Here is a 72,089-nt window from a genome sequence, read left to right as displayed (position 1 = left end):
GCATAGTTGATATATGGTGCATCATTTTATGATGCCGAATGAGATTTATTGTGGTGCAAAACTCCGATATAACTAATGCGCTCTCAGAAATCCGCTTTTAAAAAATATATTTCAATTTTTTTTTAGATTTGCATTATATTTTGCTAAATTATTATTATTTATTTTTCTAGTTTTTCTTTTTTTTTTATTAAATGTCGTATATAACCATGAATGTTATGCAGTATAAATACATATTTCGATATAAAACTTCGTCGGTGATAAAACCTCTGAAAATGTATAGTGAAAATAATATGGCGATGGCATCCGAGATGATTTTACGAACATCTTTTGCTCAAATTGTTTTGCTTCAATGAAATCCACTATAAAACGATTATCATACTGAATTGCCTCTCTACTAGATCGACTGGCTGATACAAATGCCGTTTGATCATTTTTCAACATACATGATGACCATAATAAGAGAATATTTGACAGTTCTAGTTTATAAAAAAAAACCCTGATTAATCCACCTAGCGGTAATGGTGCCTTTCTCGTGCATTATAAAAATAGTATTTTGGCCATTACTCTTGAGCCCATAGTCCGATCTGCCCAATTTTCAATAGGAAGCAATGGTAGAGTATCTTGCGTCGAATGCAACTTGTTGCGAGTAAATCGGTTAAGGATAAGTGCATGAAAAATGAGTGACATTTTTTTCTGTAATAAAAGTGGTATTTTGGCCATAACTTCCGAGCCCATAGTCCGATCTGACCAATTTTCAATAGGAAACAATGGCAGAGTGTCCTGCGTCGAATGCAACTTGTTGCGAGTAAATCGGTTAAGGATAAGTACCTAAAAAATGAGTGACATTTTTTTTTGGGTGGGTGCGCACAGACGCACACACATACACACACAGACATCACCTCAATTCGTCGAGCTGAGTCGATCGGTATATAACACTATGGGTCTCCGGGCCTTCTATGAAAAGTTTGTTTTTGGAGCGATCATATAGCCTTTACCGTATACTTAGTACAGGGGATGGACAAAATAATTAGGATAGGCAAATTTTGGGTAAAATTAGATGTGTTGTAACTACCTTAGTTATCATCCGATTTTGACAATTCAGGCATGCCTGAACTAGAAAATTAATGCAGTTTGACGGTATGTCCATGGAACCGACTATGGCCACCGGCTTCCGGAGATATTCCGGGTTTTTCGGAGGTAGGTTCAAAACCGTAAATTTGAGGTGTATATTAGGAGAAGTTGTAGTTAAAAATTGAATAATATTAGTAACCACAAATGAAGTAGGGCTCTTGCTGATTGGAACCATATATTGAGATTTGGAATCGGACCAGAATCAAGTGAGATATGGCCATTTCTTTAAAATCGGTTCCGATCGATACTTATCAAAGGGGTCAGGCCACAACTTCATTTGAATCTCGCTTTTTGATAGATCGTCCACTATGATTTTATTCTAGAAGGCCTCTAATGTGTCGAAAGTGAAAAACCAATTGAATAAACGGATCCTGGAGTCGCTGGGATGTCCAAAACCAAAACCAGTCATACAACGGCTCTGTTTTCATGGCTTCGGATCAGAAAGCGAAGTATGAAGTAGGCAGGTTCCTTGTGAGCTATTCGTAGGTCCAGAAAACGGTCAGAGCCGTCAATGGTCCATTTTTTGTTCATACTTCACATTCTGATTGAAATCCATGAAAAGAGCCGTCCAATGATTGGTTTTTGTGCTAAAACTAAAATGTCCTTTCCACAGTTCCCCGGGGCAATCCGTAAGTCCTGGAAGCGGTCAGATCCATTAATGGTCCAATTTATACTCATACTTCGCTTTCTGATCAAAAATCACGAAAAAAAGCCGTCGAGATAAAGGTTTTGGTGCTGCAACTTAAATGTTCCTTTCCACTGGTTTTCCGGCGGGAATCTGTAGGTCCTGAGAGCGGCCTGAGAGTCATCAATGGTCAATTTTATATTAATGCTTTGCTTATATTAAAGAAGAGCTGTCGAATGATTGATTTTGGTGTAAAAACTAAAATGTCCCCTTCCACAGGTTCCTCGGGGGCAACCAGTAGGTCCTGGAAGCGGTCAAAGCTGTCAATGGACCATTTTATCACAGACAAACAGGCGTAACACTTCTCATTTCAACATCGTACACGTGTACAACGGTTGATTTGAAATACATCTGTGCTACGCGATTGTGCCAAGAGAGGCGCTAGTGTTCAATCGCTTTGACATTTGATTAGTGTATATGCTGCTGAATGTTTTCTGTGTTGATGACGATGATGATGATGATTGATATAGATGTATGCGTTAGGAGCAAACGTCAAATGGTAAATAATCATGGCCGGCTGTGTTTTTCGCGATTCTGATAACAGATGGCAGTAGTGTTTTCCGAAAAGCGAATGACGATAATTTTTCAAACAGTTTGTATGAAGAGTTACGTCTGTTTGTCTGTGATTTTATATTCATACTTCGCTTCCTGATCGAAAACCATGAAAAAAGAGCCGTCGAACGACCGGTTTTGGTGGTAAAACTAAAATGTCCCCTTCCACAGGTTCCTCGGGGCCAATCCGTAGATCCTGGAATCGGTCAGAGCCGTCAATGGACCATTTTATATTCATACTTCGCTTCCTGATCGAAAACCATGAAAAAAGAGCCGTCGAATGACTGATTTTGGTGCTAAAACTTAAATGTCCCCATTCACAGGTTCCCCGGGGACATCCCAGCGACTCCAGGATCCGTTTATTCAATTGGTTTTTTATTCTGGACACATTGGAGCACTTCTAGAATAAAATCATAGTGGCCGATCTATCAAAAAGCGAGATTCAAATGAAGTTGTGGCCTGACCCCTTTGATAAGTATCGATCGGAACCGATTTTAAAGAAATGGACATATCTCACTTGATTCTGGTCCGATTCCAAATCTCAATATATGGTTCCAATCAGCAAGAGCCCTACTTTATTTGTGGTTACTAATATTATTCAATTTTTAACCACAACTTCTCCTAATATCCACCTCAAATTTACGGTTTTGAACTTACCTCCGAAAAACCCGGAATATCTCCGGAATCCGGTGGCCAAAGTCGATTCCATGGACATACCGTCAAACTGCTTTAATTTTCTAGTTCGGGCATGCCTGAATTGTCAAAATCGGATGATAACTAAGATAGTTACAACACATCTAATTTTACCCAAAATTTGCCTATCCTAATTATTTTGTCCATCCCCTGTATACGAGAAAGGCAAAAACAAACACGGATGGAAGTAATAATTAAAACTTTGAGTTGATCATTTAAAACACGTAAGTAAAAAATAAAGTACTCGATTAGTGATTGATTGTGACAAATTAACAAAAATGCATATTTCCATGCCACCGTCAATGGAAAAGTGAAAAGTTTAAAGTGACTGGGACTACGCCCCGTGTTATTTCTTCTATCTTTTCTCTATCCCTTTTATCACCTCGCGATTTCGAAAAGGCATATTTCGTCTATTTCGATGATTGATGTAGCTGAAAATGTGTAAGCATGCATATTGTGAGTAAGCAAGCAGCATGACAATATTTCAAAGCTATGTATTTTGGTGAAACAAAGTGTTTAGCTCTTACTACTCGTGTGAACTTTCCAAATATTTGTTGTTTTTTTTTCATTCAATCAGAAATGCAGAGTTTGTGTTTTATAAGACTCTTTATGTAGCAATCACAAATGCCAATTGATCTCATGTGAAGCCAAAGTACCTTTTATAGCTACAAAACGATTTTAACAAGTGTTTTATCATGTCAAATAAAACAAGCACCGAAGAGCTTCAATATTGTCTTACATATGGGTTTAATCAAGGTATGAACTGTCATAAAAAAAATATATTTAAAAATTTGTAGTATTCCGAATTATCACCTTCTTCAATAGGTTTTGACAATAACCAGAAGATGGATCATAATTTTAGTGTGATGAATGCTTTTCCTAAGCTGAAGAGCATGACTATTGCCGCAATAAAACCACAGTAAATAACATCGAATGCCAAAGAGCGGTTTGAATGTTACTTGGGACTTCTTGTAGTGAACCTCAATTTTTTTTTATTAATCGTCACGCTTCTCAGACCCCCCCCCCCCAACCAAGTATGGATGTAACGCACTTTGTGAATGGCCACCTTACACAAATTTCACCGAAAATAGGAGCATTTTTCGAAAAAACAATCACCAGTTATCAATCAACTAAATATTTTTTCGATGAAAAAGATAAATATTGAGAAACGTTACTATTGTTACCTTTTGGTACACTGCTTCCAAAAAGTTTACTCATAGTTTGCTGCATGTTTTCAGCAGTGCATAGGAATTTAACGTGTCGATTCGAAACTGATCTGATGGTTTCACAACAAAAATGAAAGTTTTACTGAAGTGACTTCTGTTGATGATATCGCAGAATCACAAAAAAATGGTTGCAGAGGAACTGAGAGATTGATTTTTTTAGCAACATGTTTTAGATATTACATTTAATTCATTTTCAGATAAGTATGGTGGAAAGCGTGGAGCCCTCCTTAGCCTAGCGGTAAGATGCGCGGCTCTATAAAGCAAGACCATGCTGAGGGTGTCTGGGTTCGATTCCCGGCGACAGTCTAGGCAATTTTCGGTTCAGAAATTGTCTAGACTTTCCTGGGTATAAAAGTATCATCGTGTTAGTCTCATGATATACGAATGCAAAAATAGTAACATGACGTAGAAAAAAAGATATTTTAGTTACCAGATAAAGATTGTCGCTGTCGTCGCTGTCCGGAACATCTTTTGCTGGCGAGGATAGGGAATCTAAATGTCAATGAAGGAAAAATATATACGATTTGACAGTTAGGTACCACACATGTTTCGGACAGCAGAACAAAGGGAACCGAAGCGACAATCTTTATCTGGTAACTAAAATATCTTTTCTTAGAAACCTCGCGGTTAATAACTGTGGAAGTGCTGAATGAACACTAAGCAGCGAGGCGGCAATATCTCAGTGAGGGATGCAATGCCAATAAGAAGAATGGTGGAAAGCGTTTGAACTGAAATTTTATGAAATTATTCATACGTAAATTACTGTTCTCTTCATATAAATGTTATTCTTAGTAACAAACACTTTTGTGCAATACTAAAACCAATTATATTGTCGATTGAATGTGTTGCAAGCTTTATTCAGTTCTAGGTAGTAGCGGTAGTAGCATACTACTTATTTTCAGTTTTTAAACAGAATTGTAGTGTTTCAGTCAAGGCCTTGACAGGTCACTGCCGACTCAACTACCACATGGCAAATATTCAACGTGTTGAATCTTTTGATATGTAACTGCCAAGTTTATGCGCAACTGCGTTTCCAAATATTTGGTAAACACTTACTATGTGAAATTGACTACAGATTACAGAAACCTGAACCTTCAGAGTATTCTGTCGTTCACAACCCGTTGTGGCAAGGAGCCATGAGCTTTTGTACGTTTATACGTTGTATGTCCTCTTCAAGGGTCACTTTTCCAAACTTCCCATTTTTCTCCCATCCATATTCCTTCCTTTTTTGTTCACTTCCTTTTCCGCCAGATGCTTGATGAGAAAGGCTGTGAAGGCTATGACACAAATGTCCCAAATTAAGGTGAACGTGCCCCTGAAGCCGACGTTCTGATAAGACAAGGCGATTAACGATTTGCAACAGATCCAGTCAATTTATTTGTTTCGCGGATGACATGGACATTGTCGGCCAAACATTTATGAAGGTGTGTTACGATAGACGGGGATGCTTTCGATGATTTCGTCTACCTTGGATCCTTGCTAACGGCTGATAGTATTGTTAGTCATGAAATACGAAGGCGCCTCATCTGTGGAAATCGGGCCTACTACGGGCAAACAATTAACCTAATTACATGTTGGAAAGTATGTGTTTTTGGTTAACATGTTGAATTTGGCGATCAGGAAATCATGAGAAACGTGATTCCCAACAGCAGCTTCCCGGTCGTTTTCTAAGTGATTCTAACAATTCTTTCATTTACAATGTTGTGAAAACTAATATGTGAAAATGTACATTATGTGGAAGATATTGATTTGGAAAATGTATTGGAGGTAACCACTTTCCCTTTGATGGGACTCGAACCATGACCCTACAGTACGCTAGACTGGTGCTCTAACCAACCAAGCTACGAAGGACCTCCGTCGGCCTTCGCAACCTAGCGGCTACTGAACGAGCTCGAGATTTCCAAATTGGACGCATAGTCAAATCACTCGCAATCCATTTCTCAAGCCAACACTTCCACATGTGTGAAGTACACTTTTACATAACAGGAGCGTGAGTATTTAGAATGTCTGGCGGCTATACACATTCTTCGTCAGCAACTGTACTGATCAAGTGAGGAAGGAATGTTAGTTCAATGTCTACTTTTCAAGATGCAGGGAACCCATACTACCTTCATAGATGTCTCGGAAAGGAAAATTTGTGTTAGTTGGTAAGGTGAGTAATAAGGGAGCTCTATTCGACAATATAGAGCGTGTGTCAATAAAAGTACATCCTTAAAAATTATTAAAATATATTCATTAATTTACTTACGAACCGTCCAAAGCAGAACAAAGTAACCCGGATCTTGCAAATGTTTCGCATCATATACAAAACACGTTCAATCGCACACTTATTCACCGAACGTTAAAAACAAAACCATAAATGCGGATTTCACGAATGTTCAGCGTCCTAACTAAATACGTCCGATCGCGCACCAATTGTTTACTCACTCGACCGCGCAATCTATCTGCTTACTGAGCAGAAACACGACAAAACAGGCACTGATTGGTTTTTATTTCGACCGCACAGAACAAACAAAATCGGCCCGCGCGGACTATCTGCTTACTGAGCAGAAACACGACAAAACAGGCACTCAGTATGAAAATAACACCTTTCTATACACTTTTCTGTAGGCTGATTGACCAATTACAAATCAACCTCAACTAATTTTTAGCATTATTACTTTTAGATTGATTTACTTCCGATATGCATTCGTAATACTAAACTGTCAGTTAGAAATAAGCTTGAATAAGCTTTATTTTTATCTTGAAAATTTGCTGTGTTAGCACTTTTGCATTGTTTTAGCAAAAAAGTAATTTCAATATGACCGGAATGCATTGCAAAAATCCCATTAAACGATGGTTTACCATTACACTGATTAAATATCTCCAAGCCATGCCACACGCCCGTTCTTCTACACATGTTAATATTGGCGAGAGGGCTTCGATTCACTTGGACATTGGGGGTAGCGTTTTTCCGCCTCGCGCTCCCTTCCAGCTAACGATAATGATGACATAAATATATACACCGCATGATGGTTTAAAAATTGTCATAAGAATTATAAAAAATGAAATAATTGTGTTAGCATTCATAAATGATATTGGTTAAATTTTTCACCGTTTTTATATTTTCGACATCGTGTTTAATGTATGCATATCTGTGTTGAGACTCACAAAATATAAGAAGTGGAAGTATAAGTACGAACTATTCTACCTAATTATGGGACTTTTATGTTGCTGCCTTAATGGTGACCGCGGCAATCCTCTCTACGGCGGTGGTGCAATCGGAATGAGGTCTTCGCTGTAATGTTGAGCTGATGACGGTTTGGCCATTATTGCCAAGCGGTGCTAATTTTCCAGTACATTGGCTTTTCATCGCGGCAGGATCTGTGGAAGCGCAGCGCTTGGAAAATACTTCATGTGTGGGTGTGCGCCGGTGGGCTTATAATTATTGGAATCAAAATCATCGTGGTCAGCCGAGCTAACGCTTTTGTACCAAAACACAATGGTGGTCATCTGGGTCGTAAACATTATTATGGGAAAACCATCATATGGAAAACCAATTAGCCGACCGCAGCCGAAATATTAAGCTCCAGATAAAACGTGTAGATTTTCTATTTATTCAAGCGGCCAATCATTTTCACTAAAGAATTTTACGGTGTACTTTGAAGCGTTAACGGTGCAAAAACTATTTAAAAGTACTGTATGAATTTTCACATTAAGTTTTGTTCATTTTATGGCACGGTGGAACAATACCTACACTTTACAGTAACTAAAGGCTAATTAAAGAGCTTTGCGGAAAAAAAAATTAAAAAAAAAAACATTATTTTTTTTCTACATTCGCAATTTACGAACTTTTTCCTGCAGGGAAAATTGTCGTCTTTTCCTATACATAAATACTGCAGAGTCCTATGGGAAATAAACACAGAAATAACGTTTTAAATAAGGTAAAATAAAATATATATAATGTAAATACTTTGTACTACTAACGCCAGCAGGACATTAAAGCATTAACAAAGCAACAACCGCTTGTTTCTTGAATCTGTCTTGCCTGATAGTGGATACCGCGCGTAACTGCAGAGAGTCATCGCCACGTGCCAGCTGGAGCATAAATCTCGTCAAATATTTCATTCCAAATTGTTCATTTCCTCCTGCCATCGCCCATTTCCCACATCCTATACACTGGTTAGCTAATGGCGATGCACGTCACGTTTCACATCTGAGTAACAAACGTACCTATTATATGCATATGATGTATGAACAATGGTTTGTTCTGTAATGCGGACGCTACCGGCCATTGTGTGACAATACCAAGAGAGTGCCAACACCTCAGAATTCCCATTTGAGCTGTTTCCGGAAAACTCGGTGCATCTATTTCATCGTGTGTATGCAGGGTCGAATTAAGATTTGTGTAAAAAAATAACCATTGCTTACATATTTGGGTAGGGCAAGAGGTTCGGTTGTGAGCACCCTTTTGTATGTTGTCCATAACATCAGCCCTAGTTGGTATTATGACGACATTTGTATGCCAATGGAAAGCTAGACTAACAATCTTACTACTTGCGAAGAAATTAGCTTGATTTTGTTGATTTGAAAAAAATATTGACAATTTCGAAAATTCGACATTTTTCAACATTTTATATTTGTGGTTCGGTTGTGGACACCCATGAATACTCGTCTGGAAATCGTGATAAATAAATAAAAACCTCCCAAATTTATAGAAAAGGAATAATTTATTTATTCTGATTGCCATGAGGCACTAAAATGACATAAATTGATCCACCTAGCAGTGAAGATGCCTTTCTTAAATCACATAAAAATATCTAAATAGTATTTTAGGTAGTTGGATTTTATTTTTATTTGTTGATTTACATTTATTGCTTTTGTTCAGGTTAATTACAGTAAAACAAATATTAAAAAATGGCTTTTTTTTTACGAAAGTGGAATTAACAAAACGATGATTTTTCAATAACTTCAGAAGACGATGTCCCGATCGGTCCAATTTTCGGGACCCGATTCCACGTCAAATGCAACTTGTCACGAGCAAATTGACCGATGCTTTGTTCCAAAAGTATGGATACAATGGCTAGACATGCCTAAAAACAAAAAATTATAAACTTCGTTATTTCAACAATAATTTCTAAATAATTCTTAAAAACTGCATAAAAATAAGTTAGATGATAACTAACGAGCCTGGATTAAAAACAAAGAGACGCAATACTCCTACCTTTAACAACCTTGTGCTCGATTGGAACAACCGATTTGACAGCAAATGCGGTATTCCAATTTTGACACTTCATCTCTTTGTTATGAGTGCAGCCTCTTTAATTGAAACGAAGCTATTTGTACCCACTACCGTTCAGCAGCTTATGCGCCACTCCCGCGACAGGGGAGACTGCTGACGTGCGTTTGAGTCCGGCTGAGACTCTTTTCTAAAGGCGGGTCAAAATGGTTCAAACACTCTCGATCATCAGCATCATCCAACTCCCAGGCACAGTACACAGGTGGAAACCCTTTAAACCCAAACGGATTGGTATCAAATTAACCGGAAAATGGAAAAAAGAAATATTAAAACATTTGATCAAAGATACTAGATAAAAAGGACTGGGTGTGATTGTATTAATACGAGTTTTTCTCTTTCAGGGATTACAAAGCTTTAGGGAAGAGGTCCTTACTACTATCCTACCGTAATTCTTCTTCTTATCTTCACTCCGGCGAGGAGCTTCCACGTCGCTAGGTCGAAGTAGGTGGCAGGTTCGTCGTTCGTTGGCGATCGCTTTTCTCGATTAGCTGGTGCTTACAGTCTTGCAGTTGACTACGCATAAACCCACACTGGTAGAACCCACGACCGAAACCACTGGTTGAAACGATGCTATTAAAAGCACTCGGTCAGTTTCGAGCACGCCAGATGAACGGGCCTAAAAAGCTTTTAGTCGACTAGATTTTCCTGAGTGACCACCCTCGGGGTGGAAAACGCCGGATGAACGTCGTGTCCAGGCGATCGACAACTGACTAGGACCAATTTCGAGTGACGTGCGCGTGAAGACGTTTTGTGCATACGCTAGTTCACGCTAAGCTTTTCGAGCACGTGTTGGTTGGTCTCCAAATAGCACACAGGAATCGATAACGGTCGTTCTGCTAGGCTGTAAGGGTTCGTATGGACCTGAACTGAAGGTCCCAAGCATTCGGGGTCGGTTCGCAGTCCGAGTCAAGGCTCTTGCAGACTAAGCACGGGGTGCACCTCCACAGCTAACACCGCTCAAGGCTGGGTGCATCGAATCGTGTCCGCACCGACACCCCACGTCGAGTAGGGGTTCCTATTCAACGGGACTATCAAGATTCTTCCACTTTGGTTCACAATATTAGTCTTACCTTTTGAGGTGAACCGGTCAAGGGCCGAAAACCTCATTAATAAAGACAATAAAAAAGTCTTACCTGAGCCTAACTGGTTCTAGCCTAGCACGTGGATTATTGAAACACGTGGATGATTTCAAAATACAAATTGTTCTGAGCACGAGAACTAGAAAGTCAAAGCTTAATTTACTAGGTTTTAGGAGCTTTTCTTACGATTTTACCTGCTCAAGTTGCTACACGGTATTTATTTGCTTAGCACACTTTAGGTATCTCATTATAGATAACGCTTCTCAAATTTAACGACCAATTCGTACTAATCGTCCGATACTATCGACAATCTCTGGTCAAATGCGATTATACAGTCGACTCTCTACATCTCGATGTTCTATATCTCGATATCTCTCCCTATGTCGATGGTTTCCTCGGTCCCTTCAATCTACATACATTTGGGCATTCTACATCTCGATAACCTCCCTATCTCGATATCTCTCTATCTCGATGTGTTCTGATCATATTTTGTTCAGGATTAACTCTCCCTATGTCGATATGTTCAAATTTTTAGGCTACTAGACCATCTTTGGACAATAACAAACACATCAACAACAAGAAACGACATTTGTTTTGTTGTCGTTTTTCATAGCACCGAGCTTTTTTGAATCTAGTACCCATTTCAATTTTCCTTCCATTCCTCGATCTCTCCCTATCTCGATGATCCCTTCAATATCGAGATGTGGAGAGGCGACTATAATAGTCAAAGGGACTATTGTACCCCTCTGTATAGGGAACTCATCATAGGTAGGAAAAGACTACTCGGTGGACCGAGGATTAAAAAGATTTCCTTTTGAAATTTTGAATAATAGCATTCGATCCCTCCTTGCAAACCGTATTGCTCGAGTATAATCAAACGCACGTTTTAAAATATGCCTTTGGATGATCGGATGACTAGATGAATCGTTGTGAGTGGATCTCAATACAGTACGCGAAACTTCAGCTATCACAGTTTCCCTATTAGCCGGTAGGTGGCAGCACAAGCTTCCTGAAAGCTTTTAGTTTTATCTTTCCATGTTTCAGATAGTATTATCCATGAATGAAATATGAAAAGGTAATTAGGGTATGACAAATTTTCGTTACATAATGATAACAATATTGAACGAATTGTCAACAAAACAAGATTGCCCACAACCGAGTTTTGCAGCCTTTTTGTAACATGATGGAAAACTTTTTGGTGCTAATATTTTGATGGCAATCGCCATTGAAGCCATTGATAGATTACATTTATTGTATAAATTCGCATTGGAACTAGCTTTTTCAATTAAATCACTCCTCGTTATGACACTTCGAAAACAGTTAAAAAAAACTTTCGTTCTTTATCACGTAAAAAAACAAATGATTTGTTTATAGTACAAATTGAATACAATTGTTTTGTTTTACTTACAGTACAAAAAATGGTATTATTGTCAAAAGATACGTGGGGGTGCCAGCAACCGAACGGTGCCCCCAAAAATGTTTGACCTCTGGCCCCCACAGGCCTTCATCCGGTCCTGTGTGTATGCGCTGGTGATAAAATCGTGTTTATCTGTTGCATCTGCGTCAAGTTTGCTTTGCTCAGACTTATTTGCCTCGTAGGGCTTTCCGGCAGTAGGTGGTCCCACCAATAAATGCACATGTATGGAGCAAATTTACCATATAATCGATTGAACAGAACATTTACTAATCTCGAACAAAACTTAAAATGGATAGTATTTCATTTTTAGATATACCGTTGTGGCTTATTTGCATTGCTTTTTTTTTTTCCAAGCGGCATTACATGTGCGTGACGCTCATTTTTTTCTCGTCCAAATTTTAATATATTTTAATATACCTAAAATAAAATTAACAAAATAAATGTAAATGAAATTAAAAAAACTAAAACTAGTGAAATAAGTAACAGTCTGAAACTCCTTGGTGATAAAGAACGAGATCCCGGAGCTACTTTGCTTAGAAAGTTGTGAAAGTGCTAAATAAACACTATGCTGCGAGGCAGCAAATTCCCAGTACGCGATGTAAAACCAATAAGAAAAAAAAGAACTTACTCTAATGGTCCTTTCAAACCATTTTCCAAGGAATATCTCGTTTTCGGAGAATTTGGGTTCATATGATGCGCATTTGCTTATTGATCCAGTTTGGGTATATGTCGATGATAAAGACATTACAAAAGCCTTGGTTAATCTGTTAGATATCGTGAGTTGAACTCGAGAATGTTTTGGAGTACCTTGAACATCTCGAATTCAACAAATGTAGTAGCTTCGGGTTTACATGATGCGCAGATGCTTTTGAACTGGTTTGGGCATATACCGACGATGAGGATATTACCAAAGGCTTGGTTGATCTGGTAGATAACGTGGGCTTAACCGTGAATGTTTTGAAGCACCTTCGACATCTCATATTCAGTAAAATTGTATCCACATGATGTGCGTATGCTTGATGAACCGAAAAAGACTTGGTTGATCGGACAGATACCGTGAGCTCGTGAATGTTTTGGAGTACCTTTATCATCTCGTATTCACGAAAATTGGGTGTATATGATGCGCATATGCTTTCTGAACCGGATTGGGTATATACCGACGATGAGGACATTACAAAAGCCTTGGTTGATCTTGTAGATAAAGTGGGCTGATCTTTAAAAAGTACCGTGAACATCCCGAATAGCACACATGTTACACATAAACACAATAACTTATATATGACCAGATTCAGTCACAATTAGGTTGCTGCAACTAGTTTCACTTGACTTGTGTTGCTTGGGATCTCGTATTCCTGAAAATTGTAAACTGGCTTGACGTTTAGGATAACTATACTTGATAAAGGGGGGCCCTCCTTAGCCGTGCGGTAAGATGCGCGGCTACAAAGCAAGACCATGCTGAGGTTGGCCGGGTTCGAGTTTTCGGTTTGAAAATTGTCTCGACTTTCCCGATTATCAAACAATGCGATATAGGAAGCGAAATTTTCCCAAGGTTTCGGATATATGGGTGTTCAGTTCAGTGTATAATCACACTTGACCTGCGATATTTTTCTGTAAAGCCAACATTCTGATGAACAACTTTGCTGAAGAAAGTGGGGATCTTGCTATGTTCTGTGATTTTACGCAGCCAATCTAAAACGCTGAATCAAATTCCTTTTCATTCCTTTGTTTTTGATGGGATGGAACCGTTCCCCTATATTTTTTATAAGTCTGTTTAAATCTCAGCAAAATGTCTGTATGGGCATAATTATTTTTAAATATTTGTAACGGCCTAATGTTCTTATCAATATGTATGTTCTTACATTAACATAAATTGATAATATTTTCGAAGTTTTCTTACTGACCGAACGGACTTCTTTTTGGGGTTTTGAACCAATACCTTTTGCGCTTTCGAACAGTACCCTTTTGGCTTCCGAATGGAATCTTTTAGGCTTCGTAATCCCAGATGGATATAGATTTGGTATCCCCAAAAGCCCAGGTGGCTCCACTCGGAATTCCAAAAGTATTCCTTTCGAAAAAATAAAAGGACTCCGTTTGAAAGTGTAGTCGAAAATTATTTCCCTCGTAAACCTAGGTAACTAGGTTTCGTTCGGAAACCCGAAAGAATTCTGTTTTGGAAGCTCAAAATAATTTCGTTCAGAAATATACTAGAATTTTTTCAAGAATAGTGGGAATGCATAGTAATTAATGCAAAAACATACAAAATGATAGAAAATATGCAATCTATTCCCCTAAAGTGCTTTTTTGACCTATCTTATGTAATTTTTTCAGTACATTTTACGATGTACGAGAAAGGTGGATTAATCTGGGTTTTTATTCGTATATTTATTTGGTACGCACTCTGTGTTCTCAACCGCTACTGTGCCGTGATCTATTATGGTATTCTGCTGTACTTAATCCACACAGAATCCATTTTTAGATATCCATTATTCGTTATTGTTGTCGTTGCCAGTTCGTCTTGTCCATTGTGTCCATTTGTCCATACCGAGACCGAGTATCCAATGCTGGTTGCATTGTTCGAATGCCATTTAATCCGGGTAACATTGGAGGAATGCCTCCGAGAAGAACAAGTTGCCAGTCGTCATCAGGCAGCCGTGACGGTAAGGCGCGTTCCCCAAACGCCACCGTATGGGCTTCGGATCCTGCGACTGACGAGGGTTTGGTGGGGGGCTGGGAATCGAACCCATGACCATTCGCTTATAAGGCGAACGTGTAGCCAACTACGCTACGGAACCCCCTGAAATAAAATCTATATAAAAATGAATTTTTGTCTGTCTGAACCTTATAGACTCGGAAACTACAGAACCGATCAGCGTGAAAATTTGTATGCAGAGGTTTTTGGGGCCGGGGAAGGTTCTTAAGATGGTTCGAGACCCCTCCCCGCTTTGGAAAGGGGGGCTCCCATACAAATAAAACACCAATTTCTTCATAACTCGAGAATTAATCAAGCAAATGGAACCAAATCTGGCATGTGAAGGTTTTGGAAGGGAAGATATGTTTCTGTGGTAGTTCGAAACCCCTCCCCCTTCTGGAAAGGGGGGCTCCCATACAAATGAAACAGAAATTTCTGCATAACTCGAGAACTAATCAGAGAAAAATAAATTTTAGGCGAAACGAAGTTCGTCGGGTCTGCTAATAAAAAATAAAACAAAAAGCATTTAATGTCTGTAAAAGATTGTAACTTCAATCCTCGCTTCAATCAAAAGTATGTATAATGACTGTAATCTGTTTGATATCTGTATGTCTTTTTTTTTTTTTTTTACAAGGGAGAATGCATTTACACACTAACCCAGTACACGTGCATTGTAGTTGCCAAACTACCACACGGAAGTGTACTGGAGTGTCGGACTCGACCATACCGGTAATACCGACTAAACTCCCTTGGGCTCCACCATCGTTTCCCCCAGGAACTACCTCGCAGTACTACTTCTGGGGGGATGGCAGTACTAAGCGTACTCGCTCATTATCGCTCACACATGCACTCGTCCCATGCGAGACTGACTTGGGTGCTCGCACACCATTCACTCCATTTGAGTCTTACTTGGATGCTCTCCCGGGCGCTCCGCTGCCATGCCTCGAGGTGTCAATAGCGGTAACTGCCTGGGCCTACAGATATTACGCTACGACACTCCTGCCTCAGCACGAGCAGATCAATCACACCACTGCCGAAGCAGACCACACGCTACCCTGCCGAAGCAGGGACACTCCCCATGCACCACATGTGCACAACTGTAGGTGTGTGGGTACAACCCACTGCTACCCTGCCGCCGAAGCAGCTTCTCCAAAGACCATTCGCTCCATGTGACCCTTATTCGGGTACTCACTCTAACACTCCACTGCCATGCCTCGAGGTGTCGATAGCGGTATGTAGGGACCAATCAACGATACTACGCTACGACACTCCTACCTCAGCATGTGCAGTCCATACTCAGACTTCTGCTGCGCTTCGAGGTGACAATAGCGGCGACACGCTATGACACTCCTGCCTCAGCACAACCAGATCACTCACTCCCTGCCGAAGCAGCTCACGCGCTACCCTACCGAAGTAGGGACACTCCCCAACTCACTCTAACACTCCACTGCCATGCCTCGAGGTGTCGATAGCGGTATGTAGGGTCCGATCAACGATACTACGCTACGACACTCCTACCTCAGCATGTGCAGTCCATACTCAGACTTCTGCTGCGCTTCGAGGTGACAATAGCGGTGACGCGCTATGACACTCCTGCCTCAGCACAACCAGATCACTCACTCCCTGCCGAAGCAGCTCACGCGCTACCCTATCGAAGTAGGGACACTCTGGGCTTGTGCTTTTGAAGCGGCACACAGTCGCTTTGATAGAGTCTGCTTACGGGCACTTGTGGTTTTTTGGGAGGGATTTTAGCAGAGCCCACTGCTAAATCCCACCACGCCCTAGGCAGTTCTCCCTGACTCGCAGACAGCTGGGGAGGGGTCGTCAAGCCCTTGGACATGGTCCATGCTGTCCCTGTTGTCCCTGCTGCCCCCTGATATCTGTATGTCTAGCATCCCTGAACTGCACACTATTTCTGTAGAGAAGTATGACTTTTATTGTTTAACAGCTCAGCTTAGTTTACCGAAGCATAAGCCATTTTATGAGACAGTTTCGAACAGCTGATCTAAATTTTGAGTGGAGCGGTCTTTGTTTTGGCAAATTTGCATGCAAATCATCATCATTTCGTCATCATCATCATCATTTCATTCCATTTTCGCAAATGTTCCTTGTAAAATGTAAATATTAGTGTTAGATCTCCTGTCATTTGAGCTTTCTATAAAATGGCTTATACTGTAATGCGAAATTTGTTTTGCAGCTTGTTTGGTATTTATTTTACCGTAAACGGCAATAACTATGTTTTACAGTACGAACCTAAGACGCGTCTTTTCCCAGTCCGGCAAAATTGAGTTGATTAAACCTACTACCTTTCCAGGATTTGCAGTCCAAAATTCTCCTGGATGCATTAAGCCACTATTTAGGTATTATGCATCTCGAGATAAAATAGAATACTGCGGCTTCCTGCTGGTTGCTACTCAGGTAATCGCAACGGTCACTAAACGCAACAGAGTCAATGAAAATCTCCCCCACCGTATGCACTTGCCATGATAAACACTCTCCATGTACTCAGTGACTCCGGTTGCCTCTCACTAATACAATCGAACACTGCTGTCATTTCGCGAAAAGCACGTGGTTTTGTTTTGAGCTGGAAAATTCTGCCTATCTTTTAACACGGCGGCTATCTTGACGTTTACCTTCGCAGTAGAGCTTGCGAGTGTTGAGTGTAAGACCGCCGCAGCATTCTAGAAAAAGATAAGCTCGACAATATTGCGACATTTACTCCTATTTAGACTTACCCTGAATAATTTATTATCACAGTCGAATTTCGCACACGATTTCGCAGTCCGCCAAGGTTACTGCATACAAAGGTTATCTAATTTTCTCATACAATATTTGTTTCGAAATACCTAATTTTGATAAGCCTTGCATCTGGCAGTGATCAAGTTTGAGAGTCAACAACAAAAATAGTTTGTGTTCATCATCGCCCCAAAGCATTTGACAGTGCGAAGTTCGAAAACGGGATGAGTAGGATTATCACAGAAATCTAAACAATTGTGAAAAGAGCAATATTTAGATCTACACTTGTACAATGCATCACTATTGCAAAGCAGATGTCCCGGTTTCACAATCCATATTAAAGAAACGACAAATATCATTCTGAATCTGGCCAATATTTTTCAAATGATATCTACTCGGGCAATATCCGGTTATTAGGCCAGTAAAGGTGCAAAGAGCTCTTTTAGTGAGCTTCAAGAGCTTGATGGATGCTGAAACATTGGGAATTATAAATCTATTTGATTGAGCTCACTTTTTGGCGACCAACCAGTTGGTCATCAACCTTTGTGCTTCCCAGGATTTCAATTCCATTTTAAAGGCACAGTATGATATACCGCAGAAAGGTTTTGGTGTGTTTGAACCTTGTTTCGCCAGATCGTCTGCCTTTTCATTACCTTCAATTCCACAATGTTCCGGAACCCAGTACAGATTTACGGAGTCTTGGCACACTTTTCGCAATGAAAGAATGCATTCCCAGACAAGTTTTGATGCACATTTAAAGCTACTTAATGCTTTGAGTGCCACATGGCTATCCGTGAAAATGCAAATATTCGCATATACGCACCATATAAATGAAAAATCAGTCGTATGGTAGAAAACTCGGATGGGGGGAGGGGGGAGGAGGGAAAACCCAGAAAAAATGCTTACGTTATGATTGCATGACCCCTAAGCAAAAACGTTGACTTAAAATTTGCATGGAAAACAATTTCTAATATACATTGTCTATGATGGTTTAAAAATTAAATAAGAATTCAATGACAATTAGCTAGCAACGATCATTCCAACAGGTAGCAGCTTTCCTGCCGGTAAATTACTAAAACCAGATGATTTACCTAGCAGTAATCTGCTTGATTAATGTCTGGTTGCAGCGTGATAAATCTTGCGGTAAACAAGTGTCACTCTTGTTTTTGCAGATTTCGCAGGATCGAGTCATTAGAAGGACAAATTCCGCAGCAACTAACGGGCGGTAAAAGGTAAAATATGTCCATCAGCGCCAGAGAAATAAACAAGGAAAAGGTGTGGTGGACCACGGAAACTGTTGCGCCATAACAGGCCATAACCATCGGCAACACACCACAGTCCATGTCAACATCGCGGTGGAGTGCAAGGTTATTACCTACATACAGGTTTATTATATTTAGCATGGTAATGGAAGACGCCTTCCATAGCTTAGCGATGAGATGCGTGGCTAAAATGCAAAACCATGGGATCGAAATCCGGTTAGGTTTAGGAAATTCGGGATATATAGTTACGTTGGCACCAATTACCAATGTGCTGACCCAGAACTTAAGCTTGACAACAACCTACACCACGCAACCAGTGGACGGATGCCGCGTCAGCAAGTGGATCGAATGACCATCGACCATCGAACTTCGGACCCTTTGGAGTCAGCAGATTTAGAATAGGCTGTGAGGTTTCGAGGTCTATACAATTATTAATCAAATTCAGTTCAGTTCGTGTACGCGTAGTGTTAAGATGTATAAAAGTGTTTAAATAAATATATTTTTTTGAATTAAATCGAGCCACGACTCGTTAATGGCGCAGCCGTCCGGAGTTTAGTGTAAAAGTTTAAAGTGAACAAACAGTGCTCAGGGAAGAAGTGAAAATTCCCATAAAAGTGTACTCCGATTATTCATAAGGAAAAAAGCTTCCTAGAAGACATCATCATCGGACAAGCAGTCAACGCCCGATCGACTTGTGGGTACCGCCGCCGCTTCACTGGAAAACTCTAGACGAAAGGAACCTAACAAAACCGTGAGTAATTAATTTATGTTTTATATCTTTTTCTTACCCACGTCCTCGAGAGGCACTATTAGATAGACCTTCCGAGTAGTGTTTGTGATAAAAACATCCTCCCGTTTTATTCACGAGCAAACGCTTTGCGATTACTCAAGAGGTGTCACATTGCAACCGACCACCGCACTACAAGATAGACGGTTCTCGGAGAAATTTATTCGGACCACTACAAGATAGAGTTCGTTTATCTTCATATCCCACATACTCTGTCGTGTCAAAGCGAATTTGGTTAAATTCATGCCAAAATTCAAAGCTTTAAGAAAGACACAAAAGTTACTCGGACGTTTGGAGAACGAATCCAGCTCCGATTCAGACGATAGTGAATTATCCAACGAGTACTCTCACGTACCAGTTAGTAATCTTTCACTAAACGTCGAAAGCCTCAACATGAATGAGCACCATCAAACACAGGTGAACCACTTAGAAATTCTCGCCCAGCAAATGCAAACGATGATGCAGGCGATAACGGACCTCACCGCAAAACAAACCATGTACGAATCACATTTGAATGACGGTGCATCGACCAGCCGTAGCACCAACGTTAGTAATACGAGAACAGCGTCAGGCGATCCGTTTAGAATCCCTGACCCCATAAAAATGCTACCTTCTTTCAACGGTAATAAAAAGCAATTAAATTGGTGGTTGGAAACCGCCGAAAAACACTTGACAATTTCCAACCTCTGGTCTCACCAGAAATTTTTCAAATCTATCTAACTGCGGTTAGTAATAAAATTGAAGGACATGCCAAGGATGTTTTATGCACCAACGGCAATCCCAGCACATTTAAAGATATCAAGGAGATATTGATAGCAGCCTTAGGGGACAAACAGGACTTGTCCACTTATAATTGCCAGCTTTGGCACAACAAAATGGATGGTAGTATATCTAAACACTACCAACGCACAAAGCAATTAGTCCAAAGTATAAAAGCCTTGGCCAAACAAAAGTTAAATATAATGATCATTGGGATGCCATCAATGAATTTATTGATGAGTATTGCTTGGCGGCCTATGTCAGCGGCCTACAGAAACCGTATTTCGGATATGTTCAGGCTGCGGAGCCTAAGAACATAGAAAGCGCTTACGCTTTCTTATGCAAATTCTCCTCAAATGAGTCCAACAGGAGCTTGACTCAAAACCCTTCTACACAACCAAAATTCAAAACAGAACCAAATTTTTCTCGAAAAACAGGACATGAAAATGAACACTTCCAACAAAAACCCCATTATTCGAACAAACAAAACAATCAGAACTATCAACCGAAATCGGAAAATACTGTTGAACCGATGGACACAAAATCAACTAACTCAAGACTAACTCTGAATAGACGTATAATCCACAACAATGAAACTTACAAGAACCCAGATACAGAAGACGATCAACAGGAATCAGAGTCCGAGTCAGAATCTGAAATAGATACAAATTTTCAACTTGTAACATCAAAACCACAAGTAACCTGAACTTTCTGCCCTACTTAGAATGTTTTAACAAAGAAAATATGAAAAAAATCCGGCTACTCATTGATACGGGAGCTAATAAAAATCTAATCAAACCAGGACTTCTTAGAAACCGCAAAGAAACTTCTGAAACAAGAATCAAGAACGTTACAGGATGTCATATAGTCAATAAGAAAGGAAAATACAATCTTCTTGGATTAGGTATCCCAGCTCAAACTTATTACGAACTTAATTTCCATGACTTTTTTGATGGATTATTGGGATCTGAATTTCTCGCCAAAACAAAGTCGGAAATAAATTATCAAAAAGGAACTATAACTATTTCAGGCATAGAAACATTATTCAAAAAGTACTACCCAAACAAAATACAAAATTTCTACCACGTCATAACCTTACCCACTCAAAATAACGGAGATTGGTTCGTACCAAATTTTTCAAAATTGTCCAACAGTATCACAATATGCCCAGGTCTCTATAAAGCTTCGGATAATAAAACTACTGTACGAGTAACAACGAACAGTAACGAAACTCCTAACCTTGGAACCAAGAATTTGAAACTTCATGTGAACAATTTCGAAACATTAAGCTCAATCCCTACAAATAAACACGAAGCGCTCTCTGTTGATACCATTAATAACCTCATTAGAACCAATCATTTATCCAAGTTTGAAAGAGACCAACTAACTCAATTGATCTTACAACACAAACAGACCTTGTTGAAATCTGATGAAAAACTTACTTCTACAACAGCAATCAAACACAAAATCCTTACTCATAACAATCAGCCAGTCTATTCAAAGTCATACAGATATCCTCATGCACTAAAAAAAAGATGTAGAAGAACAGATCGCAGAAATGCTAGATCATGGCATAATTCAAAATTCCATCAGTCCATACTCCTCCCCCGTTTGGGTTGTCCCAAAGAAAATGGACGCATCGGGAAAACGTAAAATAAGAGTGGTAATCGACTATCGTAAACTCAATGAGAAAACGATAGACGACAAGTATCCGATTCCCCAAATCGAAGAAATATTGGACAGTCTTGGCAAATCTGCATATTTCACAACACTTGATTTGAAATCAGGTTTCCACCAGATTGAGATGGATCCTGACCATATGGAAAAACAGCATTCTCAACAGCACAGGGTCACTTCGAATTTACCCGTATGCCGTTTGGCCTTAAGAATGCTCCCGCAACCTTCCAGCGGGTGATGAACAATGTACTATCTGGTTATATCGGGTCATTTGCTACGTATACCTGGACGATATCATTGTCATAGGATACAATCTTCAAAATCATCTTGAAAATTTATCCAAAATATTAGCTCGTCTTTCTGAATTTAATCTGAAGATTCAGTTAGATAAGTGCGAATTCCTCAAGCGAGAAACGGAATTCCTTGGGCATATTATCACACCTGAGGGAGTTAAACCCAACCCAGAGAAAGTGAAAAAAAATCCAGGAATGGCCTATCCCCAGAAACCAAAAGGAAATCAAACAGTTCCTTGGACTGACAGGGTACTATAGGAGATTTATCAAAGACTACTCCAAAATAACAAAACCTCTTTCTAAGTGTCTTAAATTAGAAAGCACGGTTGACATAGAAAATGTAGAGTATCAAAACGCATTCAAAAATTAAAAGAAATTATCGCGTCAGATCAAATTTTAACATACCCCGATTTCGAATTACCATTCATCCTCACCACAGACGCAAGCAACTATGCACTCGGTGCTGTATTATCACAAATACAGGACAAAGTGGAGAAACCAATAGCCTTTGCTAGTCGGACGTTAAATAAAACCGAAATAAATTATTCAACAACCGAAAAGGAAGCACTTGCAATCATGTGGGCAGTGGATAAATTTAAACCCTATCTACATGGAAACAAATTTCAATTGGTAACGGACCACAAACCGTTAACATTTATACAAACAGCTACCAAAAATTCAAAAGTACTTCGCTGGCGCCTCGAATTGGGTACATACGACTTCGGTATTTCGTATAAGCCTGGAAAAGCGAATGTTGTCGCTGATGCTTTAAGTCGAAAAACCGAAGATAACGATAACAACCTGGAGGTACATGCCAATACATTCCATGATAACAATCAATCCGATGACGATACTGTCCATTCAGCAGTATCATCAGATGATTTTTTCATACACTTCACAGAGAAATCGATAAATAATTATAGAAATCAAATTATATTTAGAACAACAAATTTTAATAGTATTCTTACCGAACACCCTTTCGAAAATTTCCGAAGAATAACTATTTGTTCCCCACAACATTCATTCGAATCCATAACCAATAACCTAAAAACATACACAAATGAAAAACAGACAGCAATTCTCGCTCCAGAGAATATGCTACAACTAATTCAGGACGTCTATAGAGAAAAAAATTCGGATGTAGGTCACTTCGTAATTACCCAAAACTTGGTAGAGGATGTTGGCCTAGAAATGAGACAAGATATGATCATTAAAAAGGAACACGAACGGGCTCATCGTGGAATTTCTGAAGTAGAAAATCAAATTAAACGTTCGTATTTTTCCCCAAAATGGCAATGAAAATTCGAAAATTTATAAATTCTTGTCCAATTTGCGCTCAACATAAGTATGAACGCAAACCCTATAACATTAAGATTTCACTTCGTCCGATTGAGAATGGACCATTCCATTATATGCGCCTTTTCGAAACACCTACAGCTTATACAAATTGATTCTAGGAACCTAACTGACGTTAAAAATGCACTCTCACAATATTTCAGAACGTTTAGATCACACAAGAAAATTATTTGCGATCATGAAGCTTTGTTTACTAGTATCCGACTTCGAGATTTTTTGGCAAACTTTGGTACAAACATCGAATTTGCATCCTCTTCAGAGTCAAATGGTCAGATAGAGAAAGCGCATAGCACAATAATTGAATTGTACAATACAAATAAACACAGATTCAACGAAATTTCCTCCCCAGAAATTGTCCAAATAATGACTTCTCTTTACAATGACACGATACATTCTGCAACAACCTTCACTCCTAACGAAGTTATCTTCAATCAGAGAAACTCTATTAACCCAGATGAAATTGCAGTAGTTACAAATCGAATCTTTGAAAAAGTGTCGAAAAACCTTCAAAAAGCCGCTAACAAAATGCAAAAATATAACCAATCTAAAGAGGAACCTCCACAAGTGAACGAAAATAGTAAAGTTTACATAAAACGAAATACAAGAAAAAAGCTAGATCCGAGATTCTCAGAAACAAAATGTATGAAAAATATGGAACGAACTTTTATAAACCCAAGGAATGTTAAAAGAAATAAAAATAAAATGAAACGTATAAGAAACACAAACTAATCTATTACCTTTCTTTTTTCAGGAAAACCCTTTCACGGAAAACTCTTGGATACCTATCAACTAATAATAATAAAAACAACATTTTTTTTTTGAAAATCCTCTAATACAAAAACCTTCTGCTCTTTTCATCCCCAGCTAAACCAATTAGGAGAACTACATATCACATTCTCATATTCTATTAACATAATTCGTAAAAACACGAACTGAAAGTCAAAACTTTAGAAGAAAAATGTATTTGAAAATTATCTTAACAACCTTCCTATTGAATTATATACATTGCCAAAAATTGGAAATATCAAACTTAAACGATCAACCATTATTAACCATTTTAGCAGGAAAATGTAGGATACAAACAGGTACAATTACCATAATTCATCCTATCAATATAACCGATATTGAACTTACTGTAAATCTTTTGACTAATGTAGTTTACCTAACTAATAATTACCTAACTCAGATTGCAAAACACAAAATTAAGGAACTTTATTCCAACCTAGTAGAAATTAGGCCTAGGGATCACCGTGGACGAAGAAGTATCGAGTCGATTGGCACTGCATGGAAGTGGATAGGTGGTAGCCCGGACGCCACCGACCTCAGAATAATCAACCAAACGATGAACGAGCTAATCATCAACAATAACCAACAATACAGAGTGAATGAGCAAATTGGCAACCGATTACAGGCAATCACGAAAACCATCAACGAGATTATAGAAAATAAAAGCAAAAACAAAATTTTACTCGACGAAATGGATACTATAGCAACCATCATGAAGATAGACATTATCAACAAACTTCTAGAACATATTGCAGAAGCTATCACACTATCAAAAATGTCATTATTGAGTAAAAAATACTTGCACCGAACGAGATATCCGTCATCAAAACCATTCTCGAAGACCAGGGAATAATCATGGATCTCCCTGACGAAATGATCAACTTAGTGAAACCAAGTATAGCAGTGAACGGAAAAAGCCTTCTATACATCATAAAAGTACCACAAGTGCAACAAACGGAAGCCTCAATTCTTCGGTTAATACCAATATCAAAGAAAGGACAAATTATTTCGGAATATCCAAACTTTCTGATAAAATCAGAGAAAACACTGTTTTCAACAACACAACCACATGAATATATCCAAAGAAGCACGTACCTTACATCATTCTCAGATGACTGCGTAGAGCCTCTAATAGAAGGAAAAACAAGCAAGTGTACAACAAAACCATCTATTTTACCAAAAATACAACTTGTAACGGATAATATGCTACTCATCAACAACGCTAAAAATGACTTGTTACATTCCGACTGTGGTCCAGATGATCGTAACCTAACTGGAAATATTGTAATAACATTTTTCAACTGCACTATCCACTGCAGAAACCAAACATTTTCGTCGAATGTCAGAGAGGTGGAAACAACTATAATACAAGGAGCTATGCATAACCTGATCTTAAGGTGATTATAGAATGAAGCCAGAAATCGGCCATTTTGAAAACCACGTGGTTTTCCAATAATTTTTTCAAGAGCACGAGATGAAAGAACCATAACGCGTGTGCGGCTGAAATAATGGTAGATTGTTTTCTTAGTTATGCTGAACAATCATGATTTGAATTTCGGCACTGTACGAAAACTATTACGCCAGATTTGGGCTTTTGGAAATGTATGCAGATAAACGTGTGGTGAATTTGAAATTCACCACGGGCTTGATTCTATAATCACCTTAAGTCAACATCCGGAAGAGGATGCCTTGGAAACAATGAACAATTTAACGATAGCTAACAGGAAGAAAATTGATCACGTCTATCTCATGCAATTCAGTAACAAATTATGGGATTGGAGTCTTCTCGGAGGAATCTCCATATCAATGATACTGACCATTACAATATCAATTTTTGCTTTTCTAAATTATAGGAAATCTCTTTTCAAAGTCTTATCTAAACTATCAAGGAAAAAGAAAGCCAAGATGCCATCACCTACAAACAACACGCAGAACCAGGACGCGTGAGGACACGCTTTTTCACCCCCCGGGGGAGTTACGTTGGCACAAATTACCAATGTGCTGACCCAGAACTTAAGCTTGACAACAAACTACACCACGCAACCAGTGGACGGATGCCGCGTCAACAAGTGGATCGAATGACCATCGACCATCGAACTTCGGACCCTTTGGAGTCAGCAGATTTAGAATAGGCTGTGAGGTTTCGAGGTCTATACAATTATTAATCAAATTCAGTTCAGTTCGTGTACGCGTAGTGTTAAGATGTATAAAAGTGTTTAAATAAATATATTTTTTTGAATTAAATCGAGCCACGACTCGTTAATATATATTCCCTAGCATTATAAAAAGCAAATCCAAAAATAGTATCTTGGCCCAGAAAGCCCGCAGATAATAACTTTGGAAGTGATTAATGAGTACCCTAGTACAGTAGTACATGCCAACAAAAAAAAGAAAGGAAGAGAAAAGCCCGGGAAATTTTTTTCGTGGTGCATGTGCACTGTGCAGCTGGGCAGCTGTCTCATACAAAAGCCAGCATGGGCGACTGGAACACCTGCATGTGGTTAAATGATGGTTAAATGATTAGGAAAGGTAATCATAGCTATGTTAGATTGATGTGTTAAACTTCAAAGATGGGTGGGAGTGATTGATTACATAGAATTTTAAATCCGAACCTGAATAAATTTAATTGGCTGCCGAATCTCGGATAAAAGTGCCAAATGGGTGAATGAAAACTGAAAGAAATGCCGATCAACTCAGTTCGACGAACTGAGGTGATGTCTGTATGTGTGTATGTGTACATAATTTGTAGACACACTTTTTGAAACTTTACAGTATCCGATTTACTCGCAACAAGTTGCATTCGACGGGGAATGCGGTCCCGTTGTTTGCTATTGAAAATCGGACATTGCATTTCATTCATTTTTACCAAGGGTTTCAAGTAGAAAACGAAATGCGTCTCTTATGATACATAGTGAATATAGTGGAAATAAATGGAATAGTAAAGTCTTTTAACTATGTAACATTTTCCCCTAAGACGCTCAATATTAATTAATTATGTATATGTCATTTTTTCATCAAAAGTTAAAAAATTGTTTCTTATTCAATAGAATCATTGGCAATGAACCTATCTATCTGTGTGTAATTTTATATTGTGAATAAAAATAATATTAATTGCAGTGTTCAAAAGTTTCCCATTTTGCACCGCTGTTTGACCGATCTTACCCAGTAGAAGCATAAGAACTGGAACGCTGCGCTAGTAGCGCTGTAGTCATTTAAATTATTTTGCCAAATTATGCTTCAACAAGCTTCAGGCCATAATTTGTGAATCATGTTCTAGTGCTTGTTTGGTTTCATCGTCAACATGGGCTTGGCAGTTGTAGTACCGGTGCTTTGGCTGCCAGATCGAAGCAACCAAGATGTTATCCACGCGAACAGGAACGACATAGGCAATCTTATAATTTTGAAACAACTTCTCACCCCGACACTTTTTGATTGTGAGAAAAACAGACTTTTACTTCAATGACTCAAAATGAACTAAAAAATTGAATTTTTATTATAACATACCCTTGGTTTACAGATTATGAGTTATGTTTATGGATCCATGTTGAAAAGTCAAATATTTTGTCTTTGTTTTGAGACATTGAGGGTTCGCCTTAGGCGACCCATTTTGCTCAATCTTACCTTACCCCACCAATCAATTCAATAATTGAACATAGGGCACTGCACGGAAAAATCTCTTTGTCTTTCCTTTTTCATCAATTTTGACATTTACTGGCCTTGTTGTTTTCTAATTTCTTTGCAGCGAGAAAGCATAGCATGAAACCTTGCACAAATCGTAGATGGAGTTGCAGAGATAAACATATCCACGGTCATTGTAGATTTTGCCATAATCTACAATTAGGTAGACCCGATTTTCTCCACACACCTTGCTACGTCCTTACAAATGTTTTTATGTTACAATTGTCCAATCATCTTCTTAAGAAAGCGCTCGGAACCGAAACAGCTCTCACAGTCGAAGGCTCCGGCTTTAGTCTGAGAAAATAAATAATAAATATTTCCCATTTCACAGCATTTTTTTTTGTTTGCTGTTAGCTGCGAAAAAAATACGAAAATATAAAAAAAACAAGTTTTTTGTTTATCATTAATATTACTGTTTGTTTTAGTTTTTTTCAGCACTTTTTTGGGCCTTTTATTTTCCGAACATGGTTACCATTTCACCTTATTTACGCAAATGTTTAAGAGATTCGGTTTTTCAACTCCTTTCTCTTCACAATTTAATCTTTTCTTCGTTTGAATGGAGCGTATGGATATGTATTTCTATTTGAATTCTTATGTAGCTTCATGAAATAAATTTCGTTTCAGCTTATATGTTTGTCTCTGTGGTAACATTTTAATGAATCTAATCATTTTATAATCATTTACTGACGACGGTGTTTTTCGGTTCTTTCAGTCTTTTTAACAAACTTCAACGGGTTTTACTTCTACTTATCCGACGTTTCGGTGTGTACTATACCTTCTTCATGGATTTAGAAGGCTAAATACACACCGAAACGTCAGATAAGTAGACGCAAACCCCGTTTTAGCTTGTCATAAAGACTGAAAGAGCCGAAAACACAGTCGTCAATAATTAATTACAGTCGAAGGCAACAATTAATAATCATGAACGCGGAAAATGTTGCTGTAATGTGTCCAGTTGTTTGTCCGTCCATTTGATGGGTTTCAAATGTGATAAGGCAGACCTAGCAAGAAAGAAGAAAAGACAGAGATAGTATGCACGGATGGTAAACTATTTTGTGCGGCCTCACCATGTTTGTTCTTTTACAAACACCCGAATGGTTGGACTAGGAAACCCGTTAAAATTAGTGGCAAAGGTTATCCCGTAGGCACCGATGTTCTCAAACAGCATGTACTCTCCAATGTTATATTCCGGAAAGTTTACGTTCTCGCAGACAATATCCGTCGAGTCGCAGGTGGGACCCCAGATGGTAGTTTTCAGCAGCGGTTTCCCCTTTTTTGCATTTGTAATCGATGGCATCACCCGACCTAAATCGTGATCGGCTCTCAAACTAACCCAATCGAATAGCGTTCCGAATACTCCATCGTTAATGTAGTACATCACTTCGGAATCACCATCTGGAGTTTTTACAAATTTTTTTCCGTGAATTGTTGTGAACAGCCTTACAGCAGATCCCGCGTAATACCGTCCAGGTTCAGCAATTACCTCAACTCCACTACCGTTCGGAAAGAAGTCTTCCAACGCTTTGTTCACTACTTCCGAGTAATCATCGATAGTTTTGTCCGAATCACCTGGAAATCCTCCTCCAATATCCAAGAGCTTAAACTCGTATCCCACACTTAATGCAAACTCAAATAATGATTTGGCCGATTCGATAGCATCGTAGTAACAATCGACATCCTTGCTTCCACATCCAACGTGGAAGCTCACACCAACAATATTCAAACCGAGATCTTTTGCCTTTTGTATGAGCTCCAGACCGTCCACGTGAGCGTCGCACCCGAACTTCTTCCCAAGCGATATCAAAACCTTAGCTGAATCATGCCGGAAACGCAAAACCAATTCAGCTTCCGGGTAAAATTCGGCGATCTTATCCAGCTCAAACTCGTTATCAAAAGTCATCTTAGCCACCCCCTTTTCCTTGGCGAAAAGCAGCGCCTCCTTCGATTTCACTGGATGGGCAAAGATGATTCGCTCCGGTTCGACCCCCATTGCTAGAATTTGTCGAATTTCGGCCTTCGAAGCACAATCGAATCCAGTTCCCAGACAGGCCAGAACCTTCAAAATATGCGGATCATCGTTGCACTTGACCGCGTAGAACGGCTTAACACGCGGCAGCTGGCCTAACCAGTTCAGATGTTTCTGAACGACGTCATCTAGGTCCAGTACGTGGAATGGATCTTCGCGAGCCGGAGAATTCAACAGTTCATCCACCACCTGTTGGATCGAAACGTCCGGCTTCAGCAAAGTGAAGTTACCACAGCAGTCTTCTTTCGGAAAGCACATCTCGTCCGGGGGATCGTCTCACTAAAACTGACCGATTGATTGGTCGCAGCACAAGTTTACGACTGTTTGGTTGATAAATGGGTGATTTGTCGGCTGACCGCACATTCCCCGCGGACAGAGGTTTTCAATCGAATTAGCAACAGGAAGGGTGATAACAGTTGCACGTTTTCCAAAATTATTCTATTTAAGAAATGATTAATGCGAAAAATGCAATTTTTCGAAAAATTGCCTTAAAAGGATTCAATAAGTGTAAAAAGATTATATAATATAAAAGATCTATACTAAAGTGAACAATGAACAAACGATTGAGTCCAATATATGGCAGGCCAATTACCTACCATCTGGAACATTGCTTGTCAGGTCGAATGTCTGTAATCTACCGCGATGATTAAGCTGGCCGAGCATGCTTGCAATGTAAAGCGGTATCACGGTGAAAGGTCGGTGATTTTTTACTGCATTAGATGGGTGGGCCAATCGCGTCAATGAATTTGATTCAAAGGCTGTGTTAATATTTAACACAGTTTTAATTAATTGCATAGTGTAGAATGAAATACAGGAACAATCTTGTTTAAAGCTCAATTATGATAATATAGCTTTGTAGTTCTCGCAAGCTTCTCAGTCTTGTAAAATCACACTTGTGACATTGGGTATAATTATTGAATGCTAGGGTCAGCAGCGTTGAATGGTAGCGCTTATCTTTGAGATAGAATTACCCATAATGATTGGAATTTGATGGTCGTTGCTTTATTTTTCATCGATTGCTATTGAGATTTGCTTTTGAGAAAGCTTTCTTCGGGAGTAGCATCACCCACCCAGTTTTGTTACGGCTTGTTTGCAATCGTGCAATTAAAAAATAATCTCATTTCCTGCAGTAGAAATTCAATAACACAAATATGGCACATGAAACCCATTTTGAATATTTAAATCAATTTGGTGTCTCCCAGAAATGGTATCGTACGATCGCTTATATGTAGTTTGTCAAATAAAATATGAAATGAATCATATTCAGCCATTCTTCTCACTTCGTAAGATTATACGATGTATGACTAAAATAAAAACGCCCCATGGAATATCGTAATTTTTCTTCGGGATTAACAAATACTATGTAAATATAAAATTTCCATAGAATTATATGTTCACATTTTTAAAACTGTCTTCTTCAAATTGTTTAATGTAAAACAAAATGATAAACAACAAAATAGAAAAAAATAGAGACATATTATTTCCTTAAAATTAAAGCTAATTTATTATCTTAATTATCCAAATATTTCTCATATATGTAAATAAAATTGCAAATTCGGATGGATGGTTTGATATTTGATATTTTTGAAGTACATTATGGAGGAAAGGTCGTTTGGCCAAAAATCATTCATCAGAAAGTAGTGGTTGGTTACCAATTGGACTGAATGAAACGGTTATTTAAGGGGTTATTTCCATCTCGGCATCACATTTATTGGCTTGACGAAATGTACCACTCAATCTGAACTCTTTTGTATCGTCGATAGGCCAAGGCGCGATCGACCTTGAGTATGAGCATGAGCATGATTGACCGCCCACGGTTGCTACTCCGTTATTGCCAGGTCATTACACAGAGAACCAACAAATGAAGTTTGGGTGGTACACATCTTCAATGTGTAAGTTCGAATGCAGGTCGATTGAGGAATATGTAGGAAATTGTTGAAGTGATACTCGCTTTGATAGAAGCCGGCGACTCATCTGCACTTCCACGAAAAATTACTGGGATGTTAAATATATGGGCTATGGAGTGTGGCAGGGTTCGTTTTGGTAAACGGTCTGCCGTGTATAGCGGCGTGTAGTTTGATTGATTCCATCCGATCTACTAGTTGAAAATATTTATTTTCTTTTATTATTTCATTATGAAAATCAAAAATATGACGGATGAAATGGAAAACAGCGCATAATGCACTCTATTGTCGTTTTTTGCCTTTCTCTTATACTAAGTATACGTAAAGGCTATATGATCGCTCCAAAAACAAACTTTTTATAGAAGGCCCGGAGACCCATAGTGTTATATACCGATCGACTCAGCTCGACGAATTGAGGTGATGTCTGCGTGTGTGTGTGTGTGTGTGTGTGTGTGTGTGTGTGTGTGTGTGTGCGTGTGTGTGTGTGTGTGTGTGTGTGTGTGTGTGTGTGTGTGTGTGTCTGTGCGCACCCGCCCAGAAAACAATGTCACTCATTTTTAAGGTACTTATCCACAACCGATTTACTCGCAACAAAATTTGAAAATTGGTCTGATCGGCCATTTCAATGACACAATTGATAATTTAAATCTACTGTAACACAATCACTGTTACCCAAAAAGCCATACATAATCAGCATAATAGTTTATCGGGAAACACGGATGGCATAAATTTTTTCACGGCAATCCACATTGCCGTCGTCATTCATCACAAGCTCCTAATCACATTAATTTATTGAAGGATTAATAGTCATTTTAGTCATTAAACAATTAACAGAAGAAACGTCTGATTTCCCCCATAATTCATAAAACAAGAAAAAAATAACACTAATAACAAAATTCAATAGATAAAATATATCTGTTTCTGCCAGCTGAGTTGAAATTGCGAATTGAAAATAAAACAGATGATAGGGCTTGAGTTCTCACTAATACCATCATACTGACTCGATCCCTATTCGTTTTTCGTTCGGTTATTCAGAGTCGGGGTCGGACCTGACCCAGGTTTAAAACCGAAAACGACATATGATATCTAAACAAGCAGATTTCCTGACAATCCGTGAAGTGGAAAGGAGATTAATTGATTATTGTTCCATCTATGGTCATAACTGAACCGGTGCCAGTGAAAACGATACATGTTACATTGAGTAAATTTTACAGGAGACCCGAAAACTTCAAAAATAAAATTCAAATTTGCCATTTTCTGCAACTCAACTGTACCAACGTGTTATGACTGATATGCCTAAATGTAGTAATGAGAAATATGAGAAGTTTCTTGACAAATTTCAAGTTTGTTGGAACAAAATGCACATGTATTACTATTAATGGGAACAAAATGCAACAGAAACCGAAAATCTTTGCTCGTTAAAATTGTTTATGTACATTAATAAAATTATTTTAAACGACAATAAACCATCTTAAAATTCAAAATAGGGTTTAGATCTCGTTTATCGTGGCGCTAACATTGACTCTGACCATTATCTGGTGATGGTTAAACTGCGCCCAAAACTATCCGACCTAGAGCGACTGAAGCAACCTGATGTCGTCACTGCATACGCGCAGTATCTCGAGCAGCGTTGCCGGAAGAGGGTGAGCTCGATGGGGCCCCTCTTGAGGACTACTGGAATACAGTCAAAGTAGCCATTAACGACGCAGCGGAGAACGAAGTCGACGGAACGATTGGTTCAACGAAGAGTGCAGACAGATTCTGGAGGAGAAGGACGCAGCGCAGGCGGTCGCGCTGCAGCAAGGCACCCGGCAGAGCGTGGAACGTTATAGACGGAAGCGGAGACAGCAGACCCGCCTTTTTCAGGAGAAGAAACGCCGCCTGGAAGAAGCGGAGTGCGAGGAGATGGAACAGCTGTGCCGTTCTCAAGAAACACGCAAGTTCTATCAGAAGCTCAACGCATCCCGCAAATGCTTCGTGCCGCGAGCCGAAATGTGCAGGGATAAGGATGGGAGCATCGTGACGGACGAGCGTGTGGTGATCAAAAGGTGGAAGCAGCACTACGAGGAACATTTGAATGGCGCTGAGAGTACAGGCAATGAAAGTCAAGGCAGCCAGCGGAGGAGATGAATACGTTAGCCAGCCCCCACTTTGAGGGAAGTTAAGGATGCCATCCAACAGCTAAAGACCAATAAAGTAGCTGGTAAGGGTGGTATCGGAGTTGAGCTCATCAAGATGGGCCCGGAAAAGCTAGCCACTTGCCTGCACAAACTGATAGTCAGAATCTGGGAAACTGAACAGCTACCGGAGGAGTGGAAGGAAGGGGTTATATGCTCCATCTACAAGAAAGTCGACAAGCTGGAGTGTGAGAACTTTCGAGCGATCACCATCTCTAATGCCGCCTATAAAGTGATATCCCAGATCATCTTCCGACGTCTGTCACCATTAGTGAATGAGTTCGTGGGAAGTTATCAAGCCGGCTTCGTCGACGGCCGCTCGACAACGGACCAGATCTTTACTGTACGGCAAATCCTTCAAAAATGCCGTGGATACCAGGTCCCAACGCATCACCTGTTCGTTGATTTCAAGGCAGCATACGACAGTATAGACCGCGTAGGGTTATGGAAAATTATGGATGAGAACAGCGAATCGCGCCGGGGACTAAGACAAGGTGATGGACTTTCGTGCCTGTTGTTATTTGTTTCGCGGATGACATGGACATTGTCGGCTGAACATTTGCAAAGGTGGCAGAACTGTACACCCACCTGAAACGTGAAGCAACAAAAGTTGGACTGGTGGTGAATGCGTCAAAGACAAAGTACATGCTTGTGGACGGAACCGAGTGCGACAGGGCCCGCCTGGAAAGCAGTGTTACGATAGACGTGGATACCTTCGAGGTGGTCGAGGACTTCGTCTACCTTGGATCCTTGCTAACGGCTGATAACAATGTTAGTCGTGAAATACGAAGGCGCATCATCTGTGGAAGTCGGGCCTACTACGGGCTCCAGAAGAAACTGTGGTCAAAAACGATTCGCCGCCGCACCAAATGTGTCCTGTACAAGACGCTAATAAGACCGGTTGTCCTCCAAGGACATGAAACATGGACAATGCTCGAGGAGGACTTGCAAGCACTCGGAGTATTCGAGAGACGGGTGCTTAGGACCATCTTTGGCGGTGTGCAAGAAGACGGTGTGTGGCGGCGAAGAATGAACCACGAGCTCACCCAGCTCTACGGCGAACCCAGTATCCAGAAGGTAGCTAAAGCCGGAAGGGTACGATGGGCAGGGCATGTTGCAAGAATGCCGGACAGCAACCCTGCAAAGATGGTGTTCGCTTTCGATTCGGCAGGTACGAGACGGCGTGGAACGAAGCGAGCGAGGTGGGCAGACCAGTTGTAAAACGACTTGGCGAACGTGGGGCGCATTCGAGGATGGAGAGATGCGGCCTCAAACCTGTTAAGATGTTAACTGAATGAATGAATGAATGTGTTGAACGGGACTACCATTTTTCTGTGGAATTGATAGGTCTGCGGGGTTTTTGCAAGATATAGGGGAAGGTGGTCGTGTGCTATGTAAGCACGATCTTGTTGTGTCAATTTCCGAAGCATATAGAAGTCTTTGTTTCGTTCTACAGAGAAAACACTTTTTTGTCAAGTGAAAACCCACTCCAAAATTTGTTTGGTCATTTGCTTAGTGTTATAAACCGAAGTAAAACGATCGAAATGGTGAGCGCATTACATATTTACAAAGCAAAAGGGAATGAATCCTCTGAGCAAGTGAACAAGTCTTTCACTTATCATCTCTGTTTACATATACGATATGTAGCATAGCGCGAGATACTTTTTTTCGCAAGCTGTCATGATAGAGAACTGATTCGGGAGGCTATATCCCATGACAAATTTCTTCTAGAAAGCTCCAAACGCGGGTAGCACTGGCTCTGATGATGCATTTCAACTTGTTCTACACAGCTGTGCAGTAACCAGCACGAAATGAGCGAAAACAAAGCGAGAATCACATTTTTTCTGTGGGGGCTGCCTATCCGATTATATTTTTTCGCACTTGTATACAAGTTTTAAAATTTTGTTATCATGGCTTGTTATGATTCGGAACAGTCCTTACCTCTCTTTTATCGTTGTTCGTTATCTATTGAGAGCGATTTCTGCAAACCCTGCAAAGCAAATTTACTCTATTTTGTGATTCACGCCGTAGCGGTCGCAGTTTAACTATTATTTTCACTTTTCAAAAGGGTTACTTGTTTCGGTTGATTATCAAAGGAAATCATCAGTTTATTGCCTAATTTCAGGCTATAAGCCGCTAGAAGGTGTCTTGCGGAGAGCCGGGTGTAACAGCCAGGGAACGATTTTCAACAGATCCAGTCAATTTATTTGTTTCGCGGATGACATGGACATTGTCGGCCGAATATTTGCAAAAGTGGCAGAACTGTACACCCGCTTGAAACGTGAAGCAACCACCAGTCCGGTGAGCCAAGTCGTTAGCAAAACTAATAATTTTTAAAATCTTGATAAAATGTGTATAATGTACTTAAATGTAATAATTTCATTGCTATTGACACAATAAATATTTATTTTTCCAGCCATAAGATGATTTATTCAACTTCCTTTCAGTTCATAATGTGCATATTGCCATTATAACAGAAACTTATTTAAAACCAGGACTCTCCATTAAAAGAGATCCAAATTATTTTATCTACAGAAATGATCGTCTTGACAGCGCCTGTGGTGGGGTCGCCATTGTCATCAATAGACGTATCAAACATAAATTATTTTCTTCGTTCGAAACCAAAGTTTTTGAAACCTTGGGAGTTTCTGTTGAAACAAATTTTGGACAATTTTCCTTCATTGCAGCCTACTTGCCTTTCCAATGCAATGGGCAGCAAAAGAATTTGTTGAAAGCTGATCTTCAAATTCTGACTCGCAACAAATCAAAATTCTTCGTAATTGGTGACTTCAATGCCAAACACTGTTCATGGATAATGCTCACCTTCCTGTGACGTTTGAAATCTCACAAGAAGCCATTTATAATCCAATCAGCTCTATTTTTAATTATCATAGAGCTGATTGGGATTTATATAAAACGTATATCGATAGGAATTTTGATGTTGATATTCCTCTCGATACCAAGGCTCTGTCTCATTTGGAGAATTAAACCGAAATTAAACTTAAAAGTGACATTTCAATAATTATCAAATAACCCTGCTCGCAGAGCAAAATTACTTTTGACAGATATCGAATCTCCTATTGGAATTGCTTGGTAGCACCAGCCATTCTTATGATCGGGTGTTTTTTTTATTTTTGAGCTGTCACTATTAAGTTTAATTCTCCAAATGAGACAGACCCCAAAAGTGATATTGATAATGCTCTCGTATCTTTGACAAATTTAATTGTCGAAGCCAGAGGCATTGCAATTCCGAAATGTGAAGTTAAATTCAACTCCATTATTATTGACGACGATCTTTAGCTACTGATCCGTCTTAAAAATGTGAGAAGAAGGCAATACCAAAGAACTCGCGATCCCGCGTTGAAAGTTATTTGGCGAGATTTGCAAAATGAAATTAAAAAACCCTGATTAATCCACCTAGCGGTGATGATGCCTTTCTCGCTCGTTCAAAATGGTTGATAAACATATATGAAAAGTCTAAAATAACAATTGGTGAATAAGACTTTTTTTCACATTTGTTTATACCAGATGAACCGACCTAGGGTCGAAAATCTCGTGAATAAAGATAGCTAAATAAAGATAGATTGAATTGAAAATTCACATAAAGTATAAGTCAAGTCAAGTCAAGTATAAAATCTGATAGATTACGCGTGACAGAGCTAGTGTTACCAAAATCAGCATTCTTGAGCTCATATTGTGCAATACTTTATATCGTAATGATAACATACCTGATATACTATCAGCTTGCCTTCGTGTAATTTGTTATGGATTGTAGCAAGAATTTTTTCGATCATTTGGTAATATAGGTTCGATAATTTAGTAGTTTGTCAACAGACTGATCGAAATTTTGTTATCATTTAGTATTAGTAACTGGTGCTTTAACTCTGTTATTAGTTGAATTAAAACAACAAACTATTAGGGAAGCTGTAGAAAAATATTCGCACTAGAACTCCACTGTAATACGTTTTGACATTTAACCTCTGGAATGAGTCATTGTAGTTTGTCAATGATCGAACTAAGATTATTAAATGACCTAAAACATACTTATATTAGGGAAAAGTTTGGATATTTTTTCTTCTGACGTCCAAAAATAGAAAATTTTCTCCAAATCCTTCCAAATCTAAGTTTCTCCTACATAATCCGAGTGCTTTGCAAACGAAATGAATATCCTATGGAAAGAACCACGCGAATAAGGTGTGTATTGTTTATATTTATATTCATGACATTTCTATAATTGAATCCCTCTGATTATTTGGGATATTTGAAAGAATTCAGGTCTGAACTTTAGATGATGTAGGTAGGAAATGAAACATAAATGCATAAATTGAGAAGTTAGCAGAAACAAAATAGCTTTTGATTTACCTTGATTTACCTTAAGACCGGGAATTTCCCTCTGCGCGTTATTTCCGCGGAACTAACCAAATTTTTCTTTTTTTTTCGTACTACTCATGAACCAGTTTCCCCAAATCTCATTTGCTCGGATCAACATTCAACCCAGCTGAGCTAAAAGTAGAACATTGCCGCACGCAATGCGATGTGTGTTGGTGATGCTTTCTATACGGCAATATTCATCACACGCTTAAAATGACTTACATATTTTTGTGTTCCGTTCACACAAAACGGGCCTCTCCTGGAACAACTCATATTATGAGTAACTACGATGTTACTCATTTTTGTGTAACCGATGGCCGATGATTTTCGGTGAGTTCATTTTACACAGCGACAGAGCAGTCGGAAATCGAACCTAACCTCAATTGTATGTTTTCAAATTAATGTTTAAGTAAGCCATCTTTTCCATACTTATTCGGAGGCTTCTCCAATCGTTTTGATCAACAAAACAAAGTGCGATGATTGTATTCGCACTTTTTTGTTTCGCCATCAAAACAAAGGAAAAACCTCCGAAAAGTAGGATTTCTTGCAGCACATTCTGCACGTTCGCCATCATAGCGACCCGAAGGGACTTTGACAGTTCGAGGCAAACTCACTTACACATATCATGCACATGTGAGACAGTACACAGCGACTGCTTATGTTTCACACAAAATTTTCACTCATAGTGAGAGTTGGCCAAGGCGTCGCCGGGATGTGTGAAAGCTATTCATGCGATGTGTACTAAACTTTAAGCAGACGGCAAGAGACTGAAGCGAATGCAGTGTCGTTCGTTCCCGCTGAAATGTGCTTGCATAGCGTCCTCACGCACACCAGCTGAGCTTCCATATGCTGATTGAACGAAAGAAAGATGCATATGCGTAAAAATAGAACAGAAGCACCAGAAGCACGGCTTGCCGCTGATGCTACGATGGTTAAGCCGACCGATCCACAGTGGCGGAAACCCAGACCAAACCTAAAACAAATCGTTCTTTCGTGAAGCTGATATTAATTTAATTTTGCACATTCAGTCAATGATAATTCCTCAATTTGTTAATTGTAGTTGGTAAATTTAATTTTTGGTGACTTGACTCAAGTTGATGCTGTAAAGTATCTCCTAAACATTAATGTATAGGAAAATAAAATTTGACTAAGTTTTTTATTGCAAAAGAAACTGAAGAAACTTTATCGGAAAGAACTGATATCATGCATTGAAATATATATTTTGTCTACTTAACGGTGTTTAGTTTGGCGAATTGCGCCTTGCTGCGCCAAAGCGGAAAATTTACTGTTTCAAGGTTAGAATTGAGACGCTACTGTGGCTGCAGATCCTAAGTCATGGGCTTCCGGAAGTCTTTGGATAGCATAGTATATGTCGGATAACTATTTAAATTTCAAAATGAATTCAGCGTTACAAAATTACTGTTGCTAAATTTTAAGCGCAATCGTAGGTTTAGTCGAGTATTTGTATGGGGGACCACCACTGCGCGACGGCACATTGCCATTCCTTCTTTTAGGCGCATTCGTACGGGAGAACGTTGAACGTGTTGAATAAAGCACGGTGCTGTTATATAGGGTATTTGTGCTTTTCTTAGCGCTTGATAGCAAAAAGACATGATAAAAGTCATGTCTAACGTTTAGCAGAGAAGAGGATTTTTAATTAATGAACGGATATCCTATCGTAAAAAGTTTACTGTTAGTAATTTCCATAGGGCACCCGTAACCTGAGGGGCACCCGTAACCAATAATTTCCCAAACAAATTGACTTTCCTACCTATATACTGCCGCGCAGGCGTAACTGTTCCATATTTTCTTCCATGCAAAATCAATATTGGACGATTATGCTTGCGACGGCAGTATAGTGGAGCTCATTTTACCTCCAAGAAAATTAGATTGATTATCAAGACGAAATGAATCCAATTTCATTTCTAGCAAATTCAAAGTTTGTCTATTAGTTAATGCATTAAAACTATCAATTTCGAATTATCAAATATATATTTTCTTTCATTGATTCAATAATACTTCCAATATTGGTACCGTTACCCTAGCAGAGTGAACTCTGTGGCTTTGAAAAGAAATGAACGTATACCAATTTGATGAATATTGTACGACTTATATTTACCCATACCATGTGTGTTCCAATGGTTTTGTGGTATAGCAAGCGCTTTCCACCCCAGAGGTCAGCGGTTCGAATCTAGGTGAATTCAGCATAGAACGTTTTGCTATTTTTTATACGCAAAAACAGTTTTTTGGCCATAACTCCAGATTGCGATGAGCTATTGATCTAATTTTCAATAGCAAACAATGGGACTGAATTCCGCGTCGACTGCAACTTGTTGCGAGCAAATCGGACAATGGGAAGTTCAAAAAAGTGTGTCTACAAAATTTGTACACATACACACATACACACATACACACACACATACATACATACACACATACAGACATCACCTCAATTCGTCGAGCTGAGTCGATCGGTATATAAAAATCGGCCCTCCGGGCCTCCTATCAAAATTTCGTTTTTGGAGCAATATTATAGCCTTTACGTACACTTAGTGTACGAGAAAGGCAAAACGTTTCGCTATTCTGAGAAATACCAACTTTGAGAATAATGTCTCGAAGTTGGATCCCAGTTCGAAACCCTTTTGGAAATTAACAAAAATTCTTAAAAAACCTCAAAAGCCAATTCCAGCGCTTAAAGAAGGAAATAAAATTTTATTAACAAATGGCGAAAAGGCTCAAAAACTTGCTCAGCAGTTCGAGAGTGCCCATAATTTTAGTCTAGGTCTCACTAGTCCAATTGAGGATCAGGTTACACGGAGCTTCGAAGACATTCTCAATCAAGAGAATGTTTTTGACCCTTTGTTGTAAACTAATTTGGATGAAGTGAGATCTATTACTAGAAAATTTAAAAATATGAAAGCCCCGGGTGATGATGGTATTTTTTACATACTTATCAAAAAACTTCCTGAGAGCTCTTTATCCCTTTTGGTTAATTTATTTAACAAATGTTTTCAATTGGCATACTTCCCAGATAAATGGAAAAACGCCAAAGTTGTTCCTATTTTGAAGCCGGACAAAAATCCAGCTGCGGCTTCTAGTTATCGCCCAATCAGTTTGCTCTCTTCAATAAGCAAACTGTTTGAAATGATTATTTTAAATAGAATGATGGTTCATATTAATGACAATTCTATATTTGCTGATGAGCAATTTGGTTTTCGCCATGGGCATTCAACCACCCATCAGTTATTAAGAGTAACAACGAATTTAATTTGGCTCAACAAATCTGAAGGATATTCGACTGGAGTTGCTCTTCTTGCTATAGAGAAAGCATTTGACAGTGTTTGGCATGAAGGTTTGATTGTAAAATTGATGAATTTTAATTTTCCTCTGTACATCATTAAACTGATCCAAAATTATTTATCAGATCGCTCACTGCAGGTAAACTATCAGAATTCTAAATCCGATAGATTACCTGTGAGGGCTAGTGTCCCCAAGGCAGCATACTGGGGCCCATATTGTATAACATTTTACTTCTGACTTACCTGATTTACCACCAGGGTGTCAAAAATCTTTGTTTGCAGATGACACAGGTCTCTCAGCCAAAGGGCGAAGCCTTCGTGTCATTGTAGTAGATTGCAAAAAAGTTTGGATATTTTCTCCACTTACTTGCAAAATGGAAAATTTCCCGAATGCTTCCAAAACTCAGCTTATAATTTTCCCACATAAGCCGAGAGCTTCTTATTTGAAACCTTCTAGCAGACATATTGCCACTATGAATGGGGTTCCAATTAATTGGTCTTGCGAAGCTAAATATTTAGGACTTCTGTTAGATCAAAAATAACTTTTAAAAATCACATTGAAGGCCTTCAAGCCAAATGTAACAAATATATTAAGTGTCTATATCCACTTATAAACAGAAAATCAAAACTTTGTCTTAAGAACAAACTTTTGATTTACAAATAAATTTTCAGACCTGCCATGTTGTATGCTGTGCCAATATGGACTAGTTGCTGCAATACCAGAAAGAAGGCACTCCAGAGGATTCAAAATAAAATTTTGAAAATGATTCTGAAGTTGCCTCCGTGGTATAGTACCAATGAACTTCATAGAATTTCTAATATTGAGACATTGCAACAAATGTCCAACAAAATAATTTCAATTTTAGACAAAAATCGTTTGCAATCTTCTATTGCAACGATTAACTCCTTGTACCCTCAGTATCAAATAGGTTAAGTTTAGTTTAAGTTGAAAACATTGTAGTTCCTACATGGTTCAATGAAACCAGAGGAAAAATTGCCAGAGGCAATTGAACTGTAATAATAATAACTAAAACTGTAACATAGCAAATAAGGATGATAGTGTCAAGAAAACACGGAACACCTAGTCTAAGAGATGAATGCATGTATTTGATAATAAGCAAACAAAATTAGTTAAAAAAAAAGAAAAGAAAAAAAAACGAAAGGGTGCCGACAACCGACTACCTTCCCCTATACATAAATGCCCCACATGTATCTAACAAATCCCGGTTTGTGGTTAGAAGATGTGAATATGCCTATGAACAGTTGTTTCGGATAAAATAAGTTCTAATTTCGTTAAAAATCCACACACAAAAAAAAAACAAACAAACAAAAAAGCTAGATGGGATTTACTTAGTTTCCAGACGATACCATAAAATCATTGCCATCGGTGTTGACATTACACATTTGATTTCCAAGAAACAAATCGTATGCTAGGAACCAAGTTTCTGGAAACACAATATACCGACTCACATAATTCAGTTCCAATGAAGGCACAAAAAAAACTACCAAAACTTATTTGCTTCCAGCTCATACCATTACCAGGAATGTAGAATTGGGTTGATGTAGGTATAGGGGAAACACATTTGAATCCGTAATTCACGTCAAATGCAGCTCGGTTTACTCTCGCTTTTTTACGGCTCCATACTTTTGTTGCATGAAACGTCAAGACAAAATCCACGTAGGTATATAAAGTAGCGGCAGCCGAGTGTGGCAACATCAGGACCGAGCGATTGTTTGCTTATTGAATTGAGCAAACTACTTTTACTACTGCTTAAGTTTAGTGTAATTTCAAAGCAAGCTTTGTCATTTCTAGTGGAAGTCTAACGTAAAATAAGTTTGAATAAAACCGTTTTTTGGCTTTTCTGATTAGTATAACGTAAAAGCTTTTGGATCACTATATTAATATCTACATCCAATAGTTTCTTTAGTAATATAGATTACAAGATGAAATGAGCGAATGACAAATAAACATATTAATCACGTTTCATTTTTAACAATGTCGTCACTGTTGAGTACCATATTATTGTAGCCAAGTCATACCAGACACGCTTAAATCTAATTTGATTTCATTGTTTGAAAGCTTCCATCACCGAAATGCCGTCGGCCGCGCCAGCACAATGTCCTCTCGAAAACATAAACGACGGACAAAAGGATCAGTTAGTTGTCTAAGCACGATGATGTGGACGCAAGCATTCAATAACTGACGGTGCAGTTTTCTGAGTGGTCAATAATCGAAAGCTCCCTTCCTAAGCGAGGACAATACCTACTGTATGGAATGGAAAACGTTTCCAATCATTGCAAAAGGGTGCAACCGAAAATTCTTCTATAGCAAGCACTGATTCCATCACTGTGAACGATGCCAGGCAAAGCGAGCAAAAGTGTCCACTCGGCGAATCTCCTCCGTTGAAAACACCCAATTTAGCAGTGTTTTCACATAGTCAGTGCAAAAACTTGGCCAGTTAGTGATTTCCTTTCCGTTTCCGGTTCGTTTGCGTTTGAGCCAACCACACCAACAGATGAAGAGTTTGGATTATCTGGAAAGTGGTATTTTTGAAGAGAGCAGTCAGCATAACATATGAAAAAATGTACCACGAGTTCTGTTTTAGTTTTAAAATTTGAAGTTTAATTCTCAGGGAAGCATACCTACAAAAGTTTGACAATTTTGTATTACACATATTTTATGAGGCATATTGACACTGTAGTTGAGCCGTCGCATAATAGTGACTTAAAACGTGTTTCTTCCAGGGATTTGATCAGTAATTTAATGCGCTTCTTTGTTGGAATTTAGCTTAATGGCTAATCCCTCTAAAAGTGAAATGAAAACTTTACCTTTTCTACATACAAGGTTTGTGTTTTCACAAAAGTTGTAGCAAAAGTTCTCTTGTAAAACTTTGTCAAAGACTGGAGATTTATTATTTTTTATGCAAACAACCTTTTAACATATTGTGTATCATATAAGCCAACATATGGAGACGCATGGTGCATCTTCTTCTTGTGACTTATGACTTTCAACTTCTTGTTACTCTTTCAACTTCTTGCTGTCTTCTAAACTTATGGCGCAAAAGGTTTATAATGTTCTGCATACCATTGAGAGTAATTTGTGTCATATTACCATTGAAAACAACCTCGGTAGAAGGTTAAGAATGACAAAATACGGAAGATATGATTAATTATTATTACTAGACTATTATTCTCCCATTTACTTCCACTATTTAATTTTTATGTATATACGCATTTCATTTTCTACTTAAATTTTTTTTCAGTGTTTTGTTATCGACAATATTAAAATTAATTAATGGAAGTAAATGGAAGAATAATAGTCTTTTAACCGTATGGAAGATAGATTTCTGCATTGCATTCAGGGCTGGTAGCGAGTTACTTTTTAGTGACTTGGTCACTATTTTGAACCAAGTCACTAAAAAGTCACTATTTGCATCCAAAAGTCACTAAAGTCACTATTTTTCGGAAAATGGTCACTAAAGTCACTATTTTCTTACCGCCGTTTGCAAAAAAACTTCAAAATAAAAATTTGTACCTACCGTTATCATCAACTAAATCAAATGCAAATCTGTTAGCAAAATATATAAATTTGAGAAATTCTCGCTTAACTTTTCAAAAGGTCCTAAGTAACATTTTTTTCATGAATTTATTTGAGTACTGCAATCAAAAGCTTACATGTTTTTCTGTTGAATGCGCTATTCAAATTAATTCATGAAAAAATGTTACTTAAGTCTTTTGAAAAGTTGAGCGAGAATTGCGCCTTTAAAACTGATGTTGAGAAGGGACTCCACGTTTGAAGTCTATGCTTACCCAATTATTTGGATGCTTTCAAACCCATTATTGAATGCATTAGGGTAACTGTCCTATTTTGGACCCCTAGAGGAAGTGCTTCCCAATATTTGATTATATCTATTGAAATACCGGTTCGATACGGGCAGAAATGAAGCAATTTCAAAGATGAAGGTCTTATTTAAGAAATAGAAATTGCCTTTTTCTGAAAAGAAAATATTCTTCGTTTTGGACAGTGCAACATATTTTGGACCCCCAAATGTACACATTTTGGACACCCCCAATTTAGTCTCTTCAAAGTCGAATTTCTAATTTACCCTGGTCAATTGAGCCGAAGCAAAGTCTTATCTTTTGATTGGCATGCATCAATGAGAAGATTCCTGCGTTTAAAATTCACAATTTCGACAAAAACTTATTGTGTGCGTTCTGAGATTTTAAGTGATGTATACTTTTAAGCGTAACGCATTGTAACGCTCGCCTTCTTGAACAAACTAATTTTCTCGAAATTTCATCTAAATATCGCTATTTTCGCACGGGAAACCAGTGAAACAGATGCTGAACAATATTATTTTCCTGAAGCCAATGGGGGAATTAGCAGCGGCATTGATTTTAGTTCAGAAATCAAGAAAATGTCGCCAGGAGGGTCCAAAATGTGTAGGGGTCCAAATCAAGTTGGTTACCCTATACTCTTGAGCACTCATTTAACAAGCATTATAAGGATAAGAACTTCACTTGTGGTCATTTTTCATCGTTTCTAAATATCCATTTTTTGTCACGTCAATTTTGACATAATTCGGAGATATCTCTGCGACGAACCACACGGCATGATAGGGATACGGCAGGTATTTCCGTCCATCGTCATAGGGGCTAAAACCAACGAAAGCAACGTACATTAGCTAGAACTCCACTATAGCAGAACGTTTCTCCTGAGCTTACGATTTGGTACGTATGAGTTTTACAAAAAAACGTCTCTTTTATTGGATTTCAAGACTATGACGAACAGACGAAAATACCTGCCGTGTCCCTACATACCATCATTTTCGTTTTTTTTGTCAGGGGTTAGCTCCTTTTCTTAGATTATTGGAGGTTTTATATTGTTTTCATAGCATTCATCTAGAAAGAAGCAGGGTCTATAAAAAAATTTGAAACACAAAAATATTGGATTTTATTCCGTAAGATTATTCCGTACGATTTTTTCATGGATTCTCATTTCTCGGCGAAGTTTTTACAAGAATTAACGTTGCAATTCCTGCGGAAATTTCTGAAAGGCAACAGGAATGTCTGTAAAACATTCCGCCTTGAATTTATGATAAGAAAGAATTTCCGGAAGCTTTTGTGCTGACATTCGCCAAAATTTCCGTTTGAACTGCTGGAGAATGATTTCATAAGAATTGAAGTGTTTCCGCACAATTTCTGGGGAAAAAATCCTTGAGATTTCCACAAAAAATTAACTTCTGGTGAAATTTCTGAAAAAAAAATCTTCAGAGTTTTCCAAAGCTATTTCTGCATCAAATTCAAAATTTTGGATCACATTTTACGAAACTTGAGCAACTTTGTTAGGTTCTGAATTATTTCTCTCTGGATATAAATCCAAATAATTATCATATTTTTATATGAATTCAAATAATTTGTATACAGATTTTTTTTTTTCGAAAAACGAAATTAGATTATTTTATTACCTAGTTTTCACGTAAGTTTCTCTAATTATCAACAACCAACAACAAAGCTGCAACCATCATTTTCTCTATAAAAAGTTGATTATAGACATAATTTTGACTGCTTCATTCTTGATTGCTTAGTTTCGGAACTTAGGTGAACAGGACCATCTAGAAGGGATGTGATACTTATTGATATTTTCTTTGCTCTTTTTCAATGTGGTAAAATCATGTAAAAAATTGGAGACAAGCCAGCCTAGTATTGAAAGTCTCCTTAATAAAGATTTAAAAAAAATGTAAAAAATCAGTTTTATTATATGAAGCGCACTGGAAGAGAAAACGTTCAGTAAATTGTGATAACAAAAATTGATATTTTTCGCGTAGTTGGCGCGAATTGGATTTCAGTCGGCGCAGATTTGGCACCGGTCGAAACTTAGGTATGGTAAAATTCATGTTATATCTGAGTCCTGGTAATTTTTTTAGTAACATCGGTTCACGGGCAACCGAGATCAGGGGCTCGAATGGCAAATGGTAAATGGGCACTGTATGTATTTAAATTTGTTATCTTGTCTTGTCTTGTCTTAGCATATGCACAGTCAGTATTGAAAAGCATCCTGGAAATGTCGGTTTTGTTTCCGAGCACTTTCTTATCAGCATTAATATTTGCAGCGTATCATAAATATGACACAAATATTAAAACGGCCAGGCCCACCTTGCAGGCTTGAAATTGGGAGATAATTCATAACTCCCCGGCAATCAGATTATTCAGTAATGAATAACATGATGATCAATAATGATCAACAAGAAGTTTTGAATTCACGAAAGGAAGAAACGGGGACATCCGTACCAACTGAAATGAAAAGGTGACGTTGGGAGTGATATTGCTAAGAAGATTAGTGTCACTCCTTGCTGATCAAACTTCTAGGGATTTAAATTTATTATTATTAAAAATGTTTTTATTAATTATTAAAAATCACTCTCCCTAGTTACGGTGAAGATGGGCACTGCCAGCAGTAGTAGTCCTCATGCTTTTCTAATTTTTGTCTTTTCTTAATTTCTGATATCATTCTAGATAAGGATTTGAAAAAAATATGATACATATCACTAGTGAGCTCAGTTGCATTTGCATTGTCACTGTGTAACTCGTAGTAGATTGGAAACTAAACATTAGTTTCCAATTAGGAAACATTAGTTTCCAATCTACTACGAGTTACACAGTGACAATGCAAATTCAACTCAGCTCACTACCTGTTCAATACTTCATACAAAAGTCACTATTTGGTCACTTTTTCTGCATCTGAAAGTCACTATTTGGTCACTTTTTTCGTCATCGTTGGTCACTAAGTCACTATTTTGAACGGCATTTATCGCTACCAGCCCTGTGCATAGTAGAAAATTGTTTTTTTTTTATTAAACATACACAGCTAATAATTTTGAAAATTCAACGACGTGTAAAATTGCAGCTCACCCCATCAAACGAATTAACATTCGATATTCAATTAAATTTGATTGAATTTCACAAGCAAGCAGCGTTTAAATTTATTTCGATTTAAAAAAATAGTGGGATCGATTGAATGTTACGTTTATTTGCATGCTCCAAATATGTGCATGAAAATACATTTAAAATCACAACATATTTTTATCTGTGTAGGTAATATACAATCGCTTACAACTCGACAGTTCAGGTATTAAATTAAAGTCTATAGCTTGTTCTTTGTAATTCTGAGATTGTCTGCCACAGTTTGCCTCTTGTCAGGTAGCAATTATATCAAAAATGACTGAAAAATCAGAAAAACTGTAACAACTTTTTTTTTAATTTTTCATGAACACGAGCATTAGAGTGGGGCGTCATGGTCATTTTCTCAAATCAATGGTTTTTCGAAACCATCCGGCGTCCCAAACAACTGTGGGCCCGATTGGTAGTTGTTTTCTTGGTTTCCGCATCGCGTTTGCAGTTTGTTTGAAAATTAGTATAGGAAAACGTACATTTTTGCAAGTATAACCCAAAGAATGCCGAAAAACTTTCCTAGAGAAAAGAGAAAAGTTATAACGCTTATTAAATTAATCCATATGATTAAAATAGTTGAATAGTGAGTAGTAAGAAGTAAGAAAATAGAAATGAGAAGTGCAAAACAAGAAGTGAGAAGTGAGATCCGAGACCTGGGAATTGAGAACTAAGAACCAAGAACTAAAAACTCAAGACTGAGAACTAAACAATGAAAACTGAGAACTGAGGACTCAGAACTGAAAACTGGAACTGGGAACTAAAAACTGAGAGCTGAGAATAAAGAAGCGAGAAATAAGAACTGCGAAGTAAGAATTTAGCGCCGGGAAGTGAGAAGTGGGATGTGAAATAAAATAAGCGAGACATGAGAAATGAGTATTGAAAAATGAGACATTAATCCTTATCCATTCTATCTTCATGTTCTTTCTTCATTATCCCTTCTTTTCTCTTACTTCTCCTTTCTTCTATCTTCCTGCTTTCATCATCCTTCTTTCCTCTTCTCTCTTCCTTCTTCTATCTTCCTATTTCATTCTTTCTTCTTATTTCTCCCTTATTCCATATTTTTATTACTTTCTGCTTGCTTCGTAGTTCTCCTATCTTCCTCCTTTTTTATGCCTCCTGCCTTTTTCCTCAAAAAGAAATTGGGCTTTCATGTGTTTTGAAAGTTCAATAAACGAAACAATTTTTTCCACAGTTTTTTTTAAAATAAATTGTTTTTATTATGTTTATTATTATAATATTTTTGAAGAGTTGCATTGTTTAGTCTCTTTGTTTTGGAAATATAAGAGTAAAAACAACGCCCTGGATGGTTGGTAAATGATCGTATGGAAGCTCCGGAACGCCAAGAGAAGTCGTAAATTCTTCGAATTCGTTCTGCAACCCTTCCTTAACCGTTTATTGTAAATAGCATTGTAAGATCAGGACCAATGCCTTAAAGTGACTAGGAATTAACCCCAGGTGATCCGAAAGATTCGGAACACTTAACCCTTTCAGGACGGATGGGTCATATATGCCCAGCATTTTATATTGGCTGTGTAAAATCACAGAAGAGAGATAGGTCCCCACTTTCTTCAGCAAAACTGTTCACCAGGATGTTGGCTTTGCAGGAAAAATATCGGGGGTCAAGTTTGACTATACCCTGAAGACCCAGATATCCGAAACCTTGGGAAGATTTCGCTTCTGAGAGCATGCAAATGAATCTGACATGTTTGAATCCTAAATCATATTGTTTGATAATTCTGAATACTCAGACTAGTTGAGCCATCTTGAACGTTATGCCCAAAATGTTCTGGAGCTCAGACCACGGTTTACATCAGATTCATCAAGGCTTTGGCAATGTCATAAACGTCGGTATACACCCAATCTGGTTCAATAAGCAGATACGCATCATGCAAAGCCTATTTCCTTGAATACGAGATGCTCAAGGTACTCCAAAACGTTCTGGAGTTCAGCCCACGATATCTATCAGATTAATCAAGGCTTTTGCAATATCCTCATCGTCGGTATATACCCAATCTAGTTCAGTAAGCTACTCACAGATGTTCAAGGTACACCAAAAAGCGCTCTGGAGTTCAGCCCACGGTATCTACCAAGATTTTAGCAATGTCCTTATCGCCGGTATGTACCCAATCCGGTTCAATAAGCATATACGCATGTTGCAAACCCAGTTTTCTTGAATACGAGATGTTCAAAGTACTCCAAAACGTTCTGGAGTTCAGCCCACGGTATCTACCAGATAAATCAAGGCTTTGGCAATGTTATCATCGTCGGTATTTACGGTTCATTGGTTCATTGGATAGATTACATGATCCGAGCTCCAAAAAGTCGATCTTCTATGAGTCGCTAATAAAAGCACTATTGAATCAAAAATTCATCGGTATGTGGAATAGAAGTTCATTGGAAAATTGTTCGAAAGAGCCATCAGAGTAACCGAAAAATATTTTTAGTATGGCATCATTTGCTTCCACGAGTCGATATCGATTCGTAGAATATTGAATCATGGAGGGCCTATTGAAGCTTGAGAAAATAATGAATGAAATCGTATCGGCTTAATGAAATTGTCATGAAGTTCAGTGTTAAACGGATACATCGTTCAGGACTCGGTTAATCGGATAGATCGCATATTTTGAAATCACGGGCGTTTTGGAGAACTTAAAGGTCTGCAGTAGCTAGTAAAGATACATCGTTTAGGAATCGGTTGATCGGATAGATAGCATCTTTTGAACTCCCGGGCGTTTTGGAGAACCTAAAAGGTCTGTAGTAGCTAGTGAACATAATGAGTGAAATTCTCTCGGCTCAATGGAACTGCTGGGATGTTTAACGATGCACGGATACATCGTTCAGGACTTGGTTGATCGGGTAGATCGCATGTTTTGAACTCCATGACGTTTTGGAGAACCAAAAAGGCCTGTAGTAGTTTGTAAAAGTAATGAGTACAATCTTTTCGGTCCAATGGACTTGCTGGGATGTTTTGCACTGCACGAATACATCGTTCAGGGCTTGGTTGATCGGGTAGATCTTATGTTCTGAACTCCAGGCCGTTTTTGAAAACCTGAAATAGGTTTATTCAAAACTCGATAATTTCATGTGTTATGATCACATAGATCTTTTGGACAAATTCTCATCTCTGGACATATTGTTTTTCGAAATATTTCCTGATACATTCGAGGATATGTACTCCAGAACAGTTTGTACGGCCTAGAACATCCTAAAACAATATTTCAACACCTTTTTAGTTCTTTCTATAATAATTTTGGCAGGATCAAGCGGAAAACAATTACTCTACATTTCAATTTTAGCTTGGCTGTTTCCAGAGTTATTGAAAGCATTTCTATGCCCGATATTGCATGCGTATACTCTCATCTTGTAGGACAAGTACAATGGTACACTTTGCCAAGGGAGCCGAGAATGTTTCCCACTCAAAAACATCCTTGGTCAGAACGAGAATCAAACTCGCCATCTCCGACAATATAATTAGCAAACGTACGCCTTTACTCGCAAGACTAACATGGAACCGCATGGCCTGTTTCCTCGAAATCGTCGGTCTGCTAAATTAATGTTGAAAGTAAATAAGAAACATTTTTCTTATCCAGAATTCCAGTATGGCGTTATGGAACCACATCTGAACAAAAATATATCCACCAACAATATCCGTCAATCGAGATAACTCAAATTCTTGTGTCGAAAACTCCGACCCACTTGTGTCACGACATAAATTTTGTGTTTTTTTTTCGACGCTTAATGCAGTGCAGCAGCAGATAAAGAGGAGCTTACCAGCCACCGAAAGTTTTGCCGAAAGAATGAATAATTTCTAATATTTATTCATATTCTACCCATTATGCAAATGGTTCAGTGCTTGCCTGCCGAACGAGCTCTGTACCGCCGATGTGCGCTCCGCGTTCCACGTACCGGTATAGCTACTTGAGATGCGTAAAAGTTGGGAATGGTATGGGTTCGCATCGGTCGCTCCAAAATGCGGGAGGATGCGTTGTTTTTGATAGAATAGGTTCCAATTATGTTACAGGGAAAATTTATGCGATTTGTGGGAATGCTGTTTACCATAAACTTGGATGGGTAAATTAATTTCTATACCTACATTATAATTTTTAATTTTATCATATAGTAGGGTAGTTTATAACCATTAATCGCGACTGCCTTATATCTGCCATTTTATTGTTAATTGAGGAGATTAGAATCACTCATACTAAGCTGTTATTGGATATATAGTCAGTTTCGAGGATAAAACCAGAAGGGTTAGGTACAAGACACGACCGCCCGACGTAAACTACGTGAGAAACAGTTTGGTGCATTGATGAATGTAGTGATATCATGCATGAATATTATAAAATAATTCATTTGATTAAGAGAATTATGGGTAAAACCGATACACCTAGAAATCTTCGATATCAAGTGAGGATGTATTCTATAACCGTTACCGTTCATCATCGCAATCGACGAGATTCTGGTAGGTGCGATTGACCGTGAATCAAACTTCGAGCTGCTATGGCAACCTATACGCTCTGATATGCAAATTAGGCTCAACGACCATGCGGTGCGCTCCTCTTCTCTAGTCATCAACGTCAACAAAACCAAATAGTTTACTGATTATGGATCGACTGTACGTTTTAATTTAATTTATTGAACGGCTACTCAGTCTTGCACTTATTACAACGAGTTTTTATTTACCCGACGTTTCGACACGGGGATTGACACAATCCCGTGTCGAAACGTCGGTAAATAAAAACTCGTTGTAATAAGTGCAAGACTGAGTAACCGTTCAATAAATTAAAAAACAAATAGTTGGATGTAAACACGGTGATCCTCCACGATCAGTGGAGAATATTGAAAGCTTCCAATATCTTGGTAGCCAAATGGCGTTAGATGGCGGTACCAAGATCGACAAAGGCGCACGGATTAAGAAAGCAAAGGCTGTCTCTGGAAAACAGGCAGATAAGTGAATTCATCAAAATACGAATTTTCAACACTGGACAGTGCGATCATGTGCGAGGATGAGTGTGGAGGCGCATGGTATATTATGGGGTTGTGTCGCTAGGTTGTTTTTCCTCGCAACATCGAAGGATGCTTCATACAAATGTGAAAAATGGCAAAACATACTTTTGCATATAAACGATAAAGACGGATCCATAAAAAACTGGAAAACGATCCATAAATAACATCTGAATGTTCCTTAAAATGCTACCATAAATCCATAAAATAGTTAATGAGATTCCATAAAGAATAATTTTTCGATCCATAACTAAGCTAAAATTTAGCAATTAATTGGGAAATAGGTATGTTCCATTAACATGGTCAAGAAAAATAATACAATTCTTGCTATTTTCCCATGAAAATATGACAAATGATCCATACATCTTTGGAAAATGATCCATAAAAAACTATATTTTGATCCATAAAACTTCAAATTTGCGCATTTTTTATCGTGATGATGATCCATAATTTCAGTAATATGATCCATAATTTTAGTCATATGATCCATAATTCTGGCCATTTGATCCATAACTTTTGTTCAAATGATCCATAGTTTTGGTGATATGATCCATAAATTTTGATAAATGATCCATAGATTTTATAAAATGTGTGGATCAATTAATATAGTTTCATTGGCCTTCTTTCCAAGCATTATGGATCACATTATCAAAATTATGGATCATATGACCAAAATTATGGATCATATGGCTGAAATTATGGATCATCATCAGGATATAAATTGCGCAAATTTGAAATTTTATGGATCAATATATAGTTTTTATGGATCATTTTTCAAAGTTTTATGGATCATAAAAATATTCTTTATGGAATCTCTCGAATTTTATGGATTTATGGTAGCGTTTTATGGAACATCCAGATGTTAGTTATAGATCGTTTTTCATTATTTTGTGGACCGTTTTTCCACATTGAATGGTGCAAGGTAAGGGCTGCCGTGAAAAATGGCACTTTTCCATACCTTCCTAACTGTAATTTTAAATACTTTTTTTATGTTACATAATTGTAGCTCTAGTTTTGTTGCATCTTTCTGAAACACGATAAATGTGAAGAGTGAACATTCCACAACGCTCCTTAACTCGATGTTCTGTAACTCGATATTTTCCCTTACTCGATGGAATCCAAAGTCTCATGAATCTAAGATCAAACATACCACGTTCCCTCCGTAAGTCGATACCTTCCTTACTCGATATTCTCTAAGTCGAAGTAATTTTCAGATATTGTCAGAAACTGTTCATATATGGTATTGGGCCATTTGGCCGAACGGGTCGTTCGACCGAATAGTAAAGTGAGAAGTGAGAAGGTAGAAGTGAGAAATGTGAGTAAGAAATGAGATATAAGAAGTAAGAAGTGGGAAGTGCTAAGTAAGAAACGAGTAGTGAGCAGTGAGAAATAAGGAGTGAAAATTGAGAAATGAGAAGTGAAAACCGAGGAGTAAGAAGTGAAAAATGAAAAGAGAGATTTGACAAGTGAGAAGTGAGATGTCAGAATTGAAAATTGTGAAATCATTTTTTCTCCATTTGGGACGTACATTTACTGTGACAAACGGAAATAAATTCACAAAAGTACGTATTTCCATAGAAATTTGGTTGCCCTGCTCTGCAAAGCTCAATGTCGGCTTATCACTTTGAGAACAAATTTCAAATTTCATAGAAAAGGCCTTGCAGAATTCATATAAGTTGTTGGATTTTATTTGGCACGCACATTTGTTGTAAAAATGGAAATAATTTCACAAAAGTACGTATTTTCAGATAAATTTGGTTTCTTCACTCTGCAAAGCTGAATTTAAGCTTTCTATTTGAGAATATAGTTTAAATTTCGTTGAATGTGCCTTGCAGAGTGCATATGGGTTGTTGAATTTTATTTAGCACGGGTTGTCAGGGTTGGATTCAGGGGTATAAACGGAGACGAGCCTAGGGCTGAAAGTCTCCTTAATAAAGATAATAAAAAAAATGAATTTCTGTCTGTCCGACCCTTATGGACCGGAAAACTACTGAACCGATCGGCGTGAAAATTTGTATGCAGAGGTTTTTGGAGCCGCGGAAGGTTCTTAAGATGGTTCGAGACCCCTCCTACCGTTGTAAAGGGGAACTCCCATATAAATAAAACACCAAATTCTTCATAACTCGAGAATTAATCAAGCAAATGCAACCAAATCTGGCATGTGAAAGTTTTGAAAGGGAAGATATGTTTCTGTCGTGGTTCAAAATCCCTCCCTCTTCTGGAAAGGGGGGCTCAATTTGAAATTCAATTTGATTTGTTAATTATTGTTGGGATTTTTATTCTGCGCTAATGAGAGAGAAAGAGAAAAATGAGAAAGAAGCTATGACACCTAATGCACGAACACGGGTTTCCGGATAAACTGATACGGTTGACCAAGGCGACGATGCAACGAGTGATGTACGTAGTTCTAGTTTCAGGGGCTTAATCGAAGGTTACGGAGGGTTACGGAAAGGTGATGAGCTTTCGTGTCTGCTATTCAACATCGCATCGTAATACGAAGGATAGTGATTGGGCACAAGAAGGCGATGTGCACAGCGAGAAAGGTAGATCGATCATGTGGTGGATGATTTCCGAACCTTCCGTAGACTGCGCGGTTGGCGATGTGCAGCCATGGACCGAGCTGAATGGAGAAGACTCTTATGTACTGCACAGGCTACTCTGGCCTTAGTCTGAGCAAATAATAATAATGAACTATTGAGAAATCGACTGTATATTTTTATTTCGATTTTAAGGACGGCTACGCAGTCTTGAATTATTGAAACAAGATGTATATTTATCCGACGTTTCGACACGGGGATGGTGTCTTCATCAGGGGAAACTATAATTGATTGGGTACTTAGTTATGTGTTATAAATATGTGTCAAAATGTTAACTTACAATACGGTATTTGTTCCTAGTCTATTGTTTAGTCTAACATTAACTGTCTGGTATGGATTTTTCTGGTACATACTGTGAAATTTAGAAAATTATCAAACTGAATTTGAACTAATTACAACAGATCCAAACATATAAAAACTGACTTACACTTCGAGAACACACAATTTCAAAAACATTGACACTAACAGATAACGCGAATTTTCTTTCGGATACCGCAGTGCAAACCCCCTTTTTTCCGTAACGGTAGCCTTGATGCCCTATCTGAATAATCTACTTATCTCTTAAATTTTGGTTGTTTCGTTTTCCTCTCTTAATCTCTTCTATACTCTTGATATGGTGCAATACAGAGGCGTATGTTGTGTTCAATCCATCTACGTCTGTCCGCTTATTAACGGTGTGGTTTGTGTTTGTTACATGGCACATTTACAGAAATGGAAGTGTGGATGATTTGTAGCTGTGGGCTATAATTTGTGTAAGTTCGAAGTTGAATCTGTGGTCTTGGTCATTACAGTGTTGAATCAAGAAATATGTTGATGACATCTTCATGGTAATCCCACAGAACACCATAAATCTTGTTCTCGATGCATTCAACAATGTAGAACCGAGGCTACAGTTTACCATTGAGATCGAAGAACTTCGACGTTCGATAACTGCAAGCAGGGTTGTAAATTTTCGGCAGCACTGGATGAAGGTGATGTTTTTTTATATCATGTTTTTATTTTCTTCCTGCATTGAAATCAACCTCACATTCCCGGAGAGACAGAAAAGTGAACAACAGAACTCACATCACCCACTGCGCCGCGAAGATGAAATTTACCACAGCAAAATGTACACATTCACCCAGCAAATTGAAAAAAAATCACCACGCATTAAATGGGCCAGTCACAGTCATACGGTATGGTGCGAACTGAGCAGCCAGTCAGAGCGACTTGTGAGTGGCTGAATGCGAAATTGAACTGTCGGTGTTGGAAATGATTTTTCGGCTGCACCCAGTCGCACTCACCACGGCGGCGATGAAGGCGACTGCAGATTATACTGAGATCCATGTTTTTACTGCATTGACTGTGAAATATTTCTACCCTGACTGCAAGTCATTTAACTGCAATGCTTTCGATAGTTGCAACAGTTTTGCAGTTATCGGACCGTTATGTTCAACTGATGTCAAACTCAATGACAGCTGCATTGCGCTGCACATTTAGATGCACTTTTATTGCATCTGACATCGATTGACAACCGTTTGACGTCTAGAATGCGTTGCAGTTATCGAACGGCATTCGTTAACTGAAAAGTAAACATTTTGCAGTTATCGAACGGCTACTGTAGAATAGTTGGTCAAGTTGGAATGTAGAGCCATTGGAGAAGATGAAGAAGAAGAAGTAGAAGTAGAAGAAGAAGAAAATGTGCTTCAAGTTTGAGTTTTAGCAGCCTCATACTTAGTTTCGTAGTCATTGGAGTTATGGCCTCTGCTCTCCCCATTTTGTCCTGAATTGTAAAATTTGAGCAACCACATGCCCATTTCCGCTTGCATATTTCAATTTAATTGATTTTATATCCCATACTCTACCATTGCTGTGGCCTCTGAATTCGGCCCTGAATGCAGTCAATCCTGCCCTACTCAAATGGTGAAACCAACGCAATCGACTAGAAAACTTTACAAATATATTTTTGAGATGGTTTGATGGTTGATTTGATAAATTTCGGGGTGAACACGTCCAGAACATTGAAGTGATGTTCGTATTACAGGTAAGGCACAAACTTTTTTTTTGTGTCTTTATTAAGGAGACTTTCAGCCAGAGGCTAAGGCGCAAACTTATTTTTAGCAATAACTCGGATCTGAACAGGAATTTCGGTCTGAAAATGAATCAGGGCAAAAATATAGCTATTCCCATTGAGCACAAATGAAACCGCGAGGAATTCCGATGATCAGGTGCTGAAGCCATTTGAAAAAAAAAAATATACGTTAGTCTTGGGTCTTTGAGGGTTAAAGAAGCAGTGATAAATATCTTTCTACAAAACGATGTAATTTGCGTGAGCCAACGCTATTATCCAAGTTTGACATTACCTCCAGCTACCCTATACAATGCTGACAGTTGATACATGAGAAATAAACCATTACCTACTATTTTAAACTGATTGCCGCCTCGCAGCAATGTTCACATTCAGCACTTCAACATTTATTAACTGCAAGGTTTTTAAGGCAAGTTATCATTTTTGCATTCGTATATCATGAGGCTGACACGATTATATTGTCGAGAAAACTTCCAACCCGAAAATTTCCTAGACCGGACTGGGAATCGAACCCAGCATGATCTTTCCGCACGGCTAAGGAAGGTCCTCAATAACATTATGAAGGTCATATTCAGCCCACAAGCTAGCGGTGCAGTTCACGTGGTAAACGAATTCTCACTTAATTAATGAACCGGAAGTATTTAATAAGTACTAAGCTGCATCACGCTGCATTGTGGTAATGTGGTGCCTGGCAGATGTATTATCCAGCAGAAATACTAGACGGCCAAGTGCTATTTACTATTTGTGCGATACCAACCACACTTAATCATGATTGTTACGAGCATTACCCGTAAAATAGATTCTCCTCGAAAGCTCGTCGCTCAGAATGATTGCACCTACAGCCGTTTTTTTTTTCAACCAACATAAGCACCTTCAATATTTCTTCTGGGAAAGCTCCTTCCGGTAGCTGATTCAAAGATTAAAACTCCATTTAAACGGCTGCCAGGCTCGTTCACAGCCATTTCCCTCGTCGTCTACCGGAAATGGTACACTTTACAATCAAAGAGAGGAAAAAGAATAAATTCAACGTTTATTCGTTCGTCTCGTTCTAAGTTTCGCTTTGCACTTTCTCATAATAGAAAGGCGCCGTTGCGGGAAAAGTCGTTGTCGTTGACACCGTCTATGGTTGGATGGAATTCACACGCCTTCGGAAGTGTCGCGCTTCCGTGATTTAAAATGAGCTGGCGGGATGCTGAAAATTATGTGCTAATTAAACGTGATTTATTCGAATCCGGCACAGCTAGAAGAGGTTTAACTACTGGGAACATTGAGTCGAGCTCTGCCTCAGAAGTGGAGTTTCCGGTGATTCGGTGAATGGTGTAGAAGGATATGTGCAATTATGGTGGCTTACCAATTTACGGCTTCGCAAGGATGCCGTACAGGGTAAGTCATTAACATAGTAACACGATCATAGAACGAATAAGTGTTCAAATCTTGTAGGTTAAGAAGCTTTGCAACACGGGACGGACTAGTTTTGATTTCAACTCGTTCATGATAAAAAACGACTTTTCTTGAGATGATTGCGGATATACTGAAACGGAAAATATTTTTCAGTTATGTTTTGAATAAGTTTTCTTCTAGCTTGAAGAAGAAAAGATACGGCTTTTTTAAAACTTATAAGCATTAAAGTAGCAATAAATGGCCAGTTGGAACCCAGTGGGACATCGCAGCAGAGGCAGACCCAGAGGCTCATGGCGGCGAAGCCTCAATAAAGAAATAAAAGAAGTCGACCGAAATCTAACCTGGCAACAGGTTAAAGCGATAGCCGGGCAACGCTCAGGATGGAGATTTTTCAAGTCGGCCCTTTGCACCACCGGAGATGTGCAGGATCCATAAATAAATAAAAATAAATATGGCCAGTTTGGCGAAATATACGGCCTATTGATTACTTGGGTCGTTTTCCTGGCCATCTCGTACATCAACGGCCATCATTTCCCTACAACTTTACAAATACTAATTCCAAATAGATTTGCTAGTGGCAAATTGTATTTGAAAGGGAGCAACACTCATCACTATTGAATTTGATTACAATCGGCCATTGCGTTCAAAAGTTATAACACCTTTAAATGCGAGTAAAATTGTGTTATACTCAAAAAACTTTCAAAAACTTAGTCTTTTCATTGACACTTATAGGTACCCTTAACTGATTCGTTTGCAAGAAGTTTTATTTGATGAGAAACCTTAAAATGAGGAAAAATATTACTTTCCTTTAATTATATTTGCTTTTTATAATGCACGAGAAAGGAACCCTCACTACTAGGTGGATGATTAAGTGTTTTTCTTATGTTTCAATATTTTTCAGATGGTACGCAACAAATTTATATGAAATTCCTCAGTTTGTCTATCCTACAATCAATTGCAAAAGCAGCCAACAACGGTGGGACTCCATATGCAAAGTTGTAAACACTTGCTTCTCGTAGTCGGTGCAACTGAAACCGATGTTTATGCAAATATTCACATTGTGTGGTGTGGTGGTGTGAAGTGAATCCCTCTCCGACAGTGCCGCTTCTCGAGGCGTTTGGAAGAGTGTTACAAATGCCGGCTGCTCGAAATGATGACTACAATAGATTTCCTCCAGTTGCACAGGAATTCGCAGCAGAGTCATCGTCGTTCTCGTTGGGGAGCTACCGGATAAATCTGTGCAACCGCATGGTGCATTACATACATATTTATTGCATCCGGGGGCACTGTTGCATCCCCTCCGGGTTTGCTTGCGGTTGGGGCTGCCGAGCGGTGGCAGTTCCGAGAAAGAGAATTTGGAAACGACATTTTCATCTACTGGTGGTGCGGCAACAAACGAGCGTTCCATCCATACCGACGACCGAGCTTAAGTTTTGCGGGAAGAGTGGATGTACGTGCGCTTAGTCAGTTTTGAAGTGGAACTAGTCGGTAGAAGATGCAAACCAAATACTCTTGTCATCAAGACTGAGTTCATTTTCTTGCAATTCGGTAATGCTGTGTGGTGCAAACTCGAGTGCTCTTACATTGTGGATGATTGTGAATGGAACCGACAATGTCGAGGGGCTTCCATCGAAAAAAATGTGCTTTCTTACCGGGAATCAAATGGAAGATCCTGGTGGTGTAGCTTACTTGAGTGGAACGCTCGTTGTCGAGATTAATTCGATTGAAATACTCGCTTACAAGAATGCCATTCGGAGGGGAGACATTTGGTCGGAAAGTACGATTATCTAGAGGTATGGTTAACACATTCAATTGGATAGTTGACAATAGATGCTGAAATTTTTCAATAAATCGATCTTGCTTTATGCGTTCTAAATATGGTTAGAAACATTTTACTATATAAGTTCTGGTGAAATAAAGTTCTTCGGGCAGGTCCACCAGAGCATCATTATCTCAAACTCAATTTTCGACATTTTCTGAATGTTTTCCATATTTCCCAATACCTAAATCATCAAATAATATTTTGGGTAGGGTAACCGTACCCTTAGTGAAGGTAGCACCAATAGTGGAGGTAGTGGGGTTTTAATGAGATTTATCATATTTATACAGTTTACGATGGTTTCAGTTGATGCGTCGTTCTTTAGATATTCTGTTAAATGCAACTTATCCTAAGATTTCGCTTGAAAAACTATTGAAAACATTGAAAAACTATTGAAAAACAATTTTCCTTAACAAAATTGACTCCCTTGCACCTATAGTGGTGCAACTGTACCAATAGTGGCGAGTCTCATAAGAAACCAATGGATAGCACCACTATAGGAACCAAAATAAATTTTTACTGCTACTAAAGGAACAGTGTACCCATAGTGGTGCAAACAATATTTGATAATTGTTAATGTTAAATGACACATATCTCATTTTTGATAGCAAATTTATTAGTTTATCTATTCACTCAGATAATAAAGCAGTGCATTTCCCATAATCATCAATTTTTAAAAAATATTTTCTTTTGTGGATCTACTAATACCTCCACTGTTGGTACCGTTACCCTATATCAATATTATGGCATGGCAAAAAAAAATTGTTTCAGACTGCCATTCAGTTTAATTGATTATAATGATTCCCACTCTATAGACAACCCGAGCAAAGTCTGAGTGCAAATCGACAACTTGTTTTTATATTGTGAAATCTCCGATTTTGATTACTTAATTTGATATTTGATACTATTTTTTGGTCGTTTTAACGGTTGGAATAACAAAATGTATAGCAAACAAATCTTACTGTGACATCAAATCAAAAACTATTCCTGCTGCCGATCACGGTAGCCGCAAAATACACAATAATAAGTACAAAATACGCATTTCCGTGACTAACTGGGACTACCCAATAAATGCTATATTATAGCTATATGTCATAAATTGCGTACTTTTAATCTCTTCATGAAATATGCTCATGAGTGAAATTTTGCTTTGTATTTTTTTATTAAAACAGAGTTCCTATTTGTGATTTTTATAATCCTTCGTTGCAACCAGTGTTGTAAAATGTCATTTGCATTCGTTTGTATAATTTTCCCAGAACTTTTTTCAGTAGTTAGCTATCAACTATCAAGTATGGCGAACCTGTAACGCTTAAATGTGGTTACAACTTTGTCTAACAAGACATTGCAGTAAATATGTAACCTGGGGCGTGGGAGGCAAAATGTCATTCAAATGACATTATGTCAAATGACACGTGACATTTTGGAGAGATTTCTCGCTTAACTTTTCAAAAGGACCTAAGTAACATTTTTTTCATGAATTAATTTGAGTACTGCAATCAAAAGCTTTCATGTTTTTATGTTGATTGCGCTATTCAAATTAAATCATGAAAAAAATGTTACTTAGGTCCTTTTGAAAAGTTAAGCGAGATTTCATTCTCTAGCCTCAGATGTTATATTTAGAGTAATGTACCTTTGGACTAAAATATAGCACTACTCAAGCGTTATGCGTGCATCTAAAATTTTGAAGTAAATTTGGCCTCCGAAGAAAGTTATGAACAAATTAGTCAAATGACATGCAGATGACATTTTACAAGCCTGGTTGCAACAACGTTGTCTTCGAATTCCATATCTTTGCCTTCCGGATGTGACGGATTATCAACGTCCGATCGTGGCTGTAGTTTTGGTAAGTGACATTATAATATGTGTTCCAAACGCTTAGCAGCCGGTCACAGGGCAAAAGATACCTATATATTAATGGTTACCCGACTAGAAGAGCATAACAAAAATTGAACACAATTTTAACATATTGTGATATTTATAACTTATTTTGATACAATTTTGTTCTCAGTAGCCATTATCTTTCAAATGTTGTAACAGGATTATATCATAATATGATTTGAAAAATGCTTAACGCCGAATTGCCCAACAGTAGGCAATTAAAATAAATGTAGCAAAGTCTCCCAGCCATAGATATCACAACGCTGATATAATTTGAGAAGGTTGCCTTATTTGTAATGTTGTTAATTTCATGCTCTCGAAAAATATTCTTGTTCAGACAAAAACAAAAAACTATGATTGTTGATCACAATCTGGAGACCAACCACGACCTGTAAAATTTCCAACTGCACAGAAACAATATATTTTGTATCTGATTCTGTTATAAATTTCTAACAAAATATGTTATTTTTATGATAAAATTGTAACAAAATTTGATAGTTTTTTGTTTCCAGTAGTGTAGTTTTTGATAGAAATTTAGATATTTTAACAACATCCTGCACCATGTTTCTAACAAATTTTGTTATAAAAATTTAGTATAACATAATAACATAGGATGATATAATTTTGATATGACCTTCTAGTCGGGTAGATAATCTATCAAAAACAAGGGAAATATTATATTCAAAATAATAATTCTTACCCGAAAGCTTAAGAATTCCCAACTTTTTCCTTATCCAAAACTTATGACGTATACAATATAAACTAGAAATTGCGTGAAATGGACTCATAAAAAGAGTATTTTGCAGTTACCGTGATGACAGCTAATCGAAAACTAATTTTGATATTGATTTCCGATAACAAAATAAGTACACAGTTCGATATCATATCATACAGGGAAACCTGAACCTATTCACTTGTTGGGAAGTACATGTTCTTGGTTAACATGTCGAATAGTGCGATCAAGATATCACGGGAATCATGATTTCAAACCACTCCTTGTATCAAACTGAAATCAACCCAGCATGTCCATACAAGTCCCTAGAGCCCCTAGAGTATTATATGCAGTTCAAATAAGTTCAATGCAGATGTTCTAGGTCAGCGGTTCTCAACCTTTTTCTTGAGAGGTACCCCTTCGCGACTTTGCATCAATTGAGGTACCCCCTATTTTTTTGCAGTAAATGAAAATAAGTATAACTCATAAAATATATGAAAAATGGTACTGAAAATACACGGAATATATGGCTCTCCATTAAGTTCGCTGAAATTTCCATTACATCGAGCTTTTTTTTTGTCTTTATTAAGGAGACTTTCAGCAAACATCGAGCTCTTGAAGAGAAGCTTCCGATTCTCTTGAAAAGCGTCTTTCGAGTCACTTGATGGTAAGCTTCTAAGCATCTTGAAAGGACGTTTCTGAGCGTCTTGAACGTTGGCTTCCAATCCTCTAAATATATGAATTCCGAGGACCTTGAAAGGATGCTTCCGAACCTTTGGAAAGTAGGCTTTCGAGCATATCGAAAAAAGGTTTCTGGGCTTCTTGAATGAAGGTTTCTGGGCCTCTTGAATGGAGACTTCTGGGCCTCTGAAAGGAGGTTTCTGGGGCTCTTAAAAGGACGCTTCCGGGCATTTTGAAAGTAGGCTTCCGAGCCTCTTGAAATGAGGCTTCTGGGCATCTTGAAAGGAGGCTTCCGGGCTTCTTGAAAAGGCCTTTTGAAAAGCGGCTTCCGGGCCTCTTAAAAGGAGGCTTCCAGGCCTATTGTAAGGATGCTTCCGGGCCTCTTGTTAGGAGGCTTCCGGGCCTCTTGTGAGGAGGCTTCCGAGCCTCTTGAAAGGAGGCTTCCGGGCCTCTTGTAAGGAGGCTTCCGGGCCTCTTCAAAGGATGCTTCCGAAACACTTGAAAAGAGGTTTCAGAGCATATTGATAGAAGCTTTAAGCCTCTTGAAAGAAGCTTTCCAAACATCTCAAAAGGAGGCTGCCGAGGCTGTTGAAAGAAGGCTTCCGGACTGCTCAAAAGGGGGCTTTCGGGTCTCTTGAAAGGAGGCCTCTGAATCTCTTGAAAGTAACTTTCCGAACCTTTTGAAAGGAGGCTGTCGGGTTTTCATTTCGTATATACTAAAACACTAAACACTAACACTAAACTCAAAATCACATTCTTTTTTAAATATTTTTTATGTAGGCTTCATTTTTCAAAATTCAATTTTTTTTATTTCACTTTTTACACCCGTCCGTTCTCAACATTCGTCACAAAACTGAGGCTCTCGGATTCCCTGCATGATGAAATGGAGCCCCTCTCCGCTCTCCACTCAGTTATGTATCTTACGCTCTCGAATACGATCTCTAAATGCTTGAACATTAATATTATCAACATAGCATATCGTTTAGACACTTCTTCTTATCTATATATATAAAAATGAAATGGTCTGTGTTCGTATCCGCATAACTCGAAAACGGCTGGATGGATTTTTTCATTTCTTCAGCAGATATGTTCGTTACCGTTTCCGATGGGTTTATATGATATTTCCTCACGCGAAAATTACGCGTAAGGTTGTGCAAATCGTGAAAAACTAAAATTAGGATTCGGATGGAAATTTCACATGAGCTTTTTCGCCTACTACGCAGGACAACGTCTGCCGGGTCGACTAGTTTATTATAATTATTTATTATAGTATACTAGTCGACCCGGCAGACGTTGTCCTGCATAGTAGGCGACAATGCGCGTTGTGAACTGCCCATACGAATCTTTATTTTAGTTATTCATAATTTATTCATCCTTACTCGTTATTTTTACATGAGGAAATGTCATATAAACCCGTCGGAAACTGTAACGAACATATCTGCTGAAGGAATGAAAAAATCCATCCAGCCGTTTTCGAGTTATGCGGATACGAACACAGACCATTTCATTTTTATCATATAGATGTATATTATAATTATTTTTTATATTTCTTCTAGTTACTTCCTACGGAGGCTTCCAAGCCTTTTGAAAGGAGTTCCCCGAGTTGCTTAGAAGGCTTTCGAAAAGCGTAGAAGGATGCTTCCAATCCTCTTACAACGAAGCAACTGAGTTTTTACAAAAAACAACCTTCATGTCTCTCAAATTGAGGCTTCCGATCGTGAAGGCTCTAAATTTTAGTTCAGGAGCATATTCTTAACATGTCATTCAACATTCTGTTTCTCTCAGGTAGATTGCATAGAAGATTTTTAAAATTTGTTCATTCGTCATTCTGTCTTTTTGATCTTCTATCCCACAGCCTTTCATCCGCTGTGGTGGTTGTGCAGAGAAAAATTCAAAAGTATTCAAGTTACTGATCGCCATGCATATAATGTACAAAATTTTGAAATAAAATAAATATACTTGCATCAAAAATTTTATCAATAAATTTGGATTGAAATGGATTAAAATCCGCCATTATATATATTTTTTACGAGGTACCCCCTAGGCCCGGCGAAGGTACCCCTAGGGGTACATGTACCCCAGGTTGAGAACCGCTGTTCTAGGTTCTTCAAATTGTTCTGGAGTACAGATCAATCCCAAGCAGCACACAAGTGGCATAGAGGTTTCTGCAACCTATATACCACTGAATTTTTGTTACATTTGAGTTGCAGCAACTGAATCGGTTTGACTTGTGCTGCTAGGGATTGGTCTACCAGATCAACCCCGATGGTATCAAACCGGAATCAACCCAGCTTGTCCAAACAATTCCCTAGAATGATATGGAAATGCTAATATCATCTTCCAAACTCAGACGTACATGTTCATGATAGAAATTAGAGGCGAAAGTATAGAATTGATAGTTCCGTTAGGGTACGGCAGGTATTAAGAATGTTTTTATAGAAGTCGATTTGAAAGCGAGCGGAGGGCAATATTTGTAATGACACATATCGCACGCCCTTCCTTCTGCCAAACTCCCGTATTACTTCACTCAAATCATTAATTAGAATTCCCTAGGACCCCTGCGTGTTATATGCAGTTCAAGTAAGTTCAATGCAGATGTTCTAGGTTCTCCAAATTGTTCTGGAGTACAGATCAATGTTTGGATTAGACAACCGTGAAACGATTGTAAGAATCGCTTAGAAGACGACCCGGAATCAAAAGTTTGAAATCATGATTCCCATGATTTCTTGATCGCGCTATTCGACATGTTAATCAAGAACATGTACTTCCCAACAAGTGATTAGGTTCAGTTTTCCCTCAATACAAGTTGCCATACAAATGCAATGCAAACATTTGTACATTTTATTTAATTAAACGGATTAGGTGGTAATTGCATAAAAAGTTCAGTCTCAAGACGAATCATTGCACAGAAGTACCATGCGTCTCCATATGCTGCTATGCTTATATGCTGCTACAGTTTTCCCTGGGAGGCCCATTTTTGCCTGATAAACACTTATGGGACATACAGATATCGTAATAACTTAGATTATCGTATTAACTTAGTATTTTAGTTTCAATGAATATGCAACCATGTAAACATAAAAATGACTTCAACGCCATTAAAGCGGTGAACCTTCTCCAATTTTGTGACCAAATAATCTCGGAATTTTCCAAGTTGTAACCAACTCTACACTTTCTACAGTATCCAAAAATAGTAACAAATACTAGCAAAAAACCACGTCGTATCTATGGCAAACTGATCGAAGAGACCTGGTTGGGAAAGCATGAAACACAACGCCACACATTCAACAAAGTCCACCCCGTTTTAGGCAACACATAATTTCTGTCTCCTCCACATTCTACAAAAAAAAAACACTGAACAACTATTTCTATTACTAATACTTTTTGGACAATCTCTGGGGCTCCTGGTTCCTTTGGTTGTGCATCCTTTTTTCCCACAGCTGTAGCAGAACAAGAAGCGTTTCGGATTGGGGCATCTTAAATATGTGTGTCCAGGATTTTCGCATTGCCAGCATACTGTTATGATCGGAGCCTCCCGTACGGAATTCCCACTTAATTGGTTCGGTGCCGTATCGAGAGCTGATCTTCCACTCCAGTTGTTCTGCATTCACCTCTTCTGTTATATTCGATGCATTTTCGTTCCGGTAAGCAATGTCCTGTTGAAGTGCTTCTCTTTCTCGGATGTTCACTGGATCCAATTCTTCTTCAAAATCTTGACTATGTTCCATTATGCTGACTACTGCTGAACCATATGGTTGACGGCTGAGGGGAGGCCGCCCGTTGTTGTCAAATCTGCTATTCGTCGACCGATGAAGTACTGGAGTGTCATGTCGGGGTCCTAAGGCCCGTGAAATTGTTGGAGCGCGTCCCCTCAGTGCGTAAGAACGAGAAACTTCGAAATCTTTGCATGCTGCAACAATATCACGGATACTAGCTGATCGAGACGCCGAAGCAATTGGAGAAAAGTCCGTGTTGAGATGTGATTTCAAGATAAATAGCTTTTCTGACTCCGATATCGTTGGTTCTACAATCTCGAATGTCGCTACCAGATCTCTGTAGAATGCTGTGAATGGTTCATTCGGACCTTGGAATCTCAAGTACAGATCCTGCTTCACAATCTCCGAGTAATTCGGGGGTAAGAACTCTTGTTTTATTTCCGCTTTGAAGATGTCCCATGTTGTGAGGTTGAGGTACGACCGGGTGTACCATTGAAGTGCTCTTCCTTTCAGTAGGCCTTTAATTGAACGGAGCAATGTTTGGTCGTCCATACCTTCGGCGACAGCGTAGGTGTTTACTTGATTTAGGATTTCACTTAGTTTTACGATGTTACCTTCCCCTGAATACTCGAATGGCCATTTATGAACAGGCTGCAGAAACCTATAACTATTTGTCTGTTGAGTATTGAATCTCGGTGTATAGGATCTATCAGGCGTTTCTGAAAGGCGTTTCGTTGCTGAAATTCTTGGGGCTGTTCAGCTATTCCAGAGTCTCTTTGATTATACGGACCCCAGTATCCGGAAATTGCCCCAAATGTGTAATTCGGAGCATCATTTTCCCGTTGTGGAGGTGCTGTCATTCTTGATTGTAGATTCTGTAACTGCATTTCCATCTGCTGTCGTCTGAAGCTGTTGTTCTAACTGTTGCTGCTGTATCTGCATCTGGTGCAGCAGTAAGCGAAGGCTTTGCTCCTGATAGAAACCCCTGTTTTGTTGTTCTTGCTGTTGAAGATGAAAATGTAGAAGTGAGGGTTGAACAGAAAACTGCTGCGGCGGCTGTTGCAGAAATTGATGTTGCTGTTCCCTTATGGAATTTTGATGCTGTTGTTGTTGTTGTTGAGGCTGCTGAGCATGAGATTGTGGGAATTGTAGATCATCTCTAGGCGGTCCCGTTGATTGGTTTTGCGGTGTCGATTGTTTTCCTTGATCTTGATGCGCCTCGTCGAAAAGTACAGGATCCTGATTTAAAGGCTGCTGTTGAGGCATTTGATTACTCTGTAGTTCTTCTTGGAGCTGCTTTTCTAACAGAAGTTGATGCTTTGATGTTTCCTTGATGCTTGACCGCAGTTTCGTTATCTTCAGCCGTTTCAGCGTCTCTGGATCACTTGGAAGGTTCTCCGCTTGTCCCTGTTCCTGCGTTCCTGAAGCTTGTACCTGATTGTATTTCTCGATCTTTCGCAGAGCGATTCCTACCTTTTCCAATGTCTTTTTGGCATTCATTAAGATCGTCGGATCCGATATGAGGGAGAGTCGAAATTTGTAGTGTAAAAATCTTGATTTTAACACATTCACTTGGTTGCCATTCCTTTGTCTGAAGGCTCCCACTAAGCCTGCAAAATTGGTGCCAATTTCGTTTCGCATTGATTTATGCTGTCCATATCCGTTAGTACGTGGATCGAACAGTTTGGCACCGGCGATCCGTCGAATTCACTCTCCAAAAGTTGCTGTAGTTGCGATGTCTGTGTGCGATGTTTTTTCCTCTCGTACCTGTCGTTTTCCGAACGAGGAGCTCGAAGACTATTTCTTCCGGAGTGAGGTGATTCAGCTCCATCTTCATTGAGTATTTCACGAATATCACTAATTTTTCTAACACACACAGATCACTCACTTGACGATTTAACTACGCGATTCGACCGAATTCACCAGTGGGTTTTTTTAGTCTGGGCGCCAATGAAACCGTTTTCTATTAGATCTCCCGTATTTTGACCGACACGGCAATGGCTCATCAACGCTTGTAACAGTGCAATTTATGAAGTGACCAAAATAAGCAATGAATGACGACTCGTCAAGTCAAAGCACACCTTTCAGTCCGGCTAGCTACACTGCATCTTTGAGCTGCAGTTACAGTGTGCGCAAACTCTTCAATAACATGAACTCAAAACAATGAAATATAGGCATGGCGATAATGGGACTAGGTAATTGGTGGTCTCTATTTGCATACATACTTGCTAATTCTCCTACTCACGAATTAAAGTTACAAACTATTCGTTGGGTTGGGGGCCCCGTTGTGTCACACTTGCTGCATCTATCCAACGTTGTCGCAGCCGATGCACCGATGGATGTAGCGCGACCAGCAAGCCTTGCTGGCCAGTCTATCCCTGCTTACGGCGTGTGTATGGGGGACCTTTAGGACAAAAAAATGAGCATCGCCAAAACTTTCACTACGTGAAAATATAGCTCTTAAGCTTTCATTTCGTGACTATTTGAAAAAAATCTACCGTGGGGTCTCGAACAACTTTTTTTTTCTCCCTGAAACGGATCTTTGTAGTTGGAAGACCAACGATTATTATTTATCGCGTCCCATTTAAAATGAGATTCCTGGATTTTAACTCGTACCCCTGGATAAACTCAGGGGTACCGAAATTACCAAGTTATAGTCTAAATTAATAGTTTGTTGGAGCTCAAGCGTCAAAGTGCATGACGAAGCCGAACTCGATATATTTATGTTATCCCCTGCAAACAGCTAAGAAAGGCTTGGATGGAGATTATGCTCTGCATCGTCATCTTATGCACATATACACCCAATTCTTTCCCAAATATATACCAAAATTGAAACTTTGGTGGTAAATTTGATGGTAAAAAAAATGGTAACTTGGCTTAAAAACCTCGCAGTTAATAACTGTGGAAGTGCTGATTGAACACTCAACTGTGAGGCGGCAATGTCTTAGTGGGGAATGTAATGGCCAAAACGAAGAAGGAGAAGTAATGTAGATACACATAATTCACTTTTTACACATTTTTCTGTCGTACTTCAATTTATCACTAAAAACTATCCAACATGCTCATAGAAATCATAATACCTCGTTCAAATAGAAATCAGATTTCAATTGATATACGGTAAACAGATGAGCGCAAAAATGAGTCATGCTAAGTGCACAATAAAGGCAAAAATGGAAGTAAACATCTAGCTTTTAGTTTAAAATAAAATCTCTTCTGGTTTCAACAAAAAGTGACATGGGTATAAAAAAAACTTAAAAATATGTACTGTATTTTGTCCTTGAGAACGAGTGATGCATCCAGACAAGCAAATTCATTTTACTACAAATGTTGTGGCAAACATGCAACTTTCTATGATATTGCACTGCGTGAGCTTGGAGAAATACTCATTCGAAACGATTATT

The 72,089-nt window shown here is 38.6% G+C and overlaps 2 protein-coding genes across 2 annotated transcripts; both read right to left on the bottom strand.

Moving 5' to 3' along the window:
• Window positions 1–28,103: 28,103 nt before the first annotated feature.
• Window positions 28,104–30,407, bottom strand: LOC134224166 (ornithine decarboxylase 1-like). Its single transcript, XM_062703452.1, has 2 exons — window positions 29,152–30,407; window positions 28,104–29,085 (listed from the first exon to the last, which is right to left on the bottom strand). Exons 1-2 carry the CDS (start codon window positions 30,366–30,368, stop codon window positions 29,004–29,006), a joined length of 1,299 nt encoding a protein of 432 aa, XP_062559436.1. The 5' UTR covers window positions 30,369–30,407; the 3' UTR covers window positions 28,104–29,003.
• A 30,415-nt stretch (window positions 30,408–60,822) lies between these two features.
• LOC134223060 (uncharacterized) lies at window positions 60,823–70,188 on the bottom strand. Its single transcript, XM_062702197.1, is given in 7 exon segments — window positions 60,823–61,307; window positions 61,535–61,669; window positions 68,354–68,574; window positions 68,576–69,438; window positions 69,441–69,594; window positions 69,596–69,692; window positions 69,789–70,188. Coding segments are annotated over 7 exon segments (2,355 nt in total).
• Window positions 70,189–72,089: the final 1,901 nt, after the last annotated feature.

This window comes from Armigeres subalbatus, chromosome 3 (assembly GCF_024139115.2).
Source record: "Armigeres subalbatus isolate Guangzhou_Male chromosome 3, GZ_Asu_2, whole genome shotgun sequence".
Lineage (NCBI taxonomy): Eukaryota > Metazoa > Arthropoda > Insecta > Diptera > Culicidae > Armigeres > Armigeres subalbatus.
The sequence above is the reverse complement of the archived record's forward strand: the minus strand, read 5'-3'. Positions and strand labels throughout refer to the sequence as shown.

Coding starts and splice junctions, on each gene's coding strand:
- LOC134224166 (XM_062703452.1), bottom strand. CDS start 30,368: ATGTGCTTTCCGAAAGAAGACTGCTGTGGTAACTTCACTTTGCTGAAG. Junction 29,086..29,151: donor TTTGTAAAAGAACAAACATG/GTGAGGCCGCAC, acceptor CTTTCTTGCTAG/GTCTGCCTTATCACATTTGA.